This window comes from Schistocerca nitens, chromosome 4 (assembly GCF_023898315.1).
Source record: "Schistocerca nitens isolate TAMUIC-IGC-003100 chromosome 4, iqSchNite1.1, whole genome shotgun sequence".
In the NCBI taxonomy this organism is placed as follows: Eukaryota; Metazoa; Arthropoda; class Insecta; order Orthoptera; family Acrididae; genus Schistocerca; species Schistocerca nitens.
In genome coordinates, this window is record NC_064617.1 from 512,906,257 (window position 1) to 512,978,345 (window position 72,089).

Below are 72,089 nucleotides of genomic sequence, written 5' to 3' on the forward strand. Positions count from 1 at the left end.
ATTTGTCCTCTAGCCATCCCTGCTTAGCCATTTTGCACTTCCTGTCGATCTCATTTTTGAGACGTATGTATTCCTTTTTGCCTGCTTCATTTACTGCATTTTTATATTTTCTCCTTTCATCAATTAAATTCAATATTTCTTCTGTTACCCAAGGATTTCTATTAGCCCTCGTCTTTTTACCTACTTGATCCTCTGCTGCCTTCACTACTTCATCCCTCAGAGCTACCCATTCTTCTTCTACTATATTTCTTTCCCCCATTCCTATCAATTGTTCCCTTATACTCTCCCTGAAACTCTCTACAACCTCTGGTTCTTTCAGTTTATCCAGGTCCCATCTCCTTAAATTCCCACCTTTTTGCAGTTTTTTCAGTTTCAATCTGCAGTTCATAACCAATAGATTGTGGTCAGAATCCACATCTGCCCCTGGAAATGTCTTACAATTTAAAACCTGGTTCCTAAATCTCTGTCTTACCATTATATAATCTGTCTGATACCTTTTAGTATCTCCAGGATTCTTCCAGGTATACAACCTTCTTTTATGGTTCTTGAACCAAGTGTTAGCTATGATTAAGTTATGCTCTGTGCAAAATTCTACAAGGCGGCTTCCTCTTTCATTTCTTCCCCCCAATCCATATTCACCTACTATGTTTTCTTCTCTCCCTTTTCCTACTGACGAATTCCAGTCACCCATGACTATTAAATTTTCGTCTCCCTTCACTACCTGAATAATTTCTTTTATCTCATCATACATTTCATCAATTTCTTCATCATCTGCAGAGCTAGTTGGCATATAAACTTGTACTATTGTAGTAGGCATGGGCTTTGTGTCTATCTTGTCCACAATAATGCGTTCACTATGCTGTTTGTAGTAGCTAACCCGCACTCCTATTTTTTTATCCATTATTAAACCTACTCCTGCATTACCCCTATTTGATTTGATGGATGTTAATACATCAGAATGTCTTTACATTCCATTCATGGTGACAATAAGATATCTAATACATGAAGTTGGACCTATTTCCAAGAGCAGAAAACCACCAGTGTACGAGAGTTATGGCTGCACACCAATCATCGCTTTGTGTTTTTTGACATGTTTATTCTCATGATGAAAGTGGTATAGGCATTAGCACTCACTCAGCGGAATACTTGTTATTCTTAGTGTTTTACTGTCCCTCTTAATACATATCAGTAAACTTAACGCCATAATAGACTAATTTGGGACCACTCTATCGAATGGGCACATATAATTCTTCTTTAAAAATCATTTTGTTTGTAATGGGAAACAAACCGACGCCTTCGTCGAGACACTGCGTCACATGAAACACATGTTTGAACTGATTCCAGCGCTCGCTCTTGCTCTCACTCTCCCCCACCCCCTCTTAACGAATGTTTAAGATTCGTAGCGTTACAAATACGGGCTATTAGCCGAATAGGAAGTAGTCCTAATTGTAACAAGTGAAAGTGTGAAGATTAGTCAAGAGTGAGAGTGATCAGTTGATTGTGAAGTATTAATAATAGTAATTTCTCAGTAAAAATATTGTTAGGAGACTCGTAACAATTTTTTTACTAATAAGAAAGAGTAGCACATAGAATTCATCATTTAAGGAAGAGAACCACAATTCCAACTTTTTTATATCATAAGATGGCGTTGTATTGTACTGTGTATAATCAGTTTAAATAAAACTGACTTACACTTTGTGTGTGACTTGATTGTTTTTAATTACAGTAAAAGTAAAGTTAGCTCAAGATATCTTTAGCGCCCCTTGCTTGAGGTTTTTCTGTATCCGCCACTGCCCTGAACTGAGTCAGTTCAGTGGCTGGAAGAAGACAGGGCATACCAACTAAAATATCTTGTGTGAGGTACCACTTTGATCTACTGTGCTTGAGAGGTGGCATGAGCCCCCTCTCATATTTCTATCTTACTCTGAGTAATTCGATTTGGGAAAGTATAGCCGAGTATGGTCATTACAAGGCTAGTATTGAGAACTCAGAAGATACGAATATTTTCTTCTCTAATTCCATGCAGTGAAAAGTTGCTGTTCCTTCACACGCGGACTTCCCACGAAGCATCTCTCATCACCCGGGTGGTCCGGTGACAGGCAGGTTCTGCTAATCTTGAAAGGGTTATGCCGACAGGTGTGAGGGTGCCGAGTGGATGCTGTCCAGACGCCGACATTGTCATAAGAGTGGGGGTGACACGCACACAGGGGCCAGAAGAACAGGCTGGGGTTAGAGATTCCATTACTTCGCAGAAACTTTGTGAAAAGACTTTCTGACGTGCTATGAGCGAGACGTTGGAGTGACTTGTGTTCCCAGGCAGTTTTAGCGGGCAAAGTGCCGCGTTTTCTGCAAAATCATAACTGTGATTGGCTTGCTCAGGGGAAGATCCGTGACGTAGTAAAATCGGCCCAGAAACTGGCGCCAAGTATCTCCATTGGTGGAATAGTAGTGCTTCAGTAATAGAGTGGAATTTTCCGCCGGTTTTCGGGTTGCTGATTGGCACGTTTAACCATGGCCACGGTCGTGGGGGCGGTAATGTTCTGTTTTCGACTTGTACAGGTGCTCAGAGAGCTCTCGGTGCTCTGGACAGCCTGCCTTCCGTTGGCTGTCTAATATACTTTCATTTAATTGTAACTGTTTGACGAAGTTGCTGAAGTTTCGACTTCAACGTAACTTTCGGAGTACAGTTGGCAATTGAGCGTTCTGCGTCCAAGCGGCCTATGTTGTCTGTCTTGAGCAGTTTTGGCTTAAGTTGACTGTATCGGAGTTACTGTGTGACTTCACTTGTTAAAACCAATCACTGTACCGTCAGTGATTGATTAGCGAGCCTTCTTTGTCTCCCTCAAGGGCGCATTTGTGTTGCTGGGAAGTCTTTAGTCTGGAACAATCAGACCAGGATAATTTGTTTCGGGCTATACTCACGACATTATCATCACCATGACGGGACATCGAAGCAACCAGCCATCGTCTCCAGTACGCCAGATCATGTCCTTGCAATCAAGAAGACAGCTTGGTAATGTACGTCCGCAGCACCGGCAAATCAGGGAATTTTACTATGTGACAATCAGAGCTCAGCAGAGCGTGCCTGTTCCCGTCTTTTCTAACGTGGTTCTGTCTTTGGTGTTCATTGTCTGCGTTCTCACTACTATAGCAGCAATTAATGTTGGGTTGGCTGGGTGTTTCTCTTAAGATTTGAATTGCAAGGAATTGGCTCCACATACCACTTGGTCATGAATGTCACAATCTAGTTTATGGACAAGTTCACCTTCACAGCATTTATTTGAGAATCCAATTTGACGTATTGTAAATGTTTCATGTGTTTTGTTTATTATTTTGAGTTTAATCATAAGAAATCAAATTGTTATTTTGGACAGAACTTTCATTCTGTGGATCTGTAAAGCAACCCTTTCATTTCTCACTACTTTAATGAAACTTTCCTTTATCAAAATAATTTCTATCAAATTAAATTATTGCATGTGGCAAACTCTTTTCTACTCCACTTGCAGGGTCGATTACAGTCAGTTTGCGTTTCTTCTTAATCCATGTACAACAGCAAAAGTCGGAGTTAGAAAAGGGGAGGGGGGGGGCTTAGAGCATCATTTCGATATGAAGCTTCTAGAAGAATTTAGTGTTAAATACACGGCTAGTCCTGGCACCTCGCATGCTTAGTGGGTATTTTTATTGTGTATTTCCACCCACCAAGATATTGAGCCACTCAGTAAACTCAGCCTTCTGCGAAAACTAATGTAAATTGCATGAATGTTTTCAAATGTGTATGAACTGCTTTATATGTTATGTTGTGTGTTTATTGTGAGAGAGCAAACAAAGGTGATGAAAGAGTCACCTAACGCGTGTGGCAAAAAATTTGAACAAGGGATGCTGTCTGCCATTAACACCATCACGCAAAAGCTGCAAGGATAAAAAAAAACATTTGAGCTGGCCACTAAATCTGAAGTCCATTATGATAGTAGTCATTGTAAAAATTAACAAAACTGCTCCTGTTTTAATAATTGTTTGAGAGAATTTGCTGAAGTGCTGCTTGAGCTAGTACGTCCATCATTGTGGTATACGATGGGCTGGACTTGTATGTTATAATGTGGTAATGTATGTGAAGGGACATGCTTTGAATATAAGGGGAGGATACGTGGACAAGGAAAAAAATTCTCGGATTTCCCAGTTAAAATACACTTTCTCCGAGATGAAAATACACTTTCTCCATGTTAAGTGACAGTATACTCTTCCTTGGCATTGTAAAAGTCATCAATCCTTTGAATGTTTATGGTTTTATATACAGACAAATAATTTCCGGGCACTTTAGAAAACGAAACTCAGGGGGAAAAACACGTTTTGAAAGACCATTAATGTGCAGCAACAGGTACGCTGCATATTTTCGTATTACGAAGGTATACATATGAATTCCACCAAATAACGCATGTCACTTTCCGAAGCATTGAAATTGAGATTGTGATGCGCTTTTGTAAGCGTCATAGCTCATTCACATGATCTCGCCAGCTGATGACAGCAATAGGACACGTGATGTAGTCAGCCAATAGCAAGATCACTCTTAAGTAGCGCGAATACACAAATAAGGAAAGTTAATGGCTTAAATTAATATACATAGCATTCACATATAATATTGGTCTCGAAGATTAATAAGTTGGAAGAGAAGGTAAGCTTCCACATATGATGTTGATATTTTTTGCGCTGTTGCACTTTAAGATACACACACAAATGTGCCAGTAAAATTTTTAATAACGACGCAAATGTCTCATCTTCTGGGCTCGAAATACTTCTAAATGGTCGTCCTCAAAGAGTTTATTTTTAAATGAGTGTCAAACGCTTTGTGATTTAAGATATTCATTGTACATTCTCGCACATAATTCATCTTGCGTAAAAAGAAATCTGCTTTGAATGTAACGCTTTTCAAACCACCATTCGCAATATTTTCCCGCGACCTGTTAGAAATAGGTTCGTTTCAGCAGTTGCAAGAAAGCAACAGATAACTGGCGTCACCGTGCTTGTGCAACTACGACGACGCAGGAAGCCCAAATGTTCGTACGTGTAAAACATTAAAAGATCTTACATTATGTCATAAAAGAAACAAGACATCAAAGGATACTTCAAGAGCGTCGAGATTTCGCGAACCATATTAAAGTGCATAATTTGGCTTAAAATGCATATCCGTATGTAAATGTTCTTGGAGTAACAGTACTCATGTTTGTTTCTTTATTATAGCATAATGCCATACGTGCCATTGAAATGCAGTGAACAGTTGAAACTAGCTAATAGTGTGAAATTAAACACTTCGTTTCAAATAAATTGACTGCCTCAGTAGAAAGGAGTAAGAAAAGCCAAATCTCTTTAGCAAACCAGCAAAAATAACTTCATTGTTCTGTAAGGCGATTAATGCTTGGCTGTCAAAGGTGGAAATAAAATCTGAAACTATTAACATATTTTAGCCTGCCGTAATTATGCGAACGTATTTTAATTCATTTGATAGCTCCCGGCCACAAAAATTCGTTTTGTTATTTAACGTGAGAGCAATAAATGAAGAGGAAACAACAAAATCACTGAACGTAAACACAGGTCACATGAAGACGACCCACCTCCCCACCACAACTCTGACTGCTCTGTGCATCAGCCCCGGATCCACGATTATTTCCGAACCGGGGCAATATTTAGTAGTGGCGCCCAGCTAGAGGTGGGTCGAACTCGTTCGTTCCCGTGAACTACTTCATTCATTTCACTCTTTGCCGTGAAGTAGTTCATTCACGAAGTACGGAAGCCTGGCGAAGTTGCCCAGTTCGCCGCTCAGCCGCGGCTACGCTCGCTTCGCCTCGCTCGTACAATAAAGCTTCGTAATACTTCATAATTTTACCAGCAGATGGCCAAACTATGCAGTAACGTGCACGCAACGTTTTACGCTCCTACAGCGTCTGAGTTAACTTAAATACAGTATGGTCGAAGGGGACAAAGGAAAGATAAACAGAGAAGCCTGTCACATATAAAGAAGGTATTACATTTAATCTTGCTCGACATTTTCTCATGAAGCGCCCAAAAAAGTCTTTATCTGCCAAGTGAAACATTATTTGTTGTATTCATAGACTGAAAACTAGGGCTATCAACGAAATGTAGTCCAATTTTATGTTCCTTTTAAAATTTAATCCAAAATAGAATGTGTATGTTTACCACTGTCACAAAGTCTATATATCTACTTAAGTAATTATTCAGAAGTTTTCCTGTAGATTTTATTTTTGTTGAGAATAATAACCCTCCAGATTCAAAACAGTTTAAACTGTCACCTGTAGTCATTGGTATGATTTCATGTAAAATCCCTCTTTCAGTGTTATTAACAAACCTTTTATTTTCATGTTGGCTGTGCGCGCTCACACAGCCAGCCTCTTCGTTTGTATTATTCATTGGTCCGCAAGCGCTGCCAACGGTAGGCTACCGGTAGACGCGAAGTATAACTGAACTGCACAAATAGTCAGGGGTAATGATGTCAGCACTGCAGGAAGCAGCTGATGCTGCCTTCCCCTCGCCCCTCACCTTCACAAGCCATCGCAAACCTATCGTTTCCCACGAACGCAGCGCGATTCGTCGACAGGCAGTAGAGGGGGAACTGAAGTGAAGGGAGAATGAGTGACGTAGCGCCGATGTAATGGGATGAGGGAGAGGGGAAGAGAGTGAGTGAACTAGAAAAAAGTATGGAGTGTATTATCTGTGAAGAGTTACAAGTACCAGTTCATTGAAATTGAGTGGTTAGTTCACACTTCACTGGAGTGAAGCGTTCATTTGAACGACTCATTCACGAGCTCCCCATCACTACGCCCAGCCACAACTCCGTAACCAGAAGCGGGAGAAGGTGCTACCCATACGCGACTCAACTGCGCATGCGCAAGAGCCCGCCCGCAACTGCTCAAACGAATCTAATTTAAACAGCTGCCACGTCACGCTTATCGGAGTGAGGCAATTTGTTGTTATAAAGCATTGCATAGTGTTCCTAAAGCCTTTGACACACTTTACTGTTGGCAGACGCTTGTATGAGCACTGTTTTGTTGTTGTATATGGCGCATTTCCTTTGCAACTTTATTTTTATTTTCGTTTTTTTCTCTCACGTTCTGCAGTAGCGGGATACAATAATATCCATTGTTAGAGTATTGGTCCTACCAGTCAAAATCACAAAAATTTAACTGAAAACTAAAACAATGAAAAATTCCCTAAACAATTCCCGGTTTTCTCCCGGATGGAAAAATCCCCGAGTTTTTTCCGGGTTCGTATACACCCTGATATATGATGTTGACACGAGTGCTCCAATCTAAATTGTAAAATATTTTGGAAAGTGATACGTGATTAGTTTTAGGGCAAGTTTGAAATAAACACATGTAAGGGGTAAAAAGCTATTTGCTGTTTGGTATGAGTGAAAGGTGGCATAGCCGAGTGATTTTGCTCAAATTTTTGTTTATTCTCTTTTGATTAATAAGTTTAGGATAAAGGTTGTACAGAATTAGCAGAATTTAAGATTTTTCTTTGATTCAACATCACACCCATCAGTCCTTTTTTCCTTTTTTGTATAATAAATGAAGAATCTTGGTTCAGTATCCTCGTGCGTTAATTTTATGTACAATTAAAAAGGTATGTAAGAAACTGATACAGGAAATTTGATTGAAGTGAAACTATTAAATGATGGGCCAGATGCCTTACGTGAAAAGTAAGTAAACAATTTTCTAAGGAAAAGATAAAAGTTGTTTCTTGTGAAAATACTGCACTCCAATGCTGATGAGGCAAAGATAATACAAGATTGCGTTGCACTTGGCATACCTCATCAATGAATAAATATAATATTGAATGACAAGCTTGAACACCACTCAGTGATCATTGCTTAGTGACATTAAACTTCATAATTGTGAAACACGAAGTAAACCACAATTTATAACGGCTAAGCACATTTTGTCCCCCTGGGAGTATCACATACCACATTTTAAAAAGCAGAGCAAATTTTGTAAAAGGCAACTTACGTAAATGATATAAGTTGTCACTGCCACATTACGAAGTCAGCAGAGAATGAAATTGTACTGGTACACAAGTAAACAATGAGGTTTCTATTTTGAAGCACGTAGGGAGAGGTAGTGTTCAATAGTGGCATGGGCATGGGCATGATGGTGGATGGAATTGGCATGAACAGTGACATACAGGAAGTAAAGCTGAAGAGATGGTAAAAGAAGTGGTTAGTACCTTCGATGTAGGAGGTTGCCTGTCAGGCATTTTGTTGGAAGTGTTGGTCAATGAGGGCTGAAATTATCAATGGAAGCACAATAGCCAGCTACAATAGGGGGTCCAGGATTGAGTTTGTGGATCATTTAGAAGACAGGTGTGCAGGGTGTCATGTGGGTGAAGAAGTTCTGCGAAGAGCATAGGGATTGGAGTAACTACCATGAGCCACACTGAAATGTGTGGTGGCCCTAGTATTTAACAGGCAGAGGTCGAATTGCGTCAGTAAAGTTTCGACATCTCTGCCTCGGCCAGTAAGCATGGTACCACCTCACAAGGGGTTATGGGCATTAAAATCTCTCAGAAGTAGGAAAGGTTTAGGGAGTTGATCAATCACCTGTCATTCTGACAGCCACATCTTCAAGAGGAGTTTGAAGGGGCACATGTTCAGTACAGACCAAGTTTAGGACAGAAACGAAAACTACACTTGACACTCAGTTATTGTCGCTACGGTTCCTGTAATATCCCTTATAGCCATGAAGGGCAGGGATCCGCATTGCTGGGAACCAGGTTTCCTGGAGGGCAGGTGTAAAGCTTAATAGTTGCCGTAGCTCAGCCAGGCGGTGGAAAAAAACGCCGCAATTCCACTGGAGGATGACATGGAATATTCAATGAGGCAGTTTACGCCTCAGTCACCTGTTGCCACCAATTTATTGCCTGAGTAGTCTATATCCATTGTGTCTGAGGGTCTGGCGAGATCCAAGTCCTCAGTGGACGTCAAAATCTCCACCCAATCCTCAGCCGCAGAGCTTGTAGGTAGCAGTGGTGTGGGTGCCACCGCAATTTCCTTGGTCTTAGGGGTTTTCTTTTTGGATTTCTCTCGCTGCTCCTTGAGTTTCCCTGGCTGGAAGGACTTCACTGGCTCAGTCTCCGGACTGAGGATGAGCATGAAGTCATACAACCAGCTGCTTTTGGGCTCTTCAGCCACTGGCGGGTGTAGTCTTTCCCATTAGAAGAAACCTGGGAAGGGAGTGACCCAAGGGACCCCTTCATAGCGAGAGAAGCCAAAGAAGACTTACGCTTCTCCGGCTTAGAAGTGGGGACGGATGTCCCAGATCGTTGGGGGGGGTGTTGCTCCCGAATTAGGTGGTGCAGGAGCAACAGGGAGGGAAATGCCCCCCACCATCAAGGGGGCAGGTGTAGTCTTCCAGCCCTGAGAGGTGACCTGGGTTGGCGGAGCTGTTGGCGCCAGAACTGTTGTAGAGGCAGCGTAAGACGATGTCATACGCACAGGATGCAGGCGTTCAAATTTGCTCTTAGCCTCAGTGTAGGTCAGTATGTCCGGGGTTTGTACTACTTGATTTTCCTTTATTTCTGGAGAATCCTGCAGTCAGGCAAGCAAGGCAAATGGTGCTTTCCACAGTTGACACAGATAGAAGGTGCGGCACATGGAGTATTGGGATGTGATGGGCGTCTGCAATTTCGGCATGTGACGCTGGAAGTACAGCAAGAAGACATATGGCCGAACTTCCAACACTTAAAGCACTGCAATAGGGGAGGGATATAGGACTTTACATCACACCGATAGACCACTTTGAACTTCTCGGGCAATGTGCCACCCTCAAAGGCCAAGATGAAGGCATTGGTGGCAACCTGATTATCCTTCGGACCCCGATGGACACGCCAGATGAAATGGACACCTTGCCGCTCTAAATTGGTGCGCAGCTCATCGTCGGACTGCAAAAGCAGGTATCTGTGAAATATGATACAATGGACCATATTGAAGCTCTTATGGGCGTGATGGTTACAGAAATATCCCCCAGCTTGTCACAAGTAAGTAACTCCCGTGACACAGCAGAGGATGCTGATTTAATCAAGACTGACCCAGATCTCATTCTAGACAAGCCCTCAACCTCCCCGAATTTGTCCTCTAAATGCTCAACAAGAAACTGAGGCTTCATCTTCAAGAAAGATTCCCCATCAGCTCCCGAACATACAAGGTATCAGGACGAATAAGATCCACTGCCATCCTTAGGCTTACGTTCCTCCCATGGTGGGGCCAGGGAGGGGAACGATTTGGGGTCGTACTTCTGTGCGTTGAATTGAGCTCGTGATCACTTAGAGACTGCAAGAGATGATGGACTATGCTTCATCACGTGTCATCCGCCCTGATGCCACCCACTCCAACCACAGGTCCTCCCCACAGGCACCACCCAGCTGCAACAGAGGCCACCTGGCAGGATGGCCATTGCTGGGAGTCCCAATGCGAGTCCCAATGCCCCAGGGTGACTGGCATCTACTCCTTGGCACATGTGGTGAGTTAACAGCGCAGGCATCAGCAGAGCAACCCCTGTGTGGTCAGGGGCCTACAACCAACACAGTACACGGTGGCCCCACCACAACGCACTGGCTGCCGTGCTGGATATCAAGTGCAAAGAAGTCCATCGTCATCGTCAATGCAGAAATCGGCACTGCGTAGTGCATGGTGGAAAACGCACCCAGGAAGGTGTCCTCGCCCAAGAGATGGAGAATGGGCAGGACTGCAATGCGATAACGAGAAAGTGGGCTAAAGATCTCAATGCACGATGGACACAATGCACCTTGTAAGACGCCCTTCCCTAATTGGCTCGCTCTTTGGGAAAATTTTGAAGAATGGAGGTCAAAACCCTACAGCCCTACAGTGTACCATCACATAAAGGCCAAAACGTGTGAAACTTCTTTTAGTCACTTCGTACGACAGGCATGAATACCTCAGTCCTATTCTAACCCCCAGACCCATTGGGGGGGGGGGGGAGAGGGAGAGAGGGAGAGGGAGAGGGAGAGAGAATCTGTGGGAGGAATTTGGGGTATAAGATGCTATACCAACAATCCGCACAGCCACATACCCATGTGCTGTGCACAGACGAGGTCAGAGTATGTGCAATTTTCCAAACAATGAAAAAACATAGGAAATAAGAGAAAGAATGGACATTTGAATAGAGTAATGCCTTAGAAAATAGTAACAAATATTGTACAGATGACATGTCAATCTGTAGACAGGCACAATGAAACGACTGTTACACATTGAGCTTTTGGCCAAAGCCTTCTTCAGAAAAGAACAACTGCATTGCACAGAAACAGAAATTGGAAGTGGGATGGGGCACGAGGAGGGATAGTATGCCACGTGTGGAGGAGTGCTGTTGAGATGTATTATTCCAACTCTTCCAAATGTTGCCTTGTCTGTAAACGAGATATTTGTTGTTCTATCTCTTCCAAACGTAGCCTCATCTGGGAACAAAATATAAGAGACAAACAATGGATTGGCAGTTTGTGCAACAAACCAAGGGCAAAAATTCCCCCGTGGTGAGTGCAGCAGGCATAAGGCACTGTACAAGGTGAACATGATACAGCTACCAAGTCGTTCATCCATGCTGAACTTTGAGATGTACCACATGCCAGGGCCACTTCGCCTTGTGCTCATACCTGGATCTTCTTCAACAGCCCTCAGAATGTGCTCTTCCTGGTACCCTTAGAAATTCCCAATCTTTACGAAGTCCAATCTCGCCACTTTCATGAATCATGATGAAATGCTGAGAACAACACAAACACCCAGTCCCTGGGGAGGCATATGAGCAACACAGTTTTCCACAATCCTATCGTGCTCTGGATCCTCTCTCTGCAATGCAACAATATACAGCATCAAAGGATGGATCAGTCATCTGTTTTCGATCTAGGAATGCCGTTTGGTACAAGTGTGCAGCTTTGTATCTATTACCATTTGTGTGAGTGTAAATGAAAATGTCTGCCTGCTCACAAAACGAATATCTTGCCATGTCTGAACCCACTACCTATAGTAAGTGTACACAATTGACATGTTCCAACAAAGAATTTTTGGCCACAGGTTTACATGAACCTTTTTTTCCCTTGTTTTGGTGTATGAAAGCTTCTCCAAAGTTTGTGTAAGTATTTTTTGAAGTATCTTTTATATTCACTCTGGCAGCTTCATGCAAACAGATCGCAAGAGCAGATTTTACATGTTACAATTGGTTTCACACTAGCTCTTTATTTTTCTACACATAAAATTACATAAGAAATGGAATCATGTCTACCTATAGTGATATTTTTTTAATTTTAGCTTTGCCTCCAGAGGTAACCATAATTTCCTGAATGAAAAAAATATTCATGCTGTGAGAAATGGGGCAGCAGTCTCACTTCACTTGACTTCACAATATGTACCGTATTTACTCGAATCTAAGCCGCACTTTTTTTCCGGTTTTTGTAATCCAAAAAACCGCCTGCGGCTTAGAATCGAGTACAAAGCAAGCGGAAGTTCTAAAAAATGTTGGTAGGTGCCGCCGCAACTAACTTCTGCCGTCGAATATATGTAGCGCTACACAGGCATGCTGTGTAGGCACAAAGATAAATACTGGCGCCAAAACCTCTGCGTCAGTAAATAAATTTAAAAAAAAAAAGTGGAAGACGAGCTTTTTTTTTCTCCGCCCTCAGTTTCGACAACTGCATTTTCATACATTATCCAACGAAGTAAATACAAATGCCGTATTGTTCATCTTCAAATGTAGCAGAATTCTAATGTACTACGAAAATCCGACAGTCAAGACTGTTTGGGATGTTTGTCAATACAGCCAACTCTACGTTCTGAATTTTTTCCTAGCTGTGAGAACCTGACGAAATGTGAATCACATGCAGTATTCTCTTCGCCACAAGAAAGAATACGGATATAAACATTTTGCCATGTATTCTTTCGTGTTTGCTGCTATCTCATTTAAATCCTGCCTGCCTAATAAACTACGAAACTAGAGTGAGACAACAGCAAACGCGGAAGAATATACATATCGTGTCATGTTTATATTTGTATTATTCTTATGCCTAATAGTGATACAGTCAGAAATGAAGCACGGCAACTGACTAAATTTTTAAACCTAAGATGACTCTAATTTCTGTGCAGAATTTGATGTACTAAAGAAGCGGCCGCAAAGATTTTCAAACGGAGAATAATTTTCGCCTAACTCTCGTTCAGAACATGTTCTATCATACGCAGTCTATTATTTGGTTCTTGTTAATCATTATCAAAGAAAGCAGCAGTGTAAGTAACAACAGATAGCAGTCTCTTGCCATTGTTTCGCTAATGAGACGATTACTCTTTTTTTTTTTTTTTTTTAATTGTAAGCGGCGGTAGCGCGCACGAAAGCAAGCCATGCCGCGAGCGGCGACAGGCCGTAAACACGCACTATCAGAATGCGACAAACAATGCATGACACAGTACAGTAATGCATTTTCAGCTTAGAGTGACGTAAACACCTATAACAAAGAAAACGGCACTTATCAGATCAAGGCAAAATAAGCAATTGATTCAAACCAGACGAAGCACGTGAGAAAGGAAGCGTACCCGTATAAATACGGACGGAGCGCCTGACGCATAGCAAAGGCTACCTGGTAAAGCTTAACTGCTAAGCTTACGACTCGAACCAAACTACTGTAGCTGATCGTCATTCATTCGACCTAAATTGTGTCTCGTATTACATTGTCCAACTTTGTTTCGATTTGGAGGTGCGGCCTAAAACTCCCCCCCCCCCCCCCCCCTTTGAATTTCGAGTCTCAAATTTCACGTGCGGCTTAGATTCGGGATTTTTTTTTCCTTTATTTCGAGTCTCATTTTTCAGGTGCGGCTTAGATTCGAGTGCGACTTAGATTCGAGTAAATACGGTAACTAATTGTCCAGGGATCTTTTATTCTGATTCAGAACACAAATATAAATGAATTTGTAATGCCTTAAATCTGAAAGCAAATCCATTATAATGTGATATTTTTCATAGGATTAAATTTTTTTCACCTTGTACTTTCTTGTTAAATTAGCAACTTCAATTACACTGCCCAGAACCATCTATTATTAATTCAAGACAGAAGCAAACACACTACATGCCCGTTAAAAACAAAAATGAGGAAAAATTAATAATGTTGCCAAAAACCTGACAAAATCATAACTCACAGCTTTAAGCCATTACACAGTTTTGCCAAGTCGAGGTCGTGTGATAAAATAAGTAAAATATGGGGTGGAAATTGAGCTAGGTATTGCACATTTAATTCCTGCCAGAGGCTTCTAAGAATTCTGCTCATTGTCCCACTTGATTTGGATTTAAATGGCATCAGAACCAATCAATAAGCAAGGTAACACTGAAATTTGTACATTCAACACTAAATACCTCTTTTCTCAGTATTTAAGCCTTGTCACCACCACCAGTGCCACCAGCGCTAGGACTAGTCAATTTAATGCTCGCAGTATTTTCACCATACAGTGAGGCATAATGTTATGTATAGTTCATGCTAAATTGTTTCAGGTGTACTAGTTACAAACCTTTGCTCACAAATATTCCTGAATGGTACAATGAGTTAATAACACCACAATATGTATTTTTGTTTTCAGACAGTAAGTTGTGTATGCCACAATGAGTTTACATTGCTCCAGTCATTCTAGGTATATGCTCACATGTACATTTCACTTAACATTTAATGTACATTGATTAATCAGCCATCTTTTAAGTTACCTGCCAACCAATGCTTTACAAAGAATTCTTTCCTAATTCTACATTAGGATATTCTCCAGTGTACACTGGAAAGTCTATTTTCAAAGTTCTTTGGCCAACTATGAACAAAATTTTACCTTCTGCAGATATTCTAATCCCCAAATACTTCGCTTGTTAACAATTTCTCAACCTTGAATTGTGTTTGACCAATACAGAATATTTTGTTCCAGTCCCCATGGTTAAAATCCATTCTGTACTTCTGCATCTGTTCTGTAGTTTTACTGTTCAATCATCTGCTGCTTAATTCCTCTTAAATGTTTGTTATGTATTTTTAACCAGACATCATACACTGAGGTGACAAAAGTCATAGTGTTGTAATATGCACACATACAGATGGTAGTAGTATCACATACGAGAGGCATAAAAGAGTAGTGCATTGCCAAAGCTGTCATTTGTACTCAGGTGATTCATGTGGAAAGATTTCCAGTGTTGTTATGGCTACAGAAATGGGGTTAACAGACTGAATCCATATTGCTAGTTGGACCTATATTCATGGCACTTACTATTTCAGAAATCATTAGGGAATTCAGTACTCCGAAATCCACAATGTCACAAGTGCACCGAGCATACCAAATTTTAGGCATTACCTCTCACCACGGACAATGCAGTGGCTGACAGCCCTCATTTAACAACTCAGAGCAGTGGTATTTGCGAAAGACTGTCAGTGCTAACAAACAAGCAACACCGTGAGAAATAACTGCAGAAAACACTGTGCAATGTACAAAGAATGTATCAGTTAGGACAGCGCAGCAAAATTCTGCATTAATAGGCTTTGGCAGCAGGTAAGCGATGCGAGTGCTTTTGTTACCAGCATGACATCGCCTGCAGCACCTCTCCTGGGCTCATGACCACATCAGGTGGACCCTAGACAAGTGGAAAACCATGGCCTGGTCACATGAGTCCCAGTTTCAGTTGGTAAGGACTGATGGTAGGGTTTGAGTGTGATGCAGATCTCATGAGGCCATGGACCCAAGTTGTCAACAATGCACTGTGTTAGTTGGTGGTGGCTCCATAATGGTGTGGGCTGTGTAAACAGAAGGAACGGGTCTTCTGGTCCAACTGAACCAATCATTGACTGGAATTGGTTATGTTCGGCTACTTTGAAATAATTTGCAGTCATTCATGGACTTCATGTTCCCAAACAAAAATGGAATTTTTATGGCAGACAATGCACCAAGTCAACAGGCCACAGCTGTTTGTGACTGGTTTGAAGAACATTCTGGACAATTCGAACACATGATTTAGCTACCTGGACTGCCTGACATCAACCCCATCGAATATTTATGGGACATAATCGAGAGGTCAGTTTGTGCCAAAATCTTGCATTGGAAACACTTTCGCAATTATGGACAGCTACATAGGCAGCATGGCTCAGTATTTCTGTAGGGGACTTCCAATGAGTCTACGGCACTGAGTTGCTGCACTACACTGGGCAAAACGATGTCCAACATGATATTAGGAGGTATCCCATGACTTGTCACTTCAGCATAAATGCTTAAATGATCACCCAACAGCTAATTATTGCCCAACACACAAAGAATCTTTTTACTGAATAATTTACAGTCTTGATTAGCAGACACTTTAATTCAATATTTAAAGCAGAAAATTCTAGAAATCCTTTCATTAACGAGGACCTAATTTCAACTATATGCTTTATGAATTGGAAAGTCAAACGACTGGCGATCAGAAGAGAAGTTTTTTCCTATGAAACTCATTGTTTAATTTTTGTAATGTGTGTTAAAATTAACAAGCTAGTATCAATCCTATCTAAACAGTTTTACTTCATACACCGCCTTACAATATGGCCCAGACAAAAATCAGCAGATACCACTGTCAGCTTTAATTTCACCAATGAAGTCTCAAACTCTCATATATCCTCCATTCTTCTCCCAGTCATGGCAGTGAACTGGCAATAATGATTGTAGTAGGCAGCTAACCACATTTTCCTGGCAGTTATTTTAAACAGGCTCCTTGCCTCTCCTACACTTCCCTATTTTACCTAAGTCACTCAAATTCATCACAGAGTATTTTCTTTTCCACATTCCTTGGTCTTCCAATTTGTCCAAACATAAATATACGCCATAAGGAGCTAGTAGTCAGACAGTTATTAGTTCATGTCAATACTGTTCTTTTCTGGAAAATAAAGAATTTTTTGCCTGGACTACGCTTATTTTACATGTGCTATACTACCTTCATCCACTGCTGTGATACAGCTTCCAAAGTATCCACACGTCTAATTCCATCTCTTTTACACTATTTTTATATTCTTTTTTGTTTTCATGTCAAACTTTTGTACGAAGATTTCATTTTACTTGTGGAATGCTTTTTTCTAACTTTTTTCCCTTTCAGCTCAATGAGGCAAATTAATCGTCAAAACAAATGTTTTTTTTTTTCATTCTACAATAATTTGTCCAGATGCTGCTCGTTTCTGATATTATTTTACTGTATTAGTGTTTTCTGATATTAATTGCCAGGATTGAAGTACGTCACATCTTTCTTCGTGCCTGTAATCTATTTTAAATGTTCCCCCATCTCTACTATTTGAAAATGTTTTCTACATGTCTGTAGCCTTGGGCTAAGAAAGCCCAGGACTAATAACTTCCATAAAATGAAGACATGAAACTGATATTCATGAATTTAGTAGTATAGCTGTTGAGCCTGTTTTACACAAGAATCTTTCTAATGAAAATAGAGTGCCAGTACACAAAGTGTGTGTGCCTTTTGTGTCTCTGTGTAAATCAGCAAGCAACTACAGTGTGAGTGTGTCTATGACATCAATGATTTATAGATTGTTCTGTCTGAAGTATGTTGTATGCCCCACATGCATACACAAGAGACTATGGCCCATCTGCTAACATCAGAAGTTAACCTATTTTGGCAAAGCTCACTCCTATTACCGAATATGATTTTGTGCTTCTGTGTCTTCTTTACCTTTAATTAAGTTGTTTGTTTCATTTTCGTGAGGCACTGAAAAGCTACACAAGGTTCTGGTATTCTCTCTTAGTGTTCTCCTAGAAGAGACAAAATACTGAAAACAAAGAGGTATTGACAATTTACAGAGGAAAAAGCTTACACTATGCATAAGTAAGACTAAATAGATACACATGTTTTCAATTACATTATTTCAACAGCGAAGAAGTCAGAATTATTTGATGAGAAACATGTTTGTTATTATTTGGCACTCTGCAAGAAAACGAGATGGAAATAATAAAGCAAAAAGGTGCTATTTGCTGTACTCTAGATATTTTTTGATGCGTTTGCAAATATACATTTTCTCAAGCAAATAAATTTTGTTCTGACTTGTTTGGGTGACACTTTTCCTATTCTTCCACTTCTCAGAATTGTTAAAAACTTACCTAAGGCCTTTGACAAGAACTTCCACTATGAATTCTACTTAGGTTGTTAATGAAATCTTATCACTGCTTGTTCCTACATTTTATTTTTTTAAATATCTTTTTTCCATGAAAAGTATGGACCCTCACCACCTCACTTAATATGCCAAACTGCATAGCACACAGCTCTCACAATACACACAATTTTGCACCGAGATATAAATGAAAATGACCCTAGAAACAGATGATTCTCAATACAGGAATAAAATTCCAATGGGCGCTAGAGTAGATTCACTTGTCTCAAGTAGTCAACTGAGACAAGGAAGTCCACTGTGCAAAAGTGGCATGAAATAATGTTTTCTGTGTGACCCATTCATTTATGGACTAAATTAGGTCATCAGCAAAGAGGTTTTTCACAAATTACATCCTCAGAAGAAGACTGTAAAATAAGCAATGTCTTACCCCCAAGAGGGATGTCTGAGCTAACTGATTCTTCTTGACTTCTAACTGTTCATCTCATGTCTGGAGGTATTATGCTTATATCACCCCCCCCCCCCCCCCCACACACACACACACACAAAAAACTGAATCCAAAAGAACTTTATGAATGCCATCTGTGATTCAAACTTTATCCTTATTATAATACCAATTGATTTACATAAGTAAGGGTTCTCAAAATTTGTGCTGCTTATTCTGTTGTATACAAACAAACGGAAGGATCACATACTGCAAATACTGTCACATAATAACCACAATCAAGTCAAAATCCAAAAGCAGGGGCATCAGTGAAGTACAACACTTAGCACTGAAAGCCTATTTATTACAGACACCAATGTACGGACAGGACAGGACAGAACGGAATTGAAGAGTCATAATCCTCAAATTATTATGTGATGTCCAACAAGTATACAATACAGTCCAAAGAAGCTTTAGTAACTTATTCAATAGTCCCTCTTTCCACACTGGTGTAAAAATCCGTGCCGAGTCTACCTGAATATCTCACTGGAAAGTGCTTGGCTTTAAGGTGCTCTTATTCCTCTTCCTGGGTGTTCTGTATGCGAGCCATCTTTCTTGCTTCTTCAGTCTTTTTGATGAGGTGTTTCACTTAGTCATTCCAATTATTGTCCAGCTGAAACAGTAAGTATCAGTCTCATGATCATGGAGCAGAAAGTACAGTGTTAAGCCCTTGCTTCACTGTGTTATATGCAAATGTCATGATGGGCAGGATTGCATCCCAGTCTCTGACATTAAAGCCGGCCGCTGTGGCAGAGCGATTGAAGGCACTACAGTCTGGAACCGCGAGACCGCCACAATCGCAGGTTTGAATCCTGCTTCGGACATGGATATGTGTGATGTCCTTAGGTTAGTTAGGTTTAAGTAGTTTTAAGTTCTAGGGGATTGATGACCTCAGATGTTAAGTCCCACAGTGCTCCGAGTCATTTGTACCATTTGACATTAAAATATATCAGAAGCATGTCTACCAATGTCTTATCAAAGCATTCTGCGAGACCATTCATCTAAGGGTGCTAGGCAGTTGTCTTCCTGTGGGTGATGTCTTAAAATGACTAACTCTGATACTTGTCTTGAGAGGAGGACTTTTCAAGAAACCCCATAATTTCTTGAGTACCAGCAGTCAGCATAGCTTCGGTGAAATGTAGAAGGTGAGGTAGTCGGTGCAAACTATTATCCATTGATTCCAGTTTGTCCACTTCAGTTATCTTCATATGAGGTCCATTTCAATTCGGTGGAATGGCAGTGCTGCAGGCCGAATCGATACCATATGCCTCTGAGGTAATTATTGTGGCACATGCTTGCATCATTGGCTTTCCTTACAGTGTCCAACAAACAAAGAGATCTGGCCAATGATCCTGCATCTGATTCTGTCTAGAGACTTTACGAATTCCAGGTGACCAGATGTAGGTGCATTGTTGGAAATTTTTAGAACTGCTGGCTATTGATGAGCTGGGATGATGAGTACCCATTTCTGGCTGCATTGGACCACAGTTCCTTTTATAAAATGTTTCATTTATTACCAGCAATGCTGATACTTCCCTCTGTTCAGTAGTAATGTCACTTAATGCAGCAATGACATATTTTCTCCCAAGTCACTGTGGCCCATCAAAGAATTCCTTGAAATGCAGTCAGTGTCTTTGCATTCATTTTGATAACACTGTGGCATCGTTACTCCTAAAGATCCGGTGTCTACCTTAACAATTGATCTGATGGATCCTTCACACATGGCAGAGACTGGTGGTCATTACAGTGGTGAATGGTTTGCCAAATTAACAAAACTGAAAAACTTTTTTTGGCCCAAGCAACTACAAGGCACACTTTCTCAGTTGTAGAGTACATCACCTCGGACTGAGACTACTCTGGAAGCATAAGCTGTCACCTTTTCAGTGTCTTCCTGAATTTCTACTAAAACGGCCCCTATCCCAAAAGTGCTACTATCGGTGTGAAGTTTTGTCTCAGCTTTCTCGTCATGCAGTGCTTGGGCTGGAGAAGATGTTAGCACCTCACCTACATTTACCTATGTAGTACACAAGCCACAATACGGTGCACGGCAGAGGGTACATTTTAATACTACTGGTATTTTTCTTTTCTGTTCCACTTGCACATAGAGCAAGGGAAAAACAACTGTCTATACGCTTCTATACAAGCCCTAATTTCTATCGTCTTGTCTTCGTGGTCATTATGCGAAATGTATGGTGGTGGGAGTAGAATTGTTCTACAGTCAACTTCAGATGCCAGTTCCATAAATTTTCTTGGTAGTATTTCGTGAAAAGAGCATCTCCCTCAGGAGAAGGAAAGAACTTTCTTGTACCTCATTATTTGGCTTCTCCTTGCAGTGGTTCTTGCAATGGCTGTGCCTTAGTACAGAAGTCCTTTATGAATCATTTTCCAAGAAAACTTGCCACTTCATAATGTGTCAAAGAGTCAGAAAATCTGTAACTCCTTATTTTCTCTGGATCAAGACAGGCTGCATCACCATGAAGTAGGTGCCTCAAGATTTTTATTTCTTTGGCAGTCAAGAGGCACTCTTTTGGATTCAGATGGAGACCTACTTCTCAGACAGCTTGATGTCCTAAAGATCATGTCATCCAGATAGAAAAGGCATATCGTCCATTCACTGGATTAAAGCAGGTTATCAGTCATACGTTTGAAGGTGGCTGGAGCATTATCTAGTCCAAAGAGAATAAATGTGACCTCATGGATACTGTCAGGAGTTATGTAAGCAGTATTTTCCCTTTCAGAGTCATCAGCCTCAATTCTGCTCGTCATGGATTTTAGCGTGTCATCAGTGCACGGTAATGGGCAGACATCCTTCTTCGTAATTCCATCCAGTCATCTGTAGTCAACACAGAAATACCATGTGCCATCCTGCTCCTTCACAACAACCACAGGAGAATACCAAGGATTCTCCGAAGGTTCAATGTCATTTTGCAGCACCTTCACCACTTCCTCCTGAATTATCCATCCTTCAGCTGGCAACACCTATAAGAGTACTGGCTGATAAGTAAATGACCTCAGTATTAATATAAGGCTTTTTTTTTACCCTCTGTCTTTTTCCTACATCAGATTTGGAAACATCCAAAACTTGTCAAAAGAGCAGCTATCACTCATCGAAATTGTTACTGTGTCAGACCAGATTCTCCTAGCAGTTTGATAACAGCTTCCTCCACTGAAATGTCTGCAGTGGTAGTAAAATATGATTCTTGGTCAGTGACACTGAAGTGCTCACCCTGAACTAGTTTCATAGTTCTTACTTTTAGGGAAGAGTTGGGAGTGCTCATGACAGTGATCCAAAGTACTACTAGACCACCAGTAATGACTGTCACTGGTATGAAGATTCCTTTTGCGAACCTGAGTAGCTTTTTTGCAGTCAACAGAAGCTTCACAATTTATCTGAGCGTCTATACTGCCAACTGGAACTTGTCTTTGATGGCAGGATAATATCTCCAACAGCTAACAACCATCAAGAGCCGTATCTGTGTGCACTTGTTGAAATAGCTTCTTCAATCTGGGGATTTTATCTTCCACAGTCTACGGGTGATTGTAATAAATCCTATCTGAAAAAGCATTATGGCTAAATAGTAATAAAACAATAAATTTGAAAGGCTGTGCTCTGTCATTGATAGTTACTCTTGTAAGACAGGTTCTTGTTGGCTGGACATATTTCCCATTTGCAACCTTCAGCACAATCACTTTTGAACTGTGAAACAGTCTTCTTGAACCAATGGTGAAAAGCATTCAGCATTATGGGAGGGAAAAAAAGGCCACTGAGTCAACTAGCACTTACACAGATTGGATTACATTACAAATGTAAGGAATTCTGAGAACCTTGCAGAAATGATAAATACTAAATAACAACTAACTGTTGGTGGCAATGTTTGAACTGGCAAACTGCAGTACACCAGCTAGTGACACCAGCCGCTACGCTACATTTTATGCAGTACTGCTGGAGACAATAACATAATACTCCCATGTGTTCTCACTAATCTTCTTGGTGATGTTACACCTTGCAGGGTGAACTTGAAGTTGAGGCTGTAAACATGATTTTCTCTAAAATACTCTTGTGTGTATCAGTATCACAGTAGCTAACCTTACACCTTATATTTAACTTTATAAGGGCATCTTTATTTCTCATGGAATATACACCAGTGTATGTAACTTTTTTTAAAAGTTATCAAATACTGCACAATACTGTGAAATGGTACAAATATGGAAGCCTTCAACTCTCTTATGCAGCACACCAAGGAACAGTGGAGCAAGCATCACTAAGATTAGACGAGAAGACTTGTCACTGGCGGAAAACCTGAGACACAAATTCAAGCATACCATTTTATATAATGTAAACTCTTTTGGATTTATCACTAAATAAGACTGCGATGTTTTATTTTAGATACAGAGAACAACTATAAATTTTTTGTACTATACTGAACAACACAACAAGACACAGTGAAGGTCCGCCAATGACAACCTTGGTTGGTGAGACAGAGCTGTGGAAGAGAGATGAGAGTGGGTCCCTCCACTGTGTGTGGGTGAGATATGGGGAATGGCAGTAACAGCAGGGGAGATCATTGGCACAGTCCAGCAAAGAATGGACACAGTGCCTGGTCCTAGTTCACATCACCACACCTGATATTGCATCCAGCTCCTGTCATGTTGATTGTACCCAGAATTATGGTATAACTCAGCTCTAACACCTATGCTGCAAGGATCAGATGGGTAATGGCCGAAGATAAAGGTGGCTACCATTTGTGGTGCCACAAAGGAAGGGCCCATCACTATCTTGTAAAAGGATCCCTGCAGCACAGACTTGGTGGAAGAAGATTTTTATTCATTGATTTAATGCATCAGCAATAGAGCTTCATTTACATAAGCCACCATGTTTGTTAAGAACACATCATTGATGCAACATTTGAACCCATGAGTTGTTATCTCCGTAACTACCGACACTCGACACTGTCCCCACTGCGAACTTCCTTGAGCATTAAGCAGGGAAGAATGTCATGGGAGGTAGAGAGCTGCCTGGCACCATCTTGTCAAATTCAGAGCTGTGAAGACATCACAAGCAAGTGGACTTTCTGACTGCATACAACTCTGACCAACATAATTTCAAACAACATACTTAAATGCCTCAATTACTTTTTGCTTAATTAACTGTCACTGGAATACAGATGGTTACTTGCATTTTTATTAATATCTCAGTAGAAAATTAAGGATCAGTTATTTCTCCATCATTTTCAGGTATCCATTGGTTTTGACTTCTTTCATGAAGCTGAGAGCCTTTAAATGTTATTGGGCAGCACATTGTGTTCTGAGATCAAGAGCATTAAATTTTATGACCTAACAAACAGCTGGAATGAGCTGCTGATTGAAAATGAGATGAAAAAGTTCCTTGTGTCAATAGCTAACTTTGTGTCTAAGAAGACATACAATACTGAAGCTGACACAAAACTGTAAAAAATGAAAGGTGATAGAAAAAAATTATTGTGACCTGAATAAAAAGGCAGTTTTCTTGTCAGCTTATCAACTAGTGCTTGGTGTGCTATGGGATCACAATATAAATACCCCAGGCATTAACAAACATTACAGTGGGGCCTAATAATACGAACTGCATTTGCACATGTCCCAATGTTTCACATAGTTGAGACATCTTATTTTCATGTACAACTGATAAGAAAATCATACCGAAATATGAGGCACAGAAACATGTCGTACACCTCAGTCCAATGTCCATACAATTAAATTCCGAAGAACTCTTATGGATGTTGTACAGTGGGGCAAACAAACTACCTTCACAGATATCACTTTTCTGGCATCTCAGTTTACTAGTTTTGTTATTCTGTGTGTTACTGGAGTTTGTCAGTGAGCAATTACATATTACATTTTTCATAGCCTGATGTCAACCTAATTATCACCACCACCTTCTTTGATGTTCCTATCTTTTGTCTACAAGAAAGGAATTCAATAAACAATTTTTACCTGATTACAATTTGACCCTGAACACAAGACATCCCACTATCTTCAAAAAATCCTTGAAAATATTCTTATTTTTAAGAAGTTCTAACAAGTAAAAACCACAAATTGTTCTATTAATGTAAACTATTTTAAAACCCATCCAAAAAGTTGACAATACTTACTGCAAACATATGACAATTCTGATTACCTGAATTATTTTAATGAAACAAATCAAAAATCAAACAGCTAACCTGTAGCTTACTTTAAATTTCCCACTTTTTACACACTACCCAAGTTAATATTCTGTTGGATCACCTATTTCATTTTCATCATCACTGGTATCACCATCTGGAAGGATGCCATATCTTTCTCCTTTCTACTCTAGGTATTAAGAATCCTTGAGTTCAGGAAGCATTTTGACAAAATCTTTAACTTCTTTCCCAGAGTGAACATGGTGCATCATTTAAAAGGAAAGTGGTCACAGAGCTGTTAGTGATGACATATGAGATATCAGTTCACAATGACCACTACTGGAAGCTACAAAGTTGTGTGAACATGAATTATTATTAAATCAGTGTTGTCTTTTGCTATTGGATCCTTAACTTTTTGTGTAAGGTATCTTAAGAAAAATAATTTACACCCTCCACTCCCTTTCTGACCCCCCAGCCCACTGTAATTTGTGCTCTCTTTGCACGTCAGAAGTAGCATTTTTTCCATCAAATACTTTTCTGTTGCTCGAACATTGTAGGCTGCTATTTTCCCCATAAGATCTGTCTGTTGCTCTGGAACATCGGAGATCACGATTTTCCCATTTGAAACATTGGGAGACATGTTTTACACTTTCTCCAGTATCACTCACATACTTACACATAAGCTTTCTTGCACCAACAAATCTGTAACCATATTGCCAAGCATATGTGTGGAGCCTCACTTCAAGAGATACAACACTCAGAAAAAATATAAAAAAAAGTTTATTGCACTTTTATAATGCTGAATGCAATTTTCATGTTTCCCACATTATTTACATATACCAACTCTAAATTAAGTTTGTTTTCTCATTACATTCCTTTAATTCCATCCTTAAAACTATTCTAATTATCATACAAAAATGCCCTGTGATTTAATACAGAAAAATCTGATGTCATCAACAGCTATATAGTTAAGTAGCATTATCTTCTGCTCTAAATGTCCTTCAATCAATCTACAATAAAGTATTGGCATTTAAAAGTACGTCCTGCAGGCATTTTTTCTTTTGCCACTGCTTTCCTGCGAAGCAGCACAGCTTCCTGGTATCTTCAAAAGCACTCAAGTGTGTATTATTGCAGCCTTTTTATTGCAAGTGCTTCAGATAAGGCCACTTAACACAATTTGACACATCAGAATAACATGTCTCTAACTGGCATTGCCCCCACATTTCATCAAATTCCAAGATATGCAATTGTTTACTGTAACGTAATTCCATGTCTTTTCACCTCCCCCTCCTCACATATTTGCTTCAAATTACATTCTACCTGCCTCTGGAAAATTGCCATGCCTTCAGTTCACTCATTCTGATAATTTCATATGAAGGGTCAGCTTCTGTTGTGTCTCACCTGTGTGTACTTATACTGCACAATCTGCTCCTCAAATTCATTAAAAGCTTATGTGCTTACATTGTCTGTATATGTTGCATGCACAGATGGTGCTCTTCAATGTATTCTTTACCTGCGACAAATTCAATACATGCACTTTTGTAGTACCACCTTTCTTCATTCTGCATACTTGCTTGTAACTTCTGCTTTGTAAGATCATTTATTTAAAAGTTGGCATTGCATCGTCTGCATGAAGCAGTTACCAACTGTAAACTCTTACACTGACATACTCAGTAAAATCATGGCTATGATTCAATTTCACTGCAGGACCTCTACAAATTACCATTCATTACAGCTTTGAGTCTGAAAGTGAACTCAATCAGGGTTGCCCCAAGTTTCACCAACTGAAATTCCCTGATATTTCCCTGATTTCCAGACAAATTTTAGCATTTTTTGCTGACAAATTTTGAGACCTCAAGTGTACGTTAATATGTAAGCTGACAATGTATTTGCAGTTATGGTACAAGAAACAATATTGCAAATGAAGAAATATCTTTAAAAAAACGAAAAAAGAAAAAAAGAAAAGGCAGAAAGCTTGCAAGCAGATGGTGTATACTGTTGTAAGCAAAAATCTTAAGTACGAACATGAACGTCTTTTGTAATGAAGTGTTTTTAGATGGAGAAAGCAAGCCAAGTGGTTTGTGTGTTTCATTAAGATTGCTGATATTTTATTTCAATAAAACAAAACACATTTGGTGACAAAAATATGCATTTCCTTGGAGTTGCAAGACAGATTTAAAATAGCTTCACTGATTTCAGAAATTACCTCTTGAATGAAGTGCATAAGTCAGGGAAGAACTTGCAAACCAACACTGTAAGAGACCACCAATAAACTGTCAGTTCTACTATGTTCGTTATTGTCTGTTATTACCCACTGTGTTATATCTATTATTTTAAAGATATTGTGTGAGTTTTTCTTTCAAGAAATATATGAGTTCATAGCATACAAACCGCCAGCGACTGACAATTTTCTTCTTCTTACTGTCCTTTCTTTCTGACTTATGAACTACTTTTGAAGTGCCAAAATGTACTACAACAAATAAAATGTCTATAAAATGCCACACTGTACAATGTTCTTGCTGTGAGACAGTCACAATTCCTAAAATCCATCACCTATGAGCACTGGTCTGCTGAGGAGCACTGCAGTCCTGGGTCCATGGATAAACCATGAAAATCCGCTGCATTATGCCATAAACAAACAGACCCATCCTGCAGGCAGATTGGTGAGACTAGATCAGATGGGCAGTGCATGGACATTAGTGGAAACAGAATGGCTTCGGATAGGCAGGCCCGATCCATTAAAGAAACGGCCTGCGGTTCTGGTCTGTCATAGAAATCCAATCGTGCGGCCAGCTGTTCACGAACCACAGATAGCATGGTGATCAATCCATGCAACAGATAAGTTGTTCAAATACTCTGCGAATCAATAATAATAAGAATAGGTAGCAATTCACCGTAAAGATCATTGCCGAGCTGCAGCCAGCCACATACAAAAGAAAATCTCATACACTCACAACTAAATTTTCAGCCACAGCTTTTGTCATAAAACAAGAGCATACACACATTCACACAATCACTCTGACCTAACTCACGCACACATGACTGCTGTCACCGGCCGCTGCGTCTACAGTCACTGACAATCAGATCCAAACAAACCACTCGTGCCTCCCTGCCTCTCATCAGCAGCTGCTAGGCTAGTGGCAAGTAGTGGTGGCAGCACTGACTGCAAGCTGAGTGGAGTGGTAGGAAGGGGTGAAGCGTAGTAATGAGGGGAGTAGGGAAGCGGCGAATGTACTCAGCAGCATTGTCAGTGACAATGCATGACTCTTCCGTAAACAAACTGTTTCATCTACTGAGAAAAAAACGAGATTTTCCATTTTATTTTTAAACTTCCATGACATTTCCCCAATTTCCCTGACATGTTCAAAATTCCCTGATATTCCTTAATTTCCCCGATTTCCAGAACCTGTGGCATGCCTATCAATATTGATCATCTTTAAAAAGCATTACAAAATTTAAGTGTGGCAGTTATAACAACAAAAATTCCAACTAAATTTAAAAATCAATGACTAATAATATTAGCATAAAAATAATGACGCGTACCAATGCTTCAGCTGCAAACGAGGATCCTGCAGTTTTTAATAATGAATTTGGAAAAAAGCACAATAACTGCAATTATTTGACAAATTATAAGTATTTTCACAAATATGTAACATTACATTCAATTAATTGTGTTAAACAGCAGTTACAAACCTGAATCTAGTTTAAATATGTGAAAGATGTAAGAGCTGCTTCACACAAATGCAGAGGGTGATGATAATGCAGAATGTCACCATTTCAGTGAGTTTATTCAAACAATACTGGATTTCTTTCTTTTTACACAAATATCTTAACCAAAAGAAATTTGTCAAACAACAGAGGTAAAATCAATGCAACGAAAGTCTGAACAATATTGTGTTTATCTGGAAAGTTATACACACAAACTGAAGTAACAATACCTGCCATACACTTCTCAAAGCTTGAGAGTGTTTAAAAAACACACACACTTAACTGCAATCTCAAACATAATGGCAGTTTATACTGTAAGTACAGTGCATCTGCAAAAGATGCAGTGATGTCTGTAACATTGTATAATTTTACACACAGCAAGTCATCAGAAAAATACTTAGTACTTATTTATACCAAAAAGTCTCACTCTGTGGAACTGTGGTAGCTTCGGCAGCAAGACCAACATCATCGATACAAAATTCACTATGAAATGTCCAGTTGCATACCTTGTGTAGTAGCTAGCCAGGAAAAACCTGCCAAAAAAGAAAAAATAGTGTAAAAACAGAGTGAACAAATAATACTCAATTTATTTTCACTTCTCATACTCTATCTACACTGCTTACCTTCCACCATCACCACCCTCTCACTCAAGCCTGCATGTATTTTGTAAACACTCAAATTATATATTAAAGCTACAATTCCTGAGTGAGAGGGAAGTGGTAAATAAGCACTAGTGCTAAGATTTGTTTAAACTCAAAATTAAGGTCTCTACAGTACATGACATAAATGCCATACACCTTTATCGTAAACATTTACAAGTTTATTCATATCGTCACATTAACTGCATTGTTTAATGTCTGGAAAGCACATTTTGGACCATAAATTTCTACCTTTGTTTGATATTGAAACAAAGTTATCATTCTTTGGGATTCCGAAATGGATGCCATGTTCAACACCAGGTAGCCTTTTGATTTGGCACCACACTAGTAGTCTTCAAACTGCTGTCAATAATTATCTACTCAAGTAGATTCTCATTTGGCATCACAAAGTCGAGTGAACCCCATTCTGTAGCAATCTTACAACAGGACTAATCCAGGATCTGCACTTTAGCAACTAGCAATGCTAAACACTAGACCACAGAGATGGTATATTAAGGTTGTTGCATGTGTGTACAAGAATTCATATCATTTTGCAGTGGACACAACCAACACAGACAGTCACTGCACATTTCATTTCAAACTAATGACTATATACAAAAGTGTATTAAACTTCATGTACTAATGGTTTAAGTTTTAACATGTTTTTGTAGATGGACATTTATGGTTGGGCACAAAAAACTGACAATTGCAAAAGAGAAAATATTCTCAATACAATGTTGCTGCCAATTCTGATTAAAATCAATAAATACAAATTCAAAATCAATAATGAATATATGCCTAAACCACCCATTTCTCTATAAACATAATTCAGTTAATATATATGTATTCAATTTGGGCATTTAAAGCACTTTTTGGACCCATAGAACACTTGATACAGGAAGTTATGATTATGCGTGGCAGTGATGATAAAATACAAATCACTAGAACCATGACATCTGTCAGCAGTTTAAAAAGGGTAACCGAAAGAAGTGCACAAATTGGTTGAGAATGTATAAGTACTTCAAGACCAGATTAAACAAGTTCATTGTAATCCAGTTGTACAAGACTGAGCCAAAATCAATATATTTGTTGTTTCTCGAGTCCAACATTGTTATATGTGACTGCCTCTTTTCTGCCTTTTTCAATTCTATTACTTTCTCTGCTGCATTTAATAGATATTTTTTATAGTCAAATCATAATTTTCCACACTGTAACTCCCTGAAGAGCCGTTTCATTCAATGCATGTTCTTCCATGGCAGTTTGTGATTTTGGTTCCTCTAACTTGTCAAGTTTCAACATATTGGCCGCTTTCTCTTTACCTTCTTGAATTTCAGCTGGTATTTTATTAGTACTATGTTACTGTGACTACCACAATAACTCTTGTTGACCAGAACTTGATTCCTGAATCTATGTTTAACCAAAATAGAGCCAAACTGATGTCTTATTTGATCCCTCATTATCTCCTATGAGTGAAATATTATTTGTATTTGGTACTAGCCATGAAACCCTGCCAATTCAACTTCTCCTTTGGAAGGCAATGCTGTGCCTGCAAGAAAACAGGATACAGAAACAGTGATGGAGAAGTTACACATCCTTAAAATAGCTTTATACAACCAGTGCAGCTGGTATTACCCTAGTATAGTTCTCTTGCCAGAAAATTAAAAACCTACCTCTCTCTCTCTCTCTCTCTCTCTCTCTCTCTCTCTCTCTCTCTCTCTCTCTCTCCCCATTCTTGCCCACAGTTACACTTCCCAAATAAGTAAACCAGCGACCATATTTTGGAAAGAGTGCAGTGAACAGTAGTCATTGGTCAGTTTACATTTGGTGGGTTTAGGTCATAGCTATATTTCATATGCAGCAAACTAACATTGAAATTGCTTTTAACAGTGGATGGAGAGCGATATTCTTTCCAGTCTCAAGAAGATATATTGCAGGTTGTCTGCAATGAGGCTGGCTGCTACACATCACACTTGCTGCTATTGCCATCTGCTGTCGCCTGCTATGCCGAGTGTGGAGCTATCTCCGGGGATGTTTTTTCACTCTATGTTCCCTCATTTCAGGAAACTTTGCAGAGGTGTAAAAAGAGATTGGACAGCTACACTCCTGTCACTTCTATATGAACAGCTGGACGAAGCTGAAGAGGACAACATAATAGGCTATCATTTCTTTAAACACACTGTCTAGCCCTATGACACCAGTCACGGAATAGTCAGTGTGATATTCCTTGATGGCATGGTGACTACAGAATGCTATGTGAATGTTTTGGAAGGTGATTTCATCGCCATATCCAAAGTGACCCTGACTTCGACAAGACGCGATGCAAGACAGAATTCAACCCCATTGAAGCAGGAGTATGTGTGATGTTCTGGAGGAGCACTTTGCTGACTGCATTCTGGCTCTGGAGTACCCAGAGGCCACTGGCATGGGCCTCGATTCGCTGATGTATTCCCCGGATCTGAACACATGCGACTCCTTTTTGTGGGGCTATATTAAAGACAATGTGTACAGCAATAACCACAAAACCATGGCTGAGCTGAAAACAGCTGTTCAGGTGGTCACCGACAGCATCAATATTCCAACACCTCAGTGGGTCGAGCAGAATTTTGTTATTCGTCTGCACCACATCATTGCCAATGATGGCAAGCATATCAAACATGTCAACCTAAATCTGAATATCTGTAATGATGTTTACATGTTGAATAAAGTGTGTACATGCTGTAGTTTGCAACTAATTTCCTTTTTTTCATATAGTTCAATAACAATATATACACACACAGAGAAGTGTGTACTGCAGGTGTAATGCTATTGTACTGTTCCTATACCAATCAGAAGGGCACCCCTGACTTGTTTGTGAACATACATGGGTACCACAAATGCTACCTGCAGGTAGAGTGCAGCACTCGAATGAATGGCAGCATTTCAGTTGAAAGTAAAGCACCAATAGACGCATTACAGACATCTGTAGAACAAAATAATGGGCATCTATGATGCCACATAGGGGGCACATTATAGAGATCCCAACAGGGGGAAGCGACACGCATCCAACGGGCAGTCCCACACGAGGGCTGGTATCAGGAGAGACATCCCTCATTTTCAAAGATGACAGTACACATGATGGGTAGGGAATCGTCAAATGGTAATTGCATTAAGTAACCAGGAGTTGGCCCCATCGTATTTGTAGAGGGGAGAGTCCCCATTTCTGCGGAGAGGCTGTCAACAGGACTAGGGTGAAAGGCACCGATAGCCAGATGCACCCCTGAATGATGAACAGGGTCAAGTAGTTTCAGAGTGGAAAGAGCCACCGAGCCATAAACCTGACAACCATAATCTAGTGTGGACAAAATGGCTGGCTCAAATGGCTCAGAGCACTATGGGACTTTACTTCTGAGGTCATCAGTCCCTCTGGACAAAACAAAGCACAGAAAAGGTGGAGAAGATTAGCACAGTCTGCACCCCAAATTATGGGCCAGGAGGCGGAGAGCATTAAGCTTCCACATCCATGTCGTCTTTAGGTGGCGAATATGAGGCAGCTGTGTCAGCGTTTCATCAAAAAAAAAAAGGCCCGAGAAATGGAACTCACTACAACATCTAGGCACTGGTTGTCTAAATAAATTTCTGGATCGGAGTCTGGTGTAATTCTACTGTAGGTCTACTGCGAAAATGCATAAGCTGCATTTTGGAGGGAAAAACCTGGAAGTCATGATTAAGGGCCCATGCAGAGGCCAGTTGGATGGCACCTTGGAGCTGGCCTTCAGCAGATGCTAACAAATGGGAGCTGCACCAGATGCAAAAATTGTGAATATACGCCGCCAGGGTAACCAGAGGCCCAACAGAAGGCACAAGCAACTGATTGTGGTGGTGAAGAGTGCGACACTTAATACAGAACCCTATGGGATGCCATTCTCCTCGGTCTGAGGGATGCCAAGTGAGGTGTCAACTCTAACCTGGAAGAGTTGGTGGGATGAAAACTCACAGATAAAAACCAGAAGGTGGCCATGAAATCCCCAATCATGGAGGGTAACTAAAATGTAACAGCACCAGCCCTGCTGTATGCTTTATGTATGTCAAAGAAGATCACTGTCTCCAATCTGAGTAAATGGCAGTTGCAAATCATACTTCCTAGAATCCACACTGATACAGTGACAAAAGGCCCCGAGATTCAAGTATCCAACATAACCTGAAGCTAACTACCCTCTCGAGCAACTTAAAACATTGGTGAAGCTAATCAGTCGATAGCTGTCGAGACACGTTGGGTTCTTCCCAGGCTTAAGGACATGGATAACTACGTTGTCTCACCACTGTAAGGGAACACCACCTGTGAGCCAAATGCGGTTGAAGACCCTGAGCAAATGTTGCCTCTGTGTAATGTCCAAATGTTGGATCATCTCGGTGGGAACGGAATCCGAGCCCTGAGCCATGTCATGTGAAGAGGTAAGAGCCTGCACAAATTCCCATTCAGTGAGGGGTTCATTATAGGCTCCAGCTTGGGAATGGTTGAAACAGAAAGGGGTTTCTTCAGCTCTGCCAGAGAAAGGTAGCAGGATAGGAAGAAGACGCCGATTTTGTCGCAAAGTGCTTCACGAGATATTCTGCGAGGATAAATGGATAAGTAAGCAGAACACCCTGTAGGATAAGATCTCGACAGCTGATTGTTGGGGGCCCAAAAGGCTACGGGGCTTGGACCAAACCTGCAATGAAGAGACATACATCCCCAGGGAAGAAAGATATTGCTCCAGCATTCCCTTTTACTCTGCTTAATAAGGTAGCGGGCCTTAGCACAGAGATGCTTAAATGCCATAAGGCTGATCTGTAAAGGATGTCACTTAAATCATTGCAGCAGCTATCGGCGGTCCTACATTGCAAGTGCAATGTCCTTGGTCCACCGCAGTACTAATCAGCAGATTTATATAAAGGCCAATTGGCTCTGCAGAATGCCCAAAAAGGGGGCCTGTCTGCCTGACAGCAGCAGGGGAATAACAATCACCATAAAGTGGTCAGTGTCTCAAAGGTCATGATACAGTGATTAACGTAGGGAAGCCACGAGAGCAGGGGAGGACATCATGAGATCAATAGCAGAAAAGGTGCCCTGAGAGTCACTGAAATGGGTAGGGGAACTGTCATTGAGGAAACACAAATCAAAGCCCATAGTAAGCTGGTCAATTAGAAGACCCATACCTGTCAGAGTGGCAGTCCCCCACTGGGAGTGGTGTGCAAAGTCCCCAAGGATGAGATAAGAGAGGTGGGAATTGCTGTACTAAGATAGGCAGTTTAACATATGGAAGTGGCCTATCTGAAGGGAGGTAGACATTGCAAATGAGGATCTAGTCACTAATGACATTGATACAAACCAAGGTGCAGACATCTCCAGATGCTATCCCAGGACCAGCACAGTTCTGACAGAAAACCCAATAACTACAAAACATTGAAGAGTGATCATCTCTGAAGTGTGTTTCTTGAAGAGCAAGACAGAACACAGAATAAGAGGAAACAAAGTGTTGTATTTACAGGAGGTTACAATAATATCTGTTGCAATTCCACTGGTTAAGTGTGTTGCATGAGTCCAGGATGGACATAAAGAAGCCAAAGGGAGGTCACTTCTTCTACTCCGTCTGCTCCTCCCCTTTAGGAGCATAAGGAGGGCAGGATACCCAGGGAGAGCAGGCCTCTGCACGCTCCAGGATCAAAAGAGAGCAAGCGACCTTGGGCTGCAAAGACAGTGAGTCTCGTAGCCATGATGTGGTAGCAGGCTTCCAGCCTGAGAGACCTTGGGGGACCCAGGGGGGAGCCCCATCACTGGTGGGTAATGAAGAAGGGGGGCACTTCTACAGTCAGGAAGGAGGAGTGACACCCAGAGGGGAGGGTACGGAAACTGCAGGGGAGGGGGAGGGGGAGGTGAAAGCGGTAAGGAGCTGCATTAAGGAAAAGGGAGGAGGGTGGAAGGTTTAACAGAGGCAAAAGTTGAAAGTGACACCAGATAGTGTCATTTTTGGCGAGGCTCAGCATAAGATAAGTGACCCATGGCCTTGTACTCTTAGATCATCTTTTCTCTGTTGTAAGCTAGGCAATCTGACAAGTGTGGAGAGTGGCAGTCATGACAACTTACACACACAGGTGGCGAAACACAGGTACTTCCCTCATGGAATGGGTGTCCACAGTCACCACATACATAGAGGGCCCACCATACAGCAGGAAAACATATGCCCAGAATGCAAGCACCGAATGGGATGTATGGTTTCAAGTCACATTGGTAGCATGACCTTGACCTTCTCTGGGAAGATACCTCTCTCGAAAGCCGGAATACATGCGCCGGTATCAATGTGCTTGTCTTTATGACCCTTCTGCACACGGCGAACGAAGTAAATGCCGCGTCACTCCAGATTATCCCAGAGTTCCCCATCAGTTTCCACGATGAGGTCCCAATGAAAAATCACTCCCTGGACCAAATTCAGCGACTGGTGAATGGTAATAGACACCGGGACATCACAAAGATGATCCCAAGCACAAAGAGCTGCAGACTAGGCGGCAGAGGTACACTAGACTCTCGCTAATCCGGCCCTCAGTCGTCCAGCCTCTCAGTAATCCGGTGCACACCCAAAAACACGTGCACAATGAATTATCGTGCACAACAACGCTTAGTCAAACAATGCTTTATACACTGTATTTGAAACTGTAGCTTTCTTTACAATTCAGAATCATATCTTCTGAAAGGAAACATGTTACACTAAACCTCAAGAAGAAACTCGAAATTTTAGACAAGCTACATCAAGGTTCTTCGCAGAAAGCAATTGCTGCTGTGTTCAACGTTGGATGAGCAACTATTTATGACATCAAAAAGAAAGATGTTATTCGATAGTACTCAAGACAAATGGATAGTGAACTGCGAAAACGGAAGGTTATGCGAAAGAGTGAGAATGAGAACTGGACGTAGCTGTTTATAGATGGTTCATACAAAACACAGTAAAGGAATTCGAGTCAGTGCCCGATTATAAAGGAAAAAGCAGCTGCATTTAACAACTTGGTGGTAGTAACTTGTCTGCTGTGAGCAAAGGTTGGCTACCAAATTGGAAAAAAGACATGGCTTTCAGCAGCTGGTAGTCACTGGGGAAAGTCGCTCAGCTAATGGTAAGGATGGTGATGAGTTTGTAAGCTAGATATGGAAGATAACAGAGGAATAATATTTAACTGCTGTTGCCTTGTATAATGCTGATGAAACAGGATTCTTTTAAAAGATGTTTCCTTCAAAAACATTAGCTGCCAAGAATGAGAAGGAAGCTTACGGTTACAAGCAACAGAAACAGCATGTAACATTAATGGCGTGTTTTGATGCAAATGGGAGTCAAACTACCACTTATGGTGATAAGAAGAAAGAGCTTCCACTGAAAGCTATCCTTATAACTGACAATGCCCCCAGTCATCCTTCAGATGTTTCTCTAAAGTCCGGTGGTATACAAGCACTCTTTCTCGCACCCAATGTGACAGCCCTAATTCAGCCCATGGACCAGGGAATTTTGGAATCAAATGCCATTATCGACATTTGCTTCTCTTCTCCTTGCTGAATAAAAGCGAAAACGACTATCGAGACTATACTGCAGGCGTGGAAAGTAATTAACATACATGGTGTTTTCCAAGCAGCCGAATCGTGGGATAATGTGGATAGCACTACCATAATGAAGAGCTGGAGAAAATTGTGGCCATCCATTTATGCCAAGTTGGATCAAGTACTGACTGACAACAATGAGCCAGTCAATTCAGAACTATCAATTAATTTGTACACTGACATGTTTCACAACTTTCCAGGGGAAGAAGAAATTGATGAAGAAGTTACTAAGTGGCTGAATGAGGAAAACTGTGATACGGACCAAATTTTAACAGATGAAGTGTGTAAGAAAGTAATGATGAAAGTGATGAAGAAAAGGACACAGGAGATGAGAGCATGAAGATTTCTCACACTGCTGGTGCTGAAGCTGCTGAGTTCTTCCTGGAGGACATTATGCAACAACCATATACATATAGTACCTATGTAACACTTGTAAAGCGGTTGCGTGATACAGCATGCCACCGTCGCATATCGTCATTGCGACAGTTAAAAATTAGGGGCATGTTTGATAGTGAGTGATACAACTGTATAATTATGTACAGAACAGACTCTAGGACTAAGTTTACTTTGAAAATTAATGTATTTTTGGATGTAAAAGTATATCCTCTGTTTTAAAATTGTATCCTTCAGTTTAATAAAGTACAAAACACTATATCCCCTATGTTTTCAAAATAAATAAATAAACAAAATAAATGAATAAAATAAATTTCAGACACTCAATAATCCAGCACCCAAATGTGCCAGGAATGGCCGGATTAGCCAGAGTCTAGTTTCGATCAACAGGGAGCCTGACCACATCTTAGTGAGAGAGAGACTCTGCCAAACTTGTCTCAATTTTCTCCACAAAAAACGACTTTGGCAATGAATGTGTTCCTGTCCGTCCTAGTACAGACCAGATAGTGGGGAAAGTGTTTAATACCAAGATGGTGAGCCTGGCCTTCTCCCAGGGTGTAGCCAGAGATGGTTGGTTGGTTGATTGATTGGGGTTAAAGGGACCAAACAGCAAGGTCCTCAGTACCTTGTTTCAAAGGTGGTACATTCAGACGGATTTACATCTCAGAAGAGTCATAACGATAAAAGGTAAGAGGCTAAGAAACGTAAGAGTGCAGTTGTGTTAATGGTGAAAACAAAAAGAGAAGTCAACAACTGGGCAAACCCAAGGCTAAGCTAGAGGCAGGAAATATCCGACCTCTGATGGAATACAGGCAAGACCACACGCTAGAATGTAAAAGTGTGTATTGTAAAAGGAGACTAACCAAATCTAAAAAGTGATAAGAACAGAGTAAAAGGGGAGAGAAAAGAGGATCTTGGCCAGGGAGGGGAATCAGGAATCTCCAAATACAGCCTACAGTGGGAGACACCCCAACCCTCACCACCCTGCCTAAACTCCAGAGGGAGATTAAAAACCTCAGAACTGAAAATAAAACCACTTTCATGGAGGAAACTGAAAACCAGTACAACCATCTGGGAATTGTCAGCCAATATTAAAGGTAAAGTGTGTGGAAGTCTGTACTCAGTACACAGAGCCAAAAGAAGAGGCATTCCACCAAAATGTGGACTACTGACTGGAAGGCTCCACAACCAAAAACTGGGGGTGGCTCAATACACACAAGAAAATCATGGGTCAGCCTAGTACGGCCGATGTGGAGACAACACAGGATGGTCGAGTCCTTTCGGGAGAGGCGGAAAAAAGAACACCATGGGACAGGCGTCACCTTAATTGCACCAAGTTTATTAGACAGGATGGTAGCCTCCCAAGAGTTGCGAAGTGGGATTTGATGTTGTTGTTGTGGTCTTCAGTCCTGAGACTGGTTTGATGCAGCTCTCCATGCTACTCTATCCTGTGCAAGCTTCTTCATCTCCCAGTACCTACTGCAACCTACCTCCTTCTGAATCTGCTTAGTGTATTGATCTCTTGGTCTCCCTCTACGATTTTTACCCTCCACGCTGCCCTCCAATGCTAAATTTGTGATCCCTTGATGCCTCAAAACATGTCCTACCAACCGATCCCTTCTTCTAGTCAAGTTGTGCCACAAACTTCTCTTCTCCCCAATCCTATTCAATACCTCCTCATTAGTTACGTGATCTACCCACCTTATCTTCAGCATTCTTCTGTAGCACCACATTTCGAAAGCTTCTATTCTCTTCTTGTCCAAACTGGTTATCGTCCATGTTTCACTTCCATACATGGCTACACTCCATACAAATACTTTCAGAAACGACTTCCTGACACTTAAATCTATACTCGATGTTAACAAATTTCTCTTCTTCAGAAACGATTTCCTTGCCATTGCCAGTCTACATTTTATATCCTCTCTACTTCGACCATCATCAGTTATTTTACTCCCTAAATAGCAAAACTCCTTTACTACTTTAAGTGTCTCATTTCCTAATCTAATCCCCTCAGCATCACCCCATTTAATTTGACTACATTCCATTATCCTCGTTTTGCTTTTGTTGATGTTCATCTTATATCCTCCTTTCAAGACACTGTCCATTCCGTTCAACTGCTCTTCCAAGTCCTTTGCTGTCTCTGACAGAATTACAATGTCATCGGCGAACCTCAAAGTTTTTACTTCTTCTCCATGAATTTTAATACCTACTCCGAATTTTTCTTTTGTTTCCTTTACTGCTTGCTCAATATACAGATTGAATAACATCGGGGAGAGGCTACAACCCTGTCTCACTCCTTTCCCAACCACTGCTTCCCTTTCATGCCCCTCGACTCTTATAACTGCCATCTGGTTTCTGTACAAATTGTAAATAGCCTTTCGCTCCCTGTATTTTACCCCTGCTACCTTCAGAATTTGAAAGAGAGTATTCCAGTTAACGTTGTCAAAAGCTTTCTCTAAGTCTACAAATGCTAGAAACGTAGGTTTGCCTTTTCTTAATCTTTCTTCTAAGATAAGTCGTAAGGTTAGTATTGCCTCACGTGGTCCAACATTTCTACGGAATCCAAACTGATCTTCCCCGAGGTCCGCTTCTACCAGTTTTTCCATTCGTCTGTAAAGAATTCGCGTTAGTATTTTGCAGCTGTGACTTATTAAACTGATAGTTCGGTAATTTTCACATCTGTCAACACCTGCTTTCTTTGGGATTGGAATTATTATATTCTTCTTGAAGTCTGTGGGTATTTCGCCAGTCTCATACATCTTGCTCACCAGACGGTAGAGTTTTGTCATGACTGGCTCTCCCAAGGCCATCAGTAGTTCTAATGGAATGTTGTCTACTCCCGGGGCCTTGTTTCGACTCAGGTCTTTCAGTGCTCTGTCAAACTCTTCACGCAGTATCTTATCTCCCATTTCATCTTCATCTACAACCTCTTCCACTTCCATAATACTGTCCTCAAGTACATCGCCCTTGTATAAACCCTCTATATACTCCTTCCACCTTTCTGCCTTCCCTTCTTTGCTTAGAACTGGGTTGCCATCTGAGCTCTTGATATTCATACAAGTGGTTCTCTTCTCTCCAAAGGTCTCTTTAATTTTCCTGTAGGCAGTATCTATCTTACCTCTAGTGAGACAAGCCTCTACATCCTTACATTTGTCCTCTAACCATCCCTGCTTAGCCATTTTGCACTTTCTGTCGATCTCATTTTTGAGACGTTTGTATTCCCTTTGGCCTGCTTCATTTACTGCATTTTTATATTTTCTCCTTTCATCAATTAAATTCAATATTTCTTCTGTTACCCAAGGATTTCTATTAGCCCTCGTCTTTTTACCTACTTGATCCTCTGCTGCCTTCACTACTTCATCCCTCAGAGCTACCCATTTTTCTTCTACTGTATTTCTTTCCCCCATTCCTGTCAATTGTTCCCTTATGCTCTCCCTGAAACTCTCTACAACCTCTCGTTCTTTCAGTTTATCCAGGTCCCATCTCCTTAAATTCCCACCTTTTTGCAGTTTCTTCAGTTTCAATCTGCAGTTCATAACCAATAGACTGTGGTCAGAATCCACATCTGCCCCTGGAAATGTCTTACAATTTAAAACCTGGTTCCTAAATCTCTGTCTTACCATTATATAATCTATCTGATACCTATTAGTATCTCCAGGATTCTTCCAGGTATACAACCTTCTTTTATGATTCTTGAACCAAGTGTTAGCTATGATTAAGTTATGCTCTGTGCAAAATTCTACAAGGCGGCTTCCTCTTTCATTTCTTCCCCCCAATCCATATTCACCTACTATGTTTCCTTCTCTCCCTTTTCCTACTGACGAATTCCAGTCACCCATGACTATTAAATTTTCATCTCCCTTCACTAACTGAATAATTTCTTTTATCTCGTCATACATTTCATCAATTTCTTCATCATCTGCAGAGCTAGTTGGCATATAAACTTGTACTACTGTAGTAGGCATGGGCTTTGTGTCTATCTTGGCCACAATAATGCGTTCACTATGCTGTTTGTAGTAGCTAACCCGCACTCCTATTTTTTTATTCATTATTAAACCTACTCCTGCATTACCCCTATTTGATGTTGTATTTATAACCCTGTAATCACCTGACCAAAAGTCTTGTTCCTCCTGCCACCGAACTTCACTAATTCCCACTATATCTAACTTTAACCTATCCATTTCCCTTTTTAAATTTTCTAACCTACCTGCCCGATTAAGGGATCTGACATTCCACGCTCCGATCCGTAGAATGCCAGTTTTCTTTCTCCTGATAACAACGTCCTCTTGAGTAGTCCCCGCCCGGAGATCCGAATGGGGGACTATTTTACCTCCGGAATATTTTACCCAAGAGGACGCCATCATCATTTAATCATACAGTAAAGCTGCATGTCCTCGGGAAAAATTACGGCTGTAGTTTCCCCTTGCTTTCAGCCGTTGGGTTATGAAGCTGTAAATCCGCCACAGGAGGGGTTACAGAGAAGGAGGAGTAAGTGAGTGCTCTCCAGGCAAACTATCAGCAAGCTCATTACCTGGGATACCCACATGGCCAGGGAACCAAAGGAAATCAATGGAACACACAATATGGTGAAGATCAGAGAGACGGTCATGGATAGCCGAGACCAAGGGATGGGGCGAAAAACACCGATCAATAGCCTGAAGGCCACACGTTAAGTCCGTACATAACAAAATGTAGTCTAGTTGGAACAGTTTAATGAAGGTAAGGCCCTGGGAAATTGCCATCAATTCCATAGTAAACACCCCATATGCAGTTGGCAGGAGGTAATTTTCCACGTGGGAGACAGGACAAAAGAAGCTGAAAATCACGGTGAAGAGACGCAAAGCGAAGCCCAACAGGCAAACCCGCCCAAGGGTGGCAGTCAAGTGGGCGACATCCATGGTCTGAGAACAGAATAGAACAGGAAGGATGTGTGCGAGAGAAATGGACAGTGATTGTGTAAGAAACCAGAAGCTGGGACCGCCGACAGAAAGTGGGGAGGGGGATCCCAGTTTTAATCAGGAGACTATCAAACAGGGCTAGTAGGGAACACACCAGTGACCAAACAGATACCACGATGGTGGACCAGACATGGGAGGTGCAGTGTGGAAGGAGCAGCCAAACCATAAACTTGACAACCATAGTCCACGTGAGACAGCACTAAAGCCCAATAAAGGCAGAGAAGAGTGGAACGATCTGCACCCCAAGAGGTGTGGGCAAGGAAGCGAAGGACATCGAGCTTAAGGAAACATCCTATCTTCAGAAGTCTGATATGAGGCACCCAAGTGAGCTTGGTGTCGAGAAGACGACCCAGGAAATGAAACTATGGGACCACAGGTAATCACTGTGCATCGAGGCTGAGCTCCAGATCGGGGTGGACCATAGTGCAGTGACAGAAGTGAAAATTGGAACCTGTGTGAGAGGGTTCATGCAGAGGCACACCGTATAGCACCCTGGAGCTACCGCTCTGCAGAGGCCATCAAAGAGGAACTAACCCAAATGCAGAAATCGTCCACATACAGATGGAGGCCACAGGCCCATCTATAGCAATGAGGAAAAGAAATACACTCAATATGGAACCCTGTGGGATGCCATTCTCCTGGGTCCGCAGAGAACTAAAAACAGTACCAACCCGAACCCTGAATGACCGGCGGATAAAAATAGGGAGTGGACCCCAAAGGCCCCACTCATGAAGTGTAAGAAAGATATGATGGTGCCAATCCATGTCATAGGCCTTGTGAAGGTCGAAAAATACTGCAACCAAATCGTGGTGCTAGGAAAAAGCCTGCCGAACTGCGGATTACAAGTGAAGTAAATGATCGATTGACGACCACCCCTCTCAGAACGAGAGAATCAACAGGAAGGGCTCACCGTCGCAAAGGTTGTCGTGTGGCAAACAGTATAATAAGGCAGGAGGGAGAGGCACCATGAGCAGCACTGAAATGGGTGGGGGAGCCATCATTAAGAAGGCACAAGTCGTGGTTTGCAAGAAACTGGTCTATGAGAAGAGCCCAACTAGATGGAAATGCACTGCCCCACAAGGGATGATGAGCATTAAAATCCCGAAGAAGGAGGAAGGGAGGAGGAAGTTGCTGAAGAAAGGCATTTAAGGCAGCAGGTGTAAGAGTCCTGTCAGGAGGGATATAAAGATTGCAAACTGTGACCCCAGAGCCCAGGTGGACCGTAGAAGCAAACACTTCCAATGTAGTTTGAAGAGGAAACTACGTGCTAGCAACATCTGTATGGACCAACATACAAACACCACCAGAGGCTCGCAGTGGGCTGACCCGATTTTGACAAAAAGCACGGAAACCACGGAGGGTCGGTGAGTGATCATCATCCTGCAGAACCACACAAGCTGCAGAGTAAAACGAAATAAGGGATTTTGACTCCGGAAGGTGACGGTGATATCCATTACAATTCCATTGGATAACCACAGAATGATGATTCACATGAGGGGAGGGGGGGTGAACAAGCTGAAGCCAGTCATGCCACCAGGTCACCAGCAGTCACCGACAAGGAGGGGGCGACGTCCATGAACAGCAGGGCAGAGTCAGATTGTGAAGGTGGGGACGGGACCTCTGACGACACCAGAGGCTCCGTGTCCCAGGACTTATGTTTCTTCTTCTTTTCTGTTTGAGATCGAGGAGGGCTGTGCTGCAAAAGGGAGTCAGCTGCAGCAAGATCTGGAACAGAAGGAGAGGGGGCGACCTGGGGCCCACACACTGTGGTTCTCGCGGTCGTCGTGTAGCAGCAGACCTTTGGCCTGAAAGGTGCCGGGGAAGGGGGGTCCTGGGAGGGCGCCCTTGACCGGCACATGCCAAAGAAGTGGGACACTTCTCCGACTGGGGAGGGGAAGTTGCACCCGGAGGGGAGGGTGTGGCAACTGCAGGGATGGGGGAAGGAGAGGGGTTTGGGACTGGGGTAAGGAAGGAGGAGGAAGGAGTGAAGATGTAACTAAAACCTAGCTAGATGTCACTGACACAGTATGAAGATGTGCATACTTCTTACGAGCCCCAGTGTAGGTTAGATAATCAAGGGACTTATACTCCTGTATCTTCTTTTCCTTCCTATAAGCCGGGCAATGCGGAGAATGATTGTCACGACAATTAACACACAAAGGAGGGGGAACACAGGAACTACCCTCATCGAGTGGACATCCACAGTCACCACAGAGAGGGGTCTGCAAACAGTGGGAAGATGTGTCCAAAACGCAAACACTTCTGGACCCATGTGTGTTTCATTCGCATAGCGTCCGCCCTGATACCACCCACTATGATCAGGGGCACCACCAGCCACAGCAAGGGCCGTCTGGCACAGCAGCCATTGCCAGGAGTTCTGATGCTGCAGGATGACAAGCAACCACTCCTAGGCTTACATGAGGTCGTCACAACACAGGTATCAGAAGTGTGATCCCTGTGCTTTCAGGAGGCTCAACCAAAAGAGTACATAGCGACCCCACCACACGGGCTGGCTACCGTGCTGACTATGTACCCTAGCATCAGACAATGATGTGAAGGAAAAGATGGAAGGAACTAGGATGGCACATGCCGGAGACACTAGGTAAGTTGCTCTTCCCCAAGTGGCTCACACTACAGAATAGAAATTTAGTAATGGAGGTCAGGAGGCACTAGGTCAGGTGCTCTTCCCCAAGTGGCTCACACTACGGAATAGAAATTTAGTAATGGAGGTCAACCTCAGAGGGGGACCAGAGGATGCCAAAAGGATGAGGTAATTACTCAACAAAACCAAATCGCAAAGCCAACATAACCAGGAGGATAGTGGGGCCAACATAAACAAGGACACCACGAGAGGGAGAGGTGAGGGCGGAGGGGAAGGAGCAAGGACAGGAAAGGAGGGGAAGGGAAAGGGAAAGGAAATGCAGCCTGGGAAACAAGGCTGCAATAGCTCGGGGCGCCATGCTCGCCACGCACATGCTCACGGAAGGACTGTGAGCCCCCTGTAGGGTGAAGCCAGGGAAGGCAAGGCTGCAGGACCATATGAAGCAACATTCAATGAATGTTTCCCACTCAGAGACACGTCGTCTGGGAATGGCCAGATTTTTGCAGCTTGAAACACTTCATGCGCCAAACAACCCCAATCGAATCAGAATCGAACAGCAGGGGCTGCCTGGCACAGCAGCTGTTGACAGGAGTTCCTTAGCTCCAGGATAACAAGCAATCACTCCTTGGCATACATGGGGAGGCAACAGCTCAGGTATCAGTAGTGTGCTCCCTGTGTCTTAAAGGGGCTCAGCCAGAAGGGTACATAACAGCCCCACCACACAGACTGGCTACACATGCTGGTGACCTAGCGGGGTGGAGGGGGCCTATGGTGGGGAAGGAAGAGGGGAAGGAAATTAGGGAGAGAAATCCACGACATAGATGCTAGGAACAGAGCTCTTTCTCAAATGGCTCACACTAAAAAGAAAAAATTTAGAAATGGAAATCAAGCCCCAAGGCTGAAAACGATGGCTGTGACAAACCTAAAAATGGGCAGCTGCATGGGGGATTTAAATTACCGCCTTGGTAAATGAGGCACCTGTTATGCTCAGTACCATCTCTGAGCTGTATTGGACCAGCCAATCAGTTCAGCAACTCACAGTGTGTGCCTAATATGAATCATATTTAAAAACTGATGCACCTGACTAATTATGATTGACTTTTACAAGCTGATCATTTCATACACAAACAAGCAGGACACAAAATGCTTCCAAAAACACAAATTGTTAGAACTACGAAAATCCGCATCAACGTTCTAAAATCTGAAGGAAGACAGTATCAAAATGAAGATAATAGCTTACTAATTAGTTTTTCTGTCTTAAGTGTAGTGCTATTTGAGAAAGTATTACACCATATGGTTCTCTTTTATTGACAAAAGATCTGTGAGACCACAACTAATCATTTCCATTCCTGTTCCACTCTCAAACAGAGCGATGGACAAAGAATTAACTATAAGCCTCTGTATGAGACCTAATTTCTTGTACCTTATCTTCATGGTCATTACGCAAAAGCTATGATGGCGACAGTAAAATTGTTCCGCAGTCAGCTTTAAATGCCAGTTCTATAAATTTTCTCAATAATCTTGCACCATAAGAATGTCGCCTTTCCTCCAGGGATTCCTATTTCAGTTCCCAAAACATCTCTGCAATACTTCACTGTTGTTTGAACCTTCCGGTAACAAATCTGAGTTGCTTCGATGTCTTCCTTTAATACGACCTGGTGCAGATCCAATGTAATCTAGCAGTACTCGAGAATAGGTCACACTAGCGTCCTATATGCGGTCTCCTTTACAGACCAGTCACGCTTTCCCATAATTCTCCCAATAAATCGAGATCGGCCATTTGCCTTCTCTCACAATACTCGCATGCTTGTTTCATTTCATATCACTTACATTTACTCCCATCACACACATACATGCACGCTGTCTCCTCTATATGGTGATTAGTAATCACTTCCTTTTGTAATACAGTCATATTTCAAAAATCTTCACAGCAAAACAAGAAAATAAGTTCAGATATCATATGCCCAAAATTTGTTCCTTTTTCAAGTTAATAATGAAAGTTTACAATTTATATGATTGGAGCTCATTAACACAAAAAGTCATAATAAATCCTGGAAATTTACTCTTGTTTCTAAACATGAATGCATTTGTCAAATAATGGACTGTCGCACTCTTTCAAATACTCCCTTGTAGTTTCCAATGGTTTCGCAGGCTTCCATGCCAAGTCGATGAAGAGCTTCTGCATCAGAGTTGTCTGCTGCATAAACCAATTGTTTAAGGTGCCCCACAGATAATAATATAGAGGTCAGGGGAACGTGCAGACAATGGGACAATCCTCTTCTACCTATACCTCCGCCACGGTAGATACCAGCCACTGCATCTCTAACACTTTGACTGAAATGAACTCTAATTCCATCATGCAAAAACCACATGTTTCTTCTTATTTACAGCAACACATCTTCTAGTAGCTTTTTACAGCATTCTGAATAAATCGTCTATACAATGTACTGGGAGAATGTATGGTCCTACCAGTCACCTGGAACTCCGCCTCACACAACACAATCTGGAATACAATGAGACAAACGCGTGCACCAATAAGTGGAAATGTAGTGATGTGCCTCAAAAGGTGTAAAAGCACAGGGTATAGATAGATAGATGCTAAATGAAACGCATTTGGCTCTCAAGAGAGCAATGCGCAATGCCTTCAATGACTACCATAGCAGAATACTGTCAAGTGATCTTTCACGGAACCCACAGAAATTCTGGTCATGTGTAAAATCTATAAGTGACACTAAAGTTAATGTCCATTTCTAGTATATGGGGCAGGAACTGAAATTGAGAGTAGCAAAGCAAAACCTGAAATACTTAGATCTATTTTCAAATGTTCCTTTATAAAGGAAAAACCAGGATAATTGCCCCAGTTTAATCCTCGTACCACTGGAAAGATGAATGAAGTAATTATTAGTGTCAGTGGTGTTGAGAAATAACTGAGATCATTAAAATTGAACAAAGCTCCAGGTCCCGATGGAATCAGTCAGATCCTTTACTGAATTTGCAGCTGAGTTAGCCCCTCTTCCAATTATAATCCATCATAGATCCCTCGAACAAAAAGCCACCTCCAGTTCTCGGAAAAAGGCACAGGTTGCACATGTCTACAAGAAGAACAGTAGAAGTGATCCACAAAACTACCGTCCAATATCCTTGACATCTATTTGTTGTGGAATCTTAGAACATATTCTGAGCTCAAACATAGTGAGAGACCTTGAACAGAATGGCCTCTTCAGTGCCAACCAGCCCAGATTTTGAAAATATCGATCATATGAAACCCAACTTGCACTTTCCTCAGGTGACGTACTGAAAGCTTTGGATCAAGGCAACATAACATGTTATCTAGGATGGACAGTAATCGTCAAATGTAGACGTAACTTCAGGTGTGCTCCAGGGAAGTGTGTTGGAGCGTGCCGTTCATGTTGTACATGAATGACCTTGCTGGCAATATTAATATTAAAATCAGGCTTTTGCATATGATGCAGTTATCTATAATGAAGTACTATCTGAAAGAAGCTGCATAAATATTCAGTTTTTGATTGGATTTCAACATGGTGCAGACATGGGCAAGTAACTGGGGATACTGAGCGTATACAGAGAAGGGTAGCACGAATGGTCACCGGTTTGTCTCATCCCGAGAAGAGTGTCACAGAGATACTGAAGGAACTGAAGTGGAAGACTCTTTAAGATAGACTTAAACTATCCCAAGGAAGTCTATTACCAAGGATTCAAGTAGGGCTTTAAATGATTACTCTAAGAATATACTAGAACCCTCTATAAATATCACGCACATAGGGATCGCAAGGATACGATTAAGATAATTACTGCACGCCCAGAGGCATACAAACAATCATTCTTCCCGCACTCAATATGTTAGGGGAACCATAAGAAACCCTAATAACTGGTATAATGGAACATACACTGTGGTATAAATGTAGATATAGAAAGCCGCTGAACGTCAGCTTGCATTAATTGCTCAAAAACTAAAGGTTGTCAGACATATGTTTATGCTAACTTTTTTCTCGTTTTGGTGTAAGGAAGATGTCTCCAAAGTGCATCTAAGTATTTTCAAAACACCCTGTATAATAAAATCGGATTGGAAAACCCACTCACTATCCATCTAAGACACTATGATGAGCAATGTGTGTAATTAATTCTCAAAAAAGGAAGTTAACGCAGCCCACAAACATGAAATAAGTAACGGAATACAAAATTTAACACGCATGGATTCAGTTTTAAAATCAGTAAGTAAGGCAGTACAGAAGTAAAGTAAAAACTGGATAATCTTAGCAGTCTATAATGAAGAATAACTCATTCTTGATACCATTCAAAAACAACTGACAACAATACAGTATTACAGTATTCATTATACTACCACAATCAGTTACAGTTCATATTTTAAGCATTATAAAATTTTTATTTTTGAACATATTCAGTTCCTTATGATCATGCACAAAACCAAACACCAATGTGGATTCTTAAAGTGTTCAAAGTTAATTGTGAAATATAATACTGAATGTAGTTAACTCACAGTACAATGGGCACAACTGTCAAGAATTTCCGAGTAACAGTAAACTGCTCTCCATAATCAATTTGCTCCCAGTGGGTAAGTTCCCTACTGTCCCCTTGATCTTGAGGAACCCAGGGTGCGCCTTTCACGAAGTGAAGGAAAAAAAAGTGACACTGTAAAAGGTAAAACATTTAACATTATGATACGACAGATGTGTAGTCACAAAGATTAAAAATTATGTTTACAAAATATAAAACTTGTGAGACAGCATTAGTGATGGCACAACTGACAGGTTTTCGCAACTCATTGGCCAGTCGATTGTTTTTTGTTCAGCATTTTTTTCCAGTCAAATAAAACAACCAAATGAGACTAGTCTTTGCAGCCATGTCAGCTATAAGATTTTTCACTCAGTCTCCGAGTTTGAATGATTTCATTTACACATTTTTCAGCCTTTTCAGTTAACATTTTTAGTAACAAATAACACATCTTATTTATGTAGAGCTGGACAAAAGGTGTATTTATAAAAATGAAGTATTTTCAAAATTTATGTAGGCTATCCATTTACTCAAAAACAAATTTTTGATACTTCTGGCATTACATATGGATTTTTGGTTGGTTTTAAAAGGTTAATAATTGGTGTTACATTATAAATTTATGTTTAAATGTACAATTACTTTTTTATTTAAATTTAGAGAAAGCCCCGTCTCTCTTTACAGTTGGTTTGCACTCATCACCGATAATTCTACTTTTGTAAATTCTGAGATGTTGTGAACCTAACCTTGTATTATATGGTGTCTTAATCACTGGCTTTTTGAACATTTACTGTGAATTGTCAGTAGTTCTTTTTTGCAAGAAATATTTGTCATCATTCTTTAATTTTCTCTGAATTTCTTTAATTAATGTAGTTTCTTAATATGAATCATCCTTGCAGATACTGTGTAGTGCACTGAATCTATCTCCAACATCACATTTCAGGGTTCTGTGCTTCAATCAGTAAACATGGAACCCTTATAGGATTGCTTTCTGTTTGTCCATCCATCAGCCTATCAGTCTAAAACCCATTTCTCCGGAACAAGTACACAGATCAAGTTACATTGAAATTTATGTCACGTATTGAGGTTCATAGTCCCACGGTGGTGTAAAAATCTCAAGCTTCTAAGACAATGAAATCGAAAGATATGGCCATTTATATCACCATAGTTTAATACTCCCAAACTCACTCATCAAAACCTATAGGGTACTTCCCGTTGATTTACAAAGATGAAATTTGGCAAGTAGTAAAGTTTCATAGTACAAGTAAAGAAAAAAATTCGAAAATTGTTAATTTGTAAATACATCATATGAAAAAAGTATTTCTTTTGTCATATGTTATCTGACATCAAAACTGGAAATTAAAACAATCAGTAGTTCTGTATTCAGGCTGATTGGGTTGCAATGGTAAAAGTCAAGTATCAGGCAAAGAATGACTATTGCTCATATGACATGTTTCAAAATTTATACAATATCAGATATCCAGCAGCAATTACTACACATAGATACAGCATTCCAAGTCTTACATGAAACGAACATTCACAGGCGTTCCTAGACATCTGATGGTGGATAAATTCCTAAATGCATCATATGACTAATAAGTCATTCCGTGCCTGAAGTTGGGTTTTTCAATAGCGACCCAGTCAAAGTGCAGAACTACTGATTATTATAATAATCAGTCAACTGCCTCCTGCATGACTATGTCACATTTATATTACTGAAATCTCAAAAATCTTGGAACTGATATCTTGTCATTATCAATGTTGATAACAGGCAAAAATGGTCGAGATTCTTGATTCCCAGAATGGATGAACTGTCTGTGCACATAATTCAGTCTGTACAGAACCATCAGCACAAGATGTCCTCTCTCTTTGCAAATTTTTATGCAGTCTAATAATTCCTTCCATTCCCACATTAGTTGAACATTTCGACATAATGACTGTGACACAAAGTTCGCTATTAAGGAAACACGAATTCATAAACATGGCCACATAACTAAACTAGAAGCTATTTATTAACACTTAATAAAAAAACAAATATCACAATGCAGTAAGAGTGCTAAACTGGCAACAGCAAAGTGCAGTTGACAACCATTTAACAATGGGAAAAGGTCAAATGTTTCCGATCAGAACTGAAATCTCTGGACTGCATCAATTTTTTTCGTTTCATTGCTAAAACAGACTGGTTTCTCACATAAAAGAATGAACAAATAACTCAATTGAAATGTAAAACTACAACTGAATGAGTCTATTGTTTTCTAAATACAGACTTACTTTCGGTTAGTCATTCCCATAAATAGACAGGATTTCTGGTCAGCACTTACCTTCAGGAGGTGAAATGTGTATTACTATATCACCTATAAATATGTATAACGGTACATAGCACCCTAGCCTTGGGAACTATTAGTTCCATCCTCTCGGAGAGGAAGGAGCGACTGGTTGGGAGAGTTTAAAAAGGAGGATAGGTAACTCAGACCCCAGGATGAGGCATCCAAATGTTTACAAAATCTGAGTCAACAGCCACATTAGAATTTAATCTGAAGCTGTACACACTCTTCACAGACTATGCTAACAGTTAAGGAAGTGCCATAATTAATAATTACAAATACAATATTGATCTACTGTCTTCTGAACAGACAATGGAAAATTACAGCAGTGAGGTTTAACATCCAGTTGATGAGGTTATTAGAGGCATGGAATCTGTCATGTCATTTTCAGAGCACCCATCACCACATCTGCCTTATGCAACTTAGGAAAACCATGGTAAACCTAAATCTGGCTAGCCATACAGAAATTTTAACTGCTGTTGTCCCAAATGCAAATTCAGTGTAATCACTTCACTATCTCACCCAGTTACTACAATAGCAACAAAAATATGAGAGGGGTAACAGGAAGGTCATGTAAGAGTACGTATAATTATAACTTCTTAAATGGCATTAAGAAGAAATAGGCCTCCTGAATACAATATACTCAGGTATAGCAGGGTTTACAATATATATGGTTGCTCACTGTTATGTAACAGTTGTTTTATGTTATCACAAAAGATAGATAGATAGATAGATAGATAGATAGATAGATAGATAGATAGATAGAGAGAGAGAGAGAGAGAGGGGGGGGGGGGTAGTGTTCACTTCGTTTCATATATTCATAAGTTAGGCCAAATAACTGAATGGTGTTCGGGAAAAAACACAAAAAGATCTGTTCTGGAACTCTACAGCCAATTGAAACAAAAAATGTATCAATAGTCTGGCAGAATGGCCCCTCAACCATTTCTGTACAGGGTCAATCCATACAAAGTGGTCCAAGAAAAAAATAATTGGTTGCTTGACCATCTCAGAAAAGTTTTATATTTACTGGGTGAATTCCCCAATATTTAGTCGGCACAAATATATTTTTTTAAAAAAGTTTATTGTTTATTATTTTTAAATGGTGTCCATATTTGCTCCAAGCCGCATGCGGTTTTTCGTATTTGCAAGCATATACAATTTTTAAAACAATTATTCAGTAGTGGAATGTCCTAAGCCTTTCAGATACAATGCATTTAGTTCACCACACACTGGGCTACAAATTAACATCATTATCACTTAGCTGAATGTATTCTTTAATATGTTTTTAAAAGTTCAAAGTTATGAGCTACGAATTAACAAACTCAATTTTTGAACAGTAGTTTCCCAAACAAAGAATTTCTCAGCTTTAATCTTTTTTCTGTTATTACACTATATAGTATAGTTACTTTTTACAGAGCATCAATGGTGAGCAGCTTACACTTAAAAAAATACACTTTTTTTTTAATTTTTCCATTTTGTGGCCTGGCAATATCTTTGTTGGGGGACCAGATAAAAACTGAAAATTTCACAGTGAATAGACCTTTGCGATATCAAACTTCAGTATAAATTTCATCACTGAGATTCAATTGGAAGTTATGGAAAAAATTACAAACACAAGTCAAAAATATGGGAAATACGGAAGCGTCCGATCCCGCCCGTCTGCTTAGACCCATGACGTCACAAATATGGCGGAAACAAAAACACACACTTTCCACAAAAAACCTAATGACACTAACGGGACAAGCACGGCAAATGGGGTGTTTTGGGTGGGGGGCAAACTAAATATAAACAAATTTAGACGCCTTGCGTAGCTACAATGTGTAAGTGAAGACAGCCATGCAGGAATACCCACCCACCTCCACAGGGATCGTAACCCCTGCAACCCATAGAAGATAAAGATGCTTCAGTAGCTGATTAGTGTTTTTTGTCTTTTTTAAAAAAAACTCACGGGATAGAACGAACAGATCAGAAAGATAAATATAATAAACTAAAACAGAAATTGGCAGAAACAGATAATTAAAATAAGTAATAAGTGTTTTTAAATTAAAAAAAAAATCTCACGAGATAGAACAAACAGATCAGAAAAGTAAATAAAATAAGATAAAACAGAACTGGAGACAGACACACTCAAACCAAACTCCGCGCCGTCATGACGTCACACACAACACCCTTATGTCACGGGTCAAAGCCGACGCGTGGGATCGGACGCTTCTGTCGACCCAAAATATGTTTTAACATTTGCGATACCTAGGCTTATAGAATAAAATACATCAGTTACAATATATAATTTAATATCTATGATTACATACTTTAATGAAAATAAGCCTACTAATTACATTATATTGTTCTCTTGTTATCTGTTTTTAGTACATCGCTTATTGAACATTAGAGAAATTTGTTCACTCAGTTTGGGTGTTAGATTATAAGTTCACCCAGTCACAGTTGTAAATTCCATAGGAGACAGTTTCCTTGGCACATTTTTTAGTGGTATCCAAACTTGATCCCTCAATTTTTTAAAAGATGTCCTTGGTCCTGGAGGGTGATAAAATACAACATGTACATCTTGGTTTTTGACAGTCAATATTATCAACTTCACCAATACACCACTGTTCATCGTAAACACAAGCCACTATGTCTTTATATTGAAAAACCAGTTGTACAAGTTTTCCACACTGATGAAGTTCATTATCAGGCAAGTTCTGTCTTGTGCCACCCATTGTTAGTATTTCATACTGTCAGGCATCAAATTGTCTTCTCCTGATTCTTCAAAAATGTCAAGTAAGGCTTGTTTGCCTGGATGATCTTCACATTTTCCCTTGATCATATAATTTTAACTGCCAGTATTGTGTACCATAACTTCCAAAAGGTCTTTACAGTCAACTCTAAGATTGGCCTCATCTATCATCAACTTTACATTCTGATGATACAAACATGAACATTATGGGTGCCTGATGCCCCTGCAACAATACACCACCTTGGTCTCAACTCGCGAAACTTTAATCTTCCATTTTAATGTCAGGATTTTCCTTTTTAAATTCAGTGAATAGTTCATTTAAATTACACAATATTAACCTTTTTTTGTCTTTGAATCTTAGAAGCATTTTCTTTCACAGAAACAGTCTTTTTTGCCAGACATCAAACGGCTGTTATTGTCATTGTCATAATACTTAATAACTTTATTGATTGTGTTTTCATCTACCAAATTAGATGCACTTTTCTTTTGTAATGCTGGTAAAATTCCCTGATCTTTTACTAATTACCTTGTTAACTGAACAAGACATTCCACCCAATAAAATTAATCACTAACTTTTGTTCGACTCCAAGAATTCTGCAGTAAACTGATAATCTTAATTTTATCCTCTTTGTTTGGAGTACTGCATTTAGTTTTTCTATCAAATCATCATATTCGGTTGGTGAAGTTTTAGAACTTCCATCTGTTTTAGTTCAAATTGTATTTTGAAATGAAACTTCCAAATTCTTTTTGACTGTGGCTGCCACTTTATCAATCTTTGTATTCAAGGCACTTGGTCTTTTACCTTGAATTAGTTTTGTAATTTTACTAGTAGGTGATATAACCATGATTTCACAAGCTGTATCTAATTTTTTATTGGTTGCTGATAAGCCACAAAATTCTGTATCTGAGGTTTCACTATCCTTTCTCTTGTGAATTACAAATATCTTAGAATAACATGTTGGACACAATGATTTTCCTGGTATGAGATTGACAAAAGGGCTTTTATTTTTAGAATAATGATCAAATGTTACTTCTCGCAGACCGTTTGTTATAGGTTTCTTATGTTACTCGAAAGGGCTCATGCAAGTCTGACCAAAAAGGTGATGATATTTTAAGTATTTCATTTCATGGTAATTACATGTTGATTTGACCTATGGGCCAACTCCCAATTAAAACAAAACTTTTCCTTCTTCACTGTAATCTTCAATTAAAGTAATGTCTTTAGGACATGCTCCATACACACTTTTGTGACATGCTTCATTAATAATAAACATCAATAGAACATTGAGACACCATTTTCCAGCTGTACACTTCAAGAACTTCTAGCTAAATAAGTGGGAGCAGACAATTGTTGGTGTAAGGGGGAAGACAAGAATCAGAATTGTCTAGGCTTGCAGATGCTATTGTTAGCCTGCTGAAACGATTATCACAGCATTGTTCCAACAAATTATTAGCTAGTGTAATGTGGTGTTCTACATTATGCAGTTGGTATAGTTTATTTGATTAGCCTACCTGATATTGCAGATGTTAAATGTATTTTTGATTTGTATTTGTAATCTTTTTTCCATAACTTCCAAATTAATCTCAAAGATGAAATTTATACTTAAGTTTGATATCATATAGGTCTATTGACTGTGAAATTAAAGATTTTTATCTGGTCCCCAACAAAGATATTGCAGGCCACAAAATGGAAAAATTAAAAAATACATTTGTTAAAACACTGCATTTTGTAAGTGTAAGCTGCTCACCATTCATGCTCTATAAAAAGTAAGTATACTATACAGTGTAATCGCAGAAAAAATATTAAAGCTGAGAAATTCTTTCTTTGGAAAACTACTGTTCAAAAATTGAGTTTTTTTTAATTTGTGGCTCATAAATTTGAACTATTAAAAATATATTAAAGAATACATTTAGCTAAGTGATAATGATATTAATTGGTAGCCCAGAGTGTGTTGAACTAAATGTATTTTATCTGAAAGGCTTAGGACAATCAACTAGTGAATAATTGTAAAAATGTACATGCTTCCAAATACGAAAAAACACATGCGGCTTGGAACAAATATGGCCACCATTTCAAAATAATACACACTTTTTTTTAAATATTTTTGCGACTATTAAACATTGGGGAATTCACCCAGCAAATACAACTTTTTCTATGAGATGGTCAAGCAATTAGTGCTGGACCACTTGTTATGGATTGACCCTACATGGGAATGGCTTGTAGTCTATTCAAATCACAGAAATGAATTGCTGTGTGTTATAAATAGTTCACAGTGTGCTTCCAGTCACACGTTCTAAGAAAAAACCATGCATACCCTCCTAATGCTCTCATCTAACTAAATATTAAAATAATGATATGAATATATCATTAGATATAGAACCCACATCCTTTCATCTTTACCTCTTTCCTGATGAAGCAACCTTGGGTTGCGAAAGCTTTAAATTTGTGTATGTGTTTGTGTGTTTTTTATTGTCTCCTATCAACATACCAACCCTTTCGTTTGGTAAGTTACAGAATCTGTGTTTTTAGATATAAATATTATAATATTATTCCAAAGATTAATTCCATAAAAGATCAATGAAACAAATAAATCTTGCCTTAGGAAGTAATGTACAATTACAAAATAAAACCTGCAATGCTCTATTGTGAAATTTGGGGATGGATTCAAAATAAAGGAAGACAAAACAAATCACTTTAAATATTTACATGTTTAATACATGTAGTAGGCCTAAAACTCAATGGGTGTAATTTTACTAAAAGTTTGAGACCACTGTTTGTATTTCAAAGTGGCAGCCCTAGATATGAACAAAATAATAACCTTCAATGTGAAAATACTAGGTTTCCGTGTAGCGCATTATTCTGTTTGAAAAACATCTGACACCATGAACAGCAACATACTTGTTATCAAAAGCAACAATACGGTTTGTAAGGGAGGGGAGGGGGGGTATACTTGGAAGTGTGTAGTATTTTTAACGTTTTAGAAGATGAATGGCAACTTTTATGTAGCCATAAGAAAGTACCAGTTAAAAACCTATGTAACACCAACATTTAAACCACTTTCTTCCCAGAAAAACACCTCTGTATTATGATGGCAAATCGTGTATTATTGAGGGATGATAATGAGATGACTAAATAAAGCAAATGAAATAAAATGAATGATTATAAAATAATACATCAGTTCACTTTTCTGTCAGTTGACATATGCACTTCCACTCTACAGAGAACATATCAGAATGATTCTCTCTGATTAAAAAATATTACATATCAAAGTACCTCTATAATTTGAAAACTGTGTATAACACATACGTTTTACGAAAGAGATAATTTTTTTCGGTTCTGTATGCAACCGATTCGAAAATTTAAAATGGAGAAATTCTGTTGCTTTACGCCTTATACAATAGATAATTATCAGGACTTCTAGGCCCTAAAACTATACTTGTCGACACACTGGATTTAGTGCCATTACATGCTGAGTAGCGATTACATTCTGGAATATACTTGGTTACTGTATTGATAAAGACGCAATAATTATTGCAAAAATGTATATGTTAAAATTTCAACTGGGCTGCATATTTAACTACAAGAGGTGTTTAGATCTGACCACACTCTGATACATGACCATTTAAAAGCTTTGCAGGAATTTTTCAGTGCAATTTCTATTGTGCAGTACTCAGTCTGCAGTCAACTCAAAACAGTGACATTCCATTGCGCTTTACATGTGTCAATTACCTGAATTCCAATTGTGAAATTCATTTGGTGTTTTCGTCAAACTATCACTGTTCTTGGTAACTTTATTGTGTTTGAACCGTGGAAGTGATGTGGCATTTTAAAATTGCCATCACCGGTATGTCAAATTTACAATATCTGTCACGAGAACAGATAAAGGTGATTCAACTGAGAAATGAAATCTTTTGGTGACTGTGAAATGAAATCTTTTGGTGACAACTGCGGGTGATTAGCACATTACTTGAATGTCTGGAATGTAATAAAGTAATATCTTCGGTATCTCTTCATGAGTACATGAGCACCCCTCACTGTTAATGCGAGCTCAAACATAACGCTTTGCTCAAGCGCTATCATTAAAATCCTCACAAAATACACTCGAAGATACAAACACAACTATCTATATTTTACTTATAATCACTTGACACAATGAAAAAAAATACTCACCAAATTATGGATGATATTCGTAAGAGTCCAAGCAAATGCTACACTGAAAACTGGTATACTTAGAAGAATCAGATGAAGCACAAGCATCCCCACAGCGTAACTAATCCATAAACCACGACTGTCCAGCCAGTTTGTGTTCGGATTAGATTCGCCGTGGCCGCCAACTAGCATTTCTGCAAATTATGGGGAAGATTTTCTAAATGAAAAGTACAGATTTCTAAACGAGAAGTGTCAATCGAAAAGTGCTATGAAATAACACAATAATCGAGAATGTCAGTCTACAACAAAACACTTTTTCGAACATGCGTGTCTGCAAAACGATAACTGCGACAGCAATCTTACTTATTTCGTCATCTGGAACATTTGGAAAAAAAATTATTACGATCAAACGTCGAGTGTCACGCCGGGACTTTACTCAACAAGTCAACACACCTTTCAAACATAACCATCCAAAGATATGCAATCACGCCCTGCACTTATACTCTATGGTCTTGCATGATCAGTGTTCAGTGATGTCGAACTCCAGGTGTCTGAAACATGGAGGTAAAAATTCTACCTCCATGGTCTCAACGTGCCGGCCAAAGTTGTTCTTATTTCGTTTCGTGACTAAAGGTGGATTCACACATGACGGAATGTCACCGAAACGTCCGTCATCTCGAAAGATTCTCCTCTGTAGTTCAAATTGTGGTATTCACACACGCCGTCAACTCGGGAAGATTTTTTCGACGGCAAATAGCGTAGCCTACCTGGAGAGCAACTGTTACCTTAAGTCCTGAACTAATATGAACGTATTCTCCACTGACTGCTACTGCGAAAAGGCCTTAATATGTGTTGGAAGACAGCACTAAGTTTAAGTATTTTATTTTATACACTGAAGGAATACATTGCAAAATAAACGTTTCATACTTTGTTCAGTGTGCTTTACTCTCGATTGTTCCAGTGGAATAGCGAAAAGAAAAACCGGGAGTAAATCCGATGCGTCATGCAGAAGTTTAAAATAAGATTCGTAATAAATTAACGACGAGCGTCAGGCAGCAGAAATATATGCAAACATAGATCAAGTACACTAAAACGGCCAATCTACACATACCGAAGGCACCTTCTGTCGAGGCGATAATGGGCGCCAAAAACTTAAACATCTCTTCGTAATTTTTATTTGTATCTTGCTTAGCAGGTAAAAGAACAGTTGTTTAGACATTTTGAAATATTTATCGAACGATGACTCTTTCTCTTCCAGCTTCCTGTTAAGGGTGAGGAACTCTCTTTCAAGGTCTCGATTTTTTAACGTTTTTATAATCCACACTCTTTTTACCCTCTGTTTCTTAAGATCATGTTGAAGAGCAATCATTGCAAACTGCTTGAAACTAAATTCCGGTATTTTATGACGATCTACCATGATATACGAAATAGCGCCTCTGGTGAGTATTTTATGAAAAGCTGTAATGTCACGACGTTCTTTCAATTCCTCTGACCGTCTACGTTCAAAAACGCAACGGTGACGTTCCGTCAAGTGTGAATCCACTTTAATTACAGCTTTTTAGAACTTCCGATACAGTTGCTAAGTTTATATGTGACACATCTTCCGCAGGACGAAAACCGAATTTCGAAAATCGTTTTTCGCTGTCGTGTTTACATTTCAAGTTCTGAAGCGGGCTTGCTAGCCCAGCTGAATGCGGCGTCTGGAAAATAGCTGTTCCAGTTTTTGATTATTTATCTGCATTTACATCGAAATCTGCATGTTTGGTCTAACATTTCTGCTTCTTCTTTGCTGCACAATAAATAACTCCATCCATAGTAGCCGAATAGTTTGAAGACGGTTGTATGATTATATGGGAGCGAAAGACAATTATGTAAGTGGCAAACCGGCAGCTGGAAACAGATTTCCAGAATAGATTTTGAGGGGTTTACATTACCAACCAGAAATGGTATTTTAGGCCAATTCTAACCGACCGCCCCATCACGTCCTGTCAAAACATTCTGCAATGCATTTACAATGGGGCATCCACACAGGCTGTCCCACACATCCCATCAGGGCACCATCAAAGTTTCTTGGGAAGAAATTTTTGATGGCTGACATCATCGGTCTGTTGTTGATCACGTGACTGCCAAGCTCATATCTTCCCGATATTAGGACATGCGCACATCTCCATATTTCGTTTCGTCGTGGTTTTAGTGGTTGTTATCAGTTGTTTGTTTTTCAGTGAGGCAGCAGTCTGAACTGTAAACGAGTGTAAGAAATTCCTTGCCATCTACAACATTTTTAAAATGCATACTGGTACCATATTTAACGTTTTGTAGAATCAGATTGATTACTGAGTGGAATTAATTTGTATGTTGTCTGGCGTTTGTCATGTGTCATAAAAAGTTGGACTGAAATCATCAAACATAGCAAACAGTAGCAAAATGCTTTTTCGTGAAGTGTACATCAAGTAATGTATTAGAGTTGTACATTTAAATGTGTGTTTGTGGTAGGCTTATTTATTTTGTTGGATTGTGTTGGAAACCATTTTGCAAACATCAGTGACCAATACATATTTGGTTTCATTAGTTAACCCAGTAAAATTAAGGCACTTCAACTATTAAAAGTGAAATACAAACACTCAAGAACACCTATAAATCATGAAGGGAAAGGTGTTGAGGAATATATGACTAATGCACTGGTCTGACAACTAAACTTAACCTTAAAGAAATCAATTTTGCGCAGGATGTGAGGGCATGTCATAACATTGTGTTCCTTTTTGTAATTCTGGATACAGTTTAACATAATAAAAGAAAGAATTGGGGCTTCACGTTTCTTAAATACTTATAAAAGCAGATTCTTCTTTCTCAAGATTATGGAAATGTGTGATATTTCTGTTTTATAACACATAATGACATTTTTCGGACCCATACTCTTTCTTGCATTATTTTGCATTTCTTTCTTCCTTCTTTGATGTACAAGCTATCCCTGCAAGTTGCAAATCATTTGAGTTCCACAACTGTCATTTTTGTTCAAATGTGGACTCGAGTGTCCACGTATGTAAGCCACGTAAAGGTGTTGTATACATGCACTTCAAGTGTAAAAGCACTTCAAAATCATTTTGTAAAGATCGCATTCCCACAAAAAAGAGCAATGCGAGTTAAGATCACGTGACTTGAATTGACTTGACGTGCTGGGACATGACATACTCTGTAAATACACCTTGCAATGACAATGCCATGATGTGACAGTTCATGATGGCGAGTGTGAATTGGTCTTTACCAAATCCGGTTTTGGGGAAACTATGTAACATAGTGAGTATGTTTACATAGGGCTCCCAATACCGTTGTTCTAAACTAATTTATGACTGGTCAAGTAAACACTCCAAAATCGACTTTGGAAATCCGGTCCTAGCAGTCAGTTTTCCAATTCCACAATCTATTTTTACTCCAAGGCAACACAAAACAGTTTTTGCAACATCCTTAAGATAACAGATAAGTCTTGTCTTTAATTTTGAAAAATTGACTAATATAAATGGAGTGAGTTTCTGTACAATGAAGGACAACTGGAAATACTAGATACAGCATGAAGCAGTCTACCTCTAACATTTAAATAAAGTGACATAGCAATCAGAAGAAGGAAAAGATTTTTTTACAGGTGCTGTATTTGACTGGGGTAGCAAATCCGCTTCAGGCCCTAACTTCTAAACACAGTAGCAAAGACTTATTCCAAAATTCTGAAGATGTGTTGCAAGTAAGCATAGTGAGATATGTGCTCCTATCTTGACAAGCGCCAGTTATTCAAGTTGCCGTTGAGTATTAGATACAATTTCAAAGCCTATCTGCAAAAACATGTACTTTGTGATTTTACTTTGGTACATGGTTATATGTACGTTATAGTATCCAAGATGATACTCCATGCGGGTGTAAAATGAATGTGCGTAATGGAAAATAATAAACACAAAAATGAAGAGTTGGCCCTGTCTCACTACCCCCTGAAGCAGATCTTAAGATCTCTTAATTCTATAAATTACGATGTAAACATGAATGATTGATGAAGGCATCTAATACTACTAAATGATAAACGTTATTTCTTATTATACATTTACTGCAGATTAAAAAAAAACACCCTTTCTGACAAATGTCTATATTTCCTAATTAAAATTATTAATCAGCTGCCCAACTCTGCCCCCTTTTTATGGCCACGCGATCTAACATAAATAACGCGAAATGACTGACATTATGTATGTACCAAACATTAGAAGACGCTACTTTCAAAGATGATCTACAATGGTGTGGAACTTTATTGGACATAAACTAACATGATCACAGCTGTTTAGCTTTGTAGCCCTCATACGCCAAAGCAATTTGCGATATCACCATATGTACTGCGTCTGATGCGTCGGCGTGCCGGTTCTCGTACACGTCTGCGTTGATGGAATAGCTCCAGCCACAAAATAAAACTCTTTCAAACACTAGGATGGCAGACGGTGGTCCTCTGACTAAAATACTCTAATACTGTCTTCTCCTCTCTGTGTTCTACAGACGAGAAACGCGAATTCCCACCCACAAGGATGGAGTTCTAATAACGTTTCAACGTAAGTATAGGCAGAAGAAGTGCCCTCAATCACTGAATGCTACGTACTCATTGACGACTGCCAGCTTGGAGGTCAAGTCCAGAATCGTATAAGTTCGCAACAGTGCAGTGCCTAACTGTTCTAACTATAAACTCTCATTAGAGCAAAGACACCCAGTCCGTCTGTCTCAACAAATCTGATTTTGAACGACCGCCACACACGGGCGCTCACAATGGAAGACCTCCTCCTCTCCACCACTGGCCTCTCAGCATGGCTCAGGTCCCAATATTCTCCCTGTCTACAGAGTCTTCCGAACGCCGACCAACCACATTTTAGTCTTTTGTCGTCCAGTGCAGAGAGTTTGCGAGGAAAAACCTATACTCGTACAATGGTAGGCTTCTGACTAAAAATCCTTGGAAATAACCCAGCCTGCGTGGTTTCTGAGGTGCCACTTCCTCGTTCCTCTCACCTGCGTCCAAGATTTTCAGCGTTTCCGTGTATAATCCTTCCGGTTCGGCTACAACATCGGCCGGTCGCGACTCTATTGTGTTCAAACGCTTAGGATCTAGGACGTCCATCTTGCTATTTCCTGTGTTTAAGCAGGGCCAACACACCTGTGTGGGCCTTCCACTCAGGGCTTGAGTTCCGCCAGCCGTTTCATTTCCACTGGCGTTCCAAACTCTACTGGTAGAGGCAATCATTCATTAAGCCGTTTTTATAAAATAAGTCACTCCGTCACCATTCATTCAATGAGCGTTAACAATTATTTACAAGACATACATGACAATGTCAGTCTCCTTTATGTATTCATATACAGAGTGGTCCATTGATAGTGTCTGGGCCAAATATCTCACGAAATAAGCATCAAACGAAAAAACTGCAAAGAACGAAACTCGTCTAGCTTGAAGGGGGAAACCAGATGGCGCTATGGTTGGACCGCTAGATGACGCTGGCGTAGCATAAACGGATATCAACTGCGTTTTTTAAAATATGAACCCCCATTTTTATTACATATTCATGTAGTATGTAAAGATATATGAATGTTTTAGTTGGACCACTTTTTTCGCTTTGTGATAGATGGCGCTGTAATAGGCACAAACGTATAAGTAAGTGGTATCACGTAACATTCTGCCAGTACGAACGGTATTTGCTTCTGATACATTACCGGTGTTAAAATAGACCGTTTACCAGTTGCGGAAAAGGTCGATATCGTGTTGATGTATGGCTATTGTGGTCAAAATGCCCAATGGGCATGTGCTATGTATGATGCTTGGTATCCTGGACGACATCATACAAGTGTCCGGACCGTTCGCCGGATAGTTACGTTATTTAAGGAAACAAGAAGTGTTCAGCCATATATGAAACTTCAACCTAGACCTGCAACAAATGATGATGCCCAAGTAGGTGTTTTAGCTGCTGTCGCAGGTAATCTGCACATCAGTAGGAGACCAAAACGTCAGTGTTGAGAATGCTACATCAACAACGATTGCACCCGTACCACGTGTCTATGCACCAGGAATTGCATGGCGACGACTTTGAACGTCGTGTAAAGTTCTGCCACTGGACACAAGAGAAATTACGAGACAATTTCAGATTCTTTTTGCACGCGTCCTATTTAGCGACGAAGCGTCATTCACCAACAGCGGTAACGTAAACCGGCATAATATGCACTACTGGGCAATGGAAAATCCACGATGGCTGCAACAAGTGGAACATCAGCGACCTTGGCGGGTTAATGTACTTTGCGGCATTATGGGAGGAAGGATAATTGGCCCCCATTTTATTTATGGCAATCTAAATGGTGCAATGTATGCTGATTTCCTATGTAATGTTCTAGCGACGTTACTACAAGATGTTTCACTGCATGACAGAATGGCGATGTACTCGTAACATGATGGATGTGCGGCACATAGCTCGCATGCGGTTGAAGCGATATTGAATAGCATATTTCATGACAGGTGGATTGGTCGTTGAAGTACCATACCATGGCCGGCACGTTCACCGGATCTGACGCTCCCGGATTTCTTTCTGTGAGGAAAGTTGAAGGACATTTGCTATTGTGATCCACCGACAATGCCTGACAACATACGTCAGCGCATTGTCAGTGTATGTGTGAACATTATGGAAGGCGAACTACTCGCTGTTGAGAGGAATGTCGTTACACATATTGCCAAATGTATTGAGGTTGATAGACATCATTTTGAGCATTTATTGCGTTAATGTGGTGTTTACAAGTAATCACTCTGTAACAGCATGCGATCTCAGGAATGTGAAGTTCAGGTACATGTATCACATTGGAACAACCGAAATAAAATGTTCAAATGTACCTATGTTCTGTATTTTAATTTAAAAAACAAACCTGTTACCAACTGTTCGTCTAAAATTGTGAGCAGTATGTTTGTGACTATCACAGCGCCATCTATCACAAAGCATAAAAAGTGGTCCAACTAAAACATTCATATTTCTTTATGTACTAGACGAATACGTAATAAAAAATGGAGTTCCTATTTAAAAAAAAACAGTTGATATCCGTTTGACTTATGGCAGCGCCATCTAGCGGGCCAACCATAGTGCCATCTGGTTTCCCCCTTCAAGGTAGACAAGTTTCGTTTTTTGTAGTTTTTTCGTTTGACCCTTATTTCGTGAGATATTTGGCCTGGTCACAATCAATGAGCCATCCAGTATACGATGTATTACATGATACCTAATTGTGTTTGTAGATCACGACAAAGTTTGTGGATGAGTGCTTGTAAGGTGCGAAATTATAGCAACCTTACCATACCCCTACCTAAGGAACTATTTTGTACTAGGATGGGGTAATTCTTATAGTATTATCTCACCCAGTACAAAACCATGTTGTTGTTGTTGTGGTCTTCAGTCCTGAGACTGGTTTGATGCAGCTCTCCATGCTACTCTATCCTGTGCAAGCTTCTTCATCTCCCAGTACCTACTGCAACCTACATCCTTCTGAATCTGCTTAGTGTATTGATCTCTTGGTCCCCCTCTACGATTTTTACCCTCCACGCTGCCCTCCAATGCTAAATTTGTGATCCCTTGATGCCTCAAAACATGTCCTACCAACCGATCCCTTCTTCTAGTCAAGTTGTGCCACAAACTTCTCTTCTCCCCAATCCTATTCAATACCTCCTCATTAGTTACGTGATCTACCCACCTTATCATCAGCATTCTTCTGTAGCACCACACTTCGAAAGCTTCTATTCTCTTCTTGTCCAAACTGGTTATCGTCCATGTTTCATTTCCATACATGGCTACACTCCATACAAATACTTTCAGAAACGACTTCCTGACACTTAAATCTATACTCGATGTTAACAAATTTCTCTTCTTCAGAAACGATTTCTTTGCCATTGCCAGTCTACATTTTATATCCTCTCTACTTCGACCATCATCAGTTATTTTACTCCCTAAATAGCAAAACTCCTTTACTACTTTAAGTGTCTCATTTCCTAATCTAATCCCCTCAGCATCACCCGATTTAATTTGACTACATTCCATTATCCTCGTTTTGCTTTTGTTGATGTTCATCTTATATCCTCCTTTCAAGACACTGTCCATTCCGTTCAACTGCTCTTCCAAGTCCTTTGCTGTCTCTGACAGAATTACAATGTCATCGGCGAACCTCAAAGTTTTTACTTCTTCTCCATGAATTTTAATACCTACTCCGATTTTTTCTTTTGTTTCCTTTACTGCTTGCTCAATATACAGATTGAATAACATTGGGGAGAGGCTACAACCCTGTCTCACTCCTTTCCCAACCACTGCTTCCCTTTCATGCCCCTCGAGTCTTATAACTGCCATCTGGTTTCTGTACAAATTGTAAATAGCCTTTCGCTCCCTGTATTTTACCCCTGCCACCTTCAGAATTTGAAAGAGACTATTCCAGTTAACGTTGTCAAAAGCTTTCTCTAAGTCTACAAATGCTAGAAACGTAGGTTTGCCTTTTCTTAATCTTTCTTCTAAGATAAGTCGTAAGGTTAGTATTGCCTCACGTGTTCCAACATTTCTACGGAATCCAAACTCATCTTCCCCGAGGTCCGCTTCTACCAGTTTTTCCATTCGTCTGTAAAGAATTCGCGTTAGTATTTTGCAGCTGTGACTTATTAAACTAATAGTTCGGTAATTTTCACATCTGTCAACACCTGCTTTCTTTGGTATTGGAATTATTATATTCTTCTTGAAGTCTGTGGGTATTTCGCCTGTCTCATACATCTTGCTCACCAGATGGTAGAGTTTTGTCATGACTGGCTCTCCCAAGGCCATCAGTAGTTTTAATGGAATGTTGTCTATTCCTGGGGCCTTGTTTCGACTCAGGTCTTTCAGTGCTCTGTCAAACTCTTCACGCAGTATCTTATCACCCATTTCATCTTCATCTACATCCTCTTCCATTTCCATAATACTGTCCTCAAGTACATCGCCCTTGTATAAACCCTCTATATACTCCTTCCACCTTTCTGCCTTCCCTTCTTTGGTTAGAACTGGGTTGCCATCTGAGCTCTTGATATTCATACAAGTGGTTCTCTTCTCTCCAAAGGTCTCTTTAATTTTCCTGTAGGCAGTATCTATCTTACCCCTAGTGAGACAAACCTCTACATCCTTACATTTGTCCTCCAGCCATCCCTGCTTAGCCATTTTGCACTTTCTGTCGATCTCATTTTTGAGACGTTTGTATTCCCTTTTGCCTGCTTCATTTACTGCATTTTTATATTTTCTCCTTTCATCAATTAAATTCAATATTTCTTCTGTTACTCAAGGATTTCTATTAGCCCTCGTCTTTTTACCTACTTGATCCTCTGCTGCTTTCACTACTTCATCCTCAGAGCTACCCATTCTTCTTCTACTGTATTTCTTTCCCCCGTTCCTGACAATTGTTCCCTTATGCTCTCCCTGAAACTCTCTACAACCTCTGGTTCTTTCAGTTTATCCAGGTCCCATCTTCTTAAATTCCCACCTTTTTGCAGTTTCTTCAGTTTCAATCTGCAGTTCATAACCAATAGATTGTGGTCAGAATCCACATCTGCCCCTGGAAATGTCTTACAATTTAAAACCTGGTTCCTAAATCTCTGTCTTACCATTATACGAGGGCCGTTCAGAAAGTAACCTCCGGTTGATTTAAAAAAATACACCAAGTTAAATAAAAATATTTTAATATATACATCTTACAACTACATCTTTGCACTATTTTTCTACATAGTCTCCATAGCGATTGAGGCCCTTATCGTATCTCTTCACAAGCTTTGAAATTCCTTCTGCATAAAAATCACCCGCTTGTGCCTGGAGCCAGCCTGTGACCGCATCTTTGAGCTTAGAGAGTCTTAGAAATCTGTGGAAAACCAGTAGACAACTCCGACATTGAGAAACGTCGATTTTCACGAACATTTGCATCAACTGTCTGAACGAGTTCGTCAGTCACCAATGATGATCTACCACTCCTCTCTTCATCATGAACGTTTTCTCGTCCACTTTTAAATAAACGTACCCATTCACGGACAACTCCTTCACTCATAACTCTTGGTCCGTACACGGCACAAAGCTCATGATGAATAGCTGCTGCAGAATATCATTTGGCTGTAAAAAACCTTATGACAGCACGCACTTCACATTTGGCGGGGTTTTCTATTGCAGCACACATTTCAAACTGCCACAAAAACTAAACTAGCGCAGGTACGACGTTCACTCGACCACGGCTTGATGCCGACTGACCTGTTGAGTGCGTGAACGCACAGATGGCATCGCTACTCCCCCCACATCCCGCACTGTGACCAATCGGAGGTTACTTTCTGAACCGCCCTCGTATAATCTATCTGATACCTATTAGTATCTCCAGGATTCTTCCAGGTATACAAACTTCTTTTATGATTCTTGAACCAAGTGTTAGCTATGATTAAGTTATGTTCTGTGCAAAATTCTACGAGGCGGCTTCCTCTTTCATTTCTTCCCCCCAATCCTATTCACCTACTATGTTTCCTTCTCTCCCTTTCCCTACTGACGAATTCCAGTCACCCATGACTATTAAATTTTCGTCTCCCTTCACTACCTGGATAATTTCTTTTATCTCGTCATACATTTCATCAATTTCTTCATCATCTGCAGAGCTAGTTGGCATATAAACTTGTACTACTGTAGTACGCATGGGCTTTGTGTCTATCTTGGCCACAATAATGCGTTCACTATGCTGTTTGTAGTAGCTAACCCGCACTCCTATTTTTTTATTCATTATTAAACCTACTCCTGCATTACCCCTATTTGATTTTGTATTTATAACCCTGTAATCACCTGACCAAAAGTCTTGTTCCTCCTGCCACCGAACTTCACTAATTCGCACTATATCTAACTTTAACCTATCCATTTCCCTTTTTAAATTTTCTAACCTACCTGCCCGATTAAGGGATCTGACATTCCACGCTCCGATCCGTAGAATGCCAGTTCTCTTTCTCCTGATAACGACGTCCTCTTGAGTAGTCCCCGCCCGGAGATCCGAATGGGGGACTATTTTACCTCCGGAATATTTTACCCAAGAGGACGCCATCATCATTTAATCATACAGTAAAGCTGCATGTCCTCGGGAAAAATTATGGCTGTAGTTTCCCCTTGCTTTCAGCCGTTCGCAGTACCAGCACAGCAAGGCCGTTTTGGTTAATGTTACAAGGCCAGATCAGTCAATCATCCAGACTGTTGCCCCTGCAACTACTGAAAAGGCTGCTGCCCCTCTTCAGGAACCACATGTTTGTCTGGCCTCTCAACAGATACCCCTCCATTGTGGTTGCACCTACGGTACGGCCATATGACAATCAATTGTCTATACAAGAAAACTAATAAGAATATGAGGGCAGAGGAACACTTGAATCATGATATATCCTTCTACAGTTATTCTGCATTCATTCATGGGTTTACTGCCATAAATTTACTTATTACATGCTGATTATAATCTGTCTAGCCTTTATGTTTGGGACATTTTTCCGAGACGTGACAATTAGAATATAAAATATCAAAAGAAATTATCTAACATTACAAAAAATTTTATGCTCTTTCAAAAATGGCTGTTCCCATCTTGTCCACGCTCTCTGTTATTCATCCACCCCAAAGACATAGGTCAAGGCAAGAAATATTAAAGTAAAATATCCTAATCTTTTCAAAGTGGTCGCCCAATAAATTACATGTGCTTCATTCAGCCATTAATAGGGAAGACAAGCAGTTACGTCACTTATTCACGAGGTTATCTATTGTTAATTATACAAATATTTAAAATGCTATGGAACATTCTGCATAATTTTCGCTTGGTTATATTTATGCTCTTGGCCTACATCACAAAAAAAATCATTTGACAAAACTGATTGACCATGTCTAGTGTTCCCTAACGTGTATAATCTTTAAACATTTCCTAAATCTTATGTTATAAAGCGTTCTTTAACGAACTACAGTTACATTTACTTTGACAATATTTGCAATTAGGGTTCGTATCGACCAACAATTTTAACTAACTGTTCACAGTGTGTTAATTGTAATACATAAAACCATTAACAACCTACAACATCATTAACAAAGGAAAGACAAACAAGAATTTTACATACATACATACACAAATAAAATTCTGGAAATATGCAAATATATAAAAACAGTGAAGGACATCACATTATTATCAAAGAGAATGTCAAACAATATTTTAGACGAATAAATACACAAACATTTTCTTAAAACTACCTGAAAAATTAGTACAAAATGTTTACACAAATGATAGATATCGGAAACTGTTAGTTTGTGGGTGTAACTGTTTAGTGTTCAGTACATAATTCACCTTTTTTTTATCAAGAGTCACACACTGATTGGAATTTCACAACACGCTTTCGTCTTCGTTTGTGTACAGGGATGGAAGCTACAGTTTTTTTTGTGAAGTTTAAGACGTGAACATCGTTTGAGATCGGACAAGTTGCCTTTGCAAGTCAGTCTTTGGAGCCTCAGCCCATTGTTGATTTCGTCAGGTTGCCAGCCTCTCATAGAGTTGATGATGTGGAAGGGTCCTCGGAATATGCAGCCAGGTAAGTGGGTGTATGTTTTGAAACAGCCAAGATATTTGTCGAATTTACATACAGTATGGGGAAGGTACAGTCAGACAGGATCGTTATAGGTGACATAGAATTCTTCTGCGTCGGCTAAGAGAACTGTAATTGGTCCTAGTCTTCAGTTCTTCATGTTTCTTCATTTACTCTGTTTGTGATCCTACTCTTCTGTTCTTCATGTCGCTTCTTTCTCTTGATATAAGTATTGTATTTTGGGTCCCCATGAATCATGGACCTTGCTGTTGGTGGGAAGGCTTGCGTGCCTCAGCAATACAGATAGCCGTACCGTAGATGCAACCACAACAGACGGGTATCTGTTGAGAGGCCAGCAAACGTGTGGTTCCTGAAGAGGGGCAGCAGCCTTTTCAGTAGTTGCAGGGGCAACAGTATGGAGTATTGACTGATCTGGCCTTGTAACACTAACCAAAACGGCCTTGCTGTGCTGGTATTTCCAACGGCTGAAAGCAAGAGGAAACTACAGCCGTAATTTATTCCGAGGGCATGTAGTTTTACTGTATGATTAAATAATGATGGCGTTCTCTTTGGTAAAATATTCCAGAGGTAAAATAGTCCCCCATTCGGATCTCCAGGCAGGGACTACTCAGGAGGACGTCGATAACAGGAGAAATAAAACTGGCGTTCTACGGATCGGAGAGTGGAATGTCAGAGTCCTTAATTGGGCAGGTAGGTTAGAAAATTTAAAAAGGGAAATGGATAGGTTAAAGTTAGATATAGTGAGAATTAGTGAAGTTCGGTGGCAGGAGGGACAAGACTTTTGGTCAGGTGAATACAGGGTTACAAATACAAAATCAAATCGGGGTAATGCAGGAGTAGGTTTCACAATGAATGAAGAAATAGCAGTGCGGGTAAGCTACTACAAACAGCATGGTGAACGCAAGATAGACACGAAGCCCACGGCTATACAGTAATGCAAGTTTACATGCCAACTAGCTCTGCAGATTACGAAGAAATTGATGAAATGTATGATGAGATAAAAGAAATTATTCAGGTAGTGAAGGGAGACAAATATTTAATAGTCATGGG

General features: G+C 40.1%; 1 protein-coding gene across 2 annotated transcripts; it reads right to left on the minus strand.

Moving 5' to 3' along the window:
• Window positions 1–28,549: 28,549 nt before the first annotated feature.
• LOC126252968 (ORM1-like protein 3) lies at window positions 28,550–59,081 on the minus strand. Of its 2 annotated transcripts, none has more exons than XM_049953989.1 (4): window positions 58,868–59,081; window positions 58,436–58,608; window positions 49,196–49,347; window positions 28,550–29,021 (listed from the first exon to the last, which is right to left on the minus strand). In XM_049953989.1, the coding sequence occupies exons 2-4, from the start codon at window positions 58,604–58,606 to the stop codon at window positions 28,886–28,888; spliced, it is 459 nt and encodes a 152-aa protein (XP_049809946.1). In that variant the 5' UTR covers window positions 58,607–58,608; window positions 58,868–59,081; the 3' UTR covers window positions 28,550–28,885. The 2 variants fall into 2 exon arrangements, with proteins under 2 accessions (XP_049809946.1, XP_049809945.1); XM_049953988.1 differs by having other exon boundaries at window positions 28,553–29,021; window positions 58,778–58,931.
• Window positions 59,082–72,089: the final 13,008 nt, after the last annotated feature.

Coding starts and splice junctions, on each gene's coding strand:
- LOC126252968 (XM_049953989.1), bottom strand. CDS start 58,606: ATGCTAGTTGGCGGCCACGGCGAATCTAATCCGAACACAAACTGGCTG. Junction 49,348..58,435: donor CGAATATCATCCATAATTTG/GTGAGTATTTTT, acceptor TACCTTTTACAG/TGTCACTTTTTTTTCCTTCA. Junction 29,022..49,195: donor ACAGTTGTGCCCATTGTACT/GTGAGTTAACTA, acceptor CTTTTTTGGCAG/GTTTTTCCTGGCTAGCTACT.